At 36.6% G+C, this 72,089-nt stretch overlaps 2 pseudogenes; both read right to left on the bottom strand.

Moving 5' to 3' along the window:
* Positions 30,661-31,097, bottom strand: PONPYGV1R-PS1879 (vomeronasal 1 receptor ponPygV1R-ps1879 pseudogene; annotated as a pseudogene).
* LOC100451404 (zinc finger protein 85-like) lies at positions 33,972-69,662 on the bottom strand (annotated as a pseudogene).
* Positions 69,663-72,089: the final 2,427 nt, after the last annotated feature.

Raw genomic sequence — 72,089 nt, 5'->3', positions numbered from 1 at the left:
ACATGGTAAAACCCCATCTCTACTAAAAATACAACAATTAGCCAGGCAGCACCTGTAATCCCAGCTACTTGGAAGGCTGAGGCAGGAGAATCACTTCAACCTGGGAGGTGGAGTTTGCAGTGAGCAGAGATCGCACCACTGCACTCTAGCCTGGGCTAAAGAGCAAGACTCTGTCTGAAAAAAAAAAAAGTAGCAAAATTAGTTACTTCAAAAAGAATTTCAAACAGAAATAATTAAAATAAACGTAGTGAGATATTTTACATAATCATAGACATAAAGCTTAACAAAAACTGATTGGGATTCAAAATAGAGGAAAGAATAATGAATACAATTACAGTAAAAAACTGAAATTGTACTGTTAAAAATGAGAACCTAATGAATATGGATCTCTCTCAGAAATTAACATATAGACTAAAATATGAAACAGCAGAAAATTAGAGAAACATATTTAAGAAAATTTATGAAAATAAAACTTGTACCAATGAGAACTTAGCCATATATTGTTGCTAGAAATTCAAATCAGATATCAACTTTATCAGACCCAACACATCCCTCCATTTTAGCCAATATTTCATAATATGTGTTTGGACATTGAAACTGAAAAAGAACTCATTAATAATAAACTACAAATTCTAAAATAATTTATAGTACACTCATCATAATATAAGGGTCCTACAGAAAATATTTTATGAAAAAAATTTAAAAACTACAGTGTATTTTAAAACTTTCAAAACTATAAAAAGTATATTTTAAAACTATATTTAAAGTGTAATTTAAAACTAAAAGATATATTGAATAATCAGATGCTTATATTCATTTATAAATTAAAATTGGATTTAAAGGAAGTAAAAATACCATACACCATTTTGTACAAGAATTAGAAATGAATGAAGAAGCAGATGTAGATTTTAAATAAGATGTTAGAATAAAAATTAAGATTAAGGAAGAAGTATTCATTTTTGCACACGACAAGAGAAATGGTAAAGAAGCATAAATTAAAGAGAGATAATAATCAGAACAAACTACATTGTACAAATTATAAATTACATCTAAAGAAGAGAAAAGTAGATATTCTAGCAAATGACCTGGTCCTTATTTAAAGTTTAATTCAAAATAAATTTCTGTATAATAAAATGGGATTGGATAGGAACTAAATATTATAGAAAATATATTATGTGACTTATGACCTACCACATATAGACAGACAATTTAATCTTGCAGATGATATTTTTAAATAGATGATAAGGAAGAGGAGTGATGGTATATAATTTAATAGTCAACCTTGGTGGACAATATCAGAGTATCTTGAAGAACAATAAGTAACTCCAAAATAAATAAACATATATAATATTCAATTTTCAAAACAGATTTTTAAATTCAGCTTCAACAATTATAAGAACATATAGGTTGAAAATAACAAATTTGATTAAAGTTATTAATAAAAATACAATTCCTTTATTAATGTGATGTTAGTTTAATATTAAGGGTAAATATCTTACAAGGACTTTCAAAATTCATTTTGTTGTCTGCATTTACTGCATAACTGCACTGAAATCTTTTTCAAGCAAATATGTAATTTGCTTCAATAATGAGGTATAACTTCTAGAAAGAACTGAAAAACAAGTTGTTCCTCAAGTTATATGCTCTTAATGTTACATTAAAATACAGTATGAAGCCCTAAAATATCTAAAAAGAAAAAATGGAATCTGCAATGATCCAGTTGTGGCCTCTCTACTTACAAATTGTGCTTTTAGCCAATTCATTGACTTGTCTCTGAACTGTGCACATTTCTGGCAGGTAGCACTAATCACTGATCAAAACTACCTTTCAAAATTGAGGAGGGAAAGGCTTCACCAACAGTGTTCAGTTCAGAAAACTGCAATTCTAGTCACTGGGTAGAACTCATATTGTAGATTGCAAAAGCATAGAACTAACATCATAATACTATTGAATTAAAATATTCCAGAAATTTCAGGGAATCCAGAGGAGATAGAGCAGTTTCTCTGAATAGTCACCACCCATATTTTGCTTTATTTTGGTAACTATTTACTATTACTTAATTTGGTAACTATTTACTATTACTATTACTTAATTACTTAATTATTACTTAATTAATTAAATCAAGAAAATTGCCTTTTCTTGATTTTTAATGCTAATCTTGAAGTTATAAGGCTCTTGCAGGTTGAAATGAACACGTTCTCACTGGTCCTTCAACAGAAGGTGAAAGGGTGTTGGAGTGGCCTGCAATGGTAAACACTCCAACATTTCCAGGGTGAACAATTCTGGACTCAGTTGCTGCAGTTTCCAAATTATTAGCTCTCATGGGATACGTGTATTCACAGACTTCAAAATATGAGAAATTTCACTCCAGAGAATTATATTTATAAAGACTTATTCACATCTAGCAATCTCAAGAGATATAAACACAACAAAGTCAACAAATACCTGTTAATTGTTAATTCTTGGAAAAAAAATTGACAATTATTTCTGGAAATATGAAAAACTTCATATAATAAAAATTAGATTCTTACATGTTCATTAGTTTCTATTATGAAGAAATTAATAAGTCACAAATTGCCAGCAATAAAAAAATTATTCATTACTGTGGTACCAATGGCCGGTTTGCACAGATTTGCAATGATTTTGGTTTTTGTCTTTCAAAAGAAAGAACCTAGCCAAGAGATGAAGAGAAAGTTTGAAGCAAAATGGGAGTTTATTGAAAGAAAGCAAAGTACACTTGAAAAGGGATCAAGGGGGGTAAGTTTCCAGATCACGTGCCCTGCCTGGCCCTTGGCTCTAGGTTCTTATACACTCAATTCTTTCTAGTTAGTTGGTCTCCTCCCCCGGTCCCTCCTTTTGGTGGGTTATTGCTTCACTGTTGCTTGCGCAGTGCTTGCCAGTACTAGGAAAGTTGTATGCACACTCCGCGAGTGTTCTGAGGTTCTACGCTTGCAATATTGGATTTTTTTTTTTTAACCGATTGAGCACCCCCAGAGATAGGTCATTTACTGGTTAAACTCCACTCCACTTTTTTTTTTTTTTTGAGACAGAGTTTCGCTCTGTTGCCCAGGTTGGAGTGCAGTGGCGCGATCTCGGCTCACTGCAAGCTCCGCCTCCCGGGTTCACGCCATTCTCCTCCATCAGCCTCCCGAGTAGCTGGGACTACAGGCTCCCACCACCACGCCTGGCTAATTTTTTGTATTTTTAGTAGAGACGGGGTTTCACAGTTAGCCAGGATCGTCTCGATCTCCTGACCTCGTGATCCGCCCACTTTGGCCTCCCAAAGTGTTGGTATTACAGGCGTGAGCCACCGTGCCCAGCCTAAACTCCAGTTTTTTGCCTCTCACTGTGCATGCTTGCATAATCTTACCCAAGTTTTTAGATTTTATTAAGAAATTGCTACCCATGAACTCAAGATGCTTTCTGTTTCGTAGGAGGTTTCTCCCTACCTGGCACCAGCTGAGACCACTTACCAGTTCTGAGATGACCACTTGATAATCACCTGACATTCCTGGGGCACATTCCCAGGACCTCCACCCTACCTCCACTCATCACTATATGACTACCTACTCTAACAGGCTAATCAAGGGTATTGTACTGGCTTTGAAGCTTTTGGTACTTAAAACTTTTACCAGTCAATATATGCAGCCCATCAACTTTTTCAACTTTTATTGTAATATGAGCTTCATGTTATTTTGTTGATACAGAAGTTAAGATTTTATCTTTTAAAAACTCATTGATTCCCAGCTACTTGGGAGGCTGAGACATGAGAATTACTTTAACCCAGGAGGTGGAGGTTGCAGTGAGCTGAAATTGCGCCATTGCACTCCAGCCTGGGCAACAGAGTGAGACTCCATCTCAAAAACAAACAAACAAAAAACAAACAAAAAACACCTCATTGATTAATGGTTTAGAAAACTTATTTTTCTGACAACTCTATCTTTGTTTTAGAGATAAGGCTTTTTTTTTAGCATATAAGTTTGGCTTCAAATATTCAACACTGAGTAATTTTGAAAGCCTCTTTATTTAAAAAAGTCAGGCTGGGCATGGTGGATTATACCTGTAATTCCAGCACTTTGGGAGGCCGAGGTAGGGAGATCGCTTGAAGCCAGAAGTTCAAGACCAGCCTGGGCAACATGGCAAAACTCTGTTTCTACTAAAAATACAAAAACTAGTTAGGCGTCATGGCTAACTCCTATAATCCCAGCTACTTGGGAGGCTGAGGGAAGAGAATTGCTTGAACCTGGCAGGTGGAGGCTGCAGTGAGCTGAGACAGTGCCACTGCATTCCAGCCTAGGTGACAGAGCAAGACCCTGTCTCAAAAAGAAAAAATAATAATCATCATATTGCTGTGACCTAATACATTTGTAGATGCTAGCCAGAAATCTGGAAACTGAAAAGAAGGACCAAAAAAAAGCAGCAGGAGGGAGGTCTTATCTTTATAAATGACTACATATGCCCTCAAAGAGGTGTTTATTTAAAAATTATAGACAGTGGCAGAAGTAGTGGGTAGAGGTGTGGCCTGCAGCCTCTGGTCATTCCAACAGTCTTTGCTGGGCCTGTGGCAGCCCAGGCCTGTGTGCAGCCCTCACCCTGCACAATGATACCACATGCCACCTGCTGACATGGGCACTGCACCTTGCACAGTCCCCAGGTGCCGGCCCTGAGCTGCTCTCCTGCTCCTGCTGCTTCTTGAGCTGCTGGCCTCAGAAGTGCAGGGAGCATGGAGCTCCTGGGACATTGAGAACAGCCACTCTGGTATAGTCAACACTTTCTGCTAGAGCATCCATAGCCTGTTATGAGGAGACAATGTCTGCTGCTCAGAAGTTTTGACCCGGCTGACTGAGAAGTTCATGTTGAAAGTGGGTATGTTCATGCACACATTGTGTAGAGTTTGGTCAGAGCTCTTGGATGTTCTTGGACTTGACACTTTCAGCCTGCCCCAGCATTTTAACCCAGCCTCAGTGGGAAGCAGCTAAACCCATGCCCTTCTGTTGGTCAGTGCCATCTGCTTGGTCTTCTGGTTCTTAGGCTTAACCTTCAGAGGGCTGCACCTGGTGTTCAGAACTTCCTCTGGATCGTGTGGACCATCCTGTTGTTCATGTCCTGCATGCACATCCTGCACAGGCACAAGGGTGGGGAATGACACTGCACAGTGCTTCACAGTGGTGCCTGCATATCACCTGGCCCATGGGCTTGTACAGACATGGCAGCTCCAGTGTGAATGAGGAGCTGGAGCACCTAAGAAGCAGGTCAGACTGCTTAAACTGCCTTCACAGGGGCTAAAACCCTCCACTGCTCCAAAGACAAATGAAGGTCAGCCAGCACTGCCAACTTTTACCAGTGAGTGCACTGTCTTAGAAAAATAAAATGGAGAGAAAAGAACAAACACCAGACCCCAAACAATAAACATGGCTAAGCAAGGAGAGGTAAATTGCAAGGGTATTTTTACCTTTCCATTAGCTCTTAGGACAAAACTTTCTGTAGAACTACACTTGAAGTGTCATTAGTAGAAAAGAACATGTTTTTAAACAAAGTATATAACCATATTTAGCTGTACAGTAAGAAATTTGTGCATAGCACAGAAAGTTAACTTTTCCCAGCATTTACATATATTTTTGAAAGCATATTAGGCTGGGTGCAGTGGGTCATGCCTGTAATCCTAGCACTTTGGGAGGCCGAGGCAGGCAGATCACCTGAGGTCAGGCAGATCACCTGAGGTCAGGAGTTCAAGACCAACCTGACGAACATGGTGAAACCCCATCTCTACTGAAAATACAAAAACTAGCCAGGCATGGTGGCAGGTGCCTGTAATTTCAGCTACCTGGGAGGCTGAGGCAGGTGAATCACTTGAGCCTGGGAGGCAGAGGTTGCAGTGAGCCGAGAGGTTGCAGTGAGTTGAGATTGCGTGCCATTGCACTCCAGCCTGGGCAACAAGAGTGAAACTTCATCTCAAGAAAAGGCTGGGAGCAGTGGCTCATGCCTGTAGTCTCAGCACTTTGGGAGGCTGAGGCGGGTAGATCACAAGGTCAGGAGATCGAGACCATCCTTGCCAACATGGTGAAACCTCATCTCTACTAAAACACTAAAAAAAAAAAAAAAAAAAAAAAAATTAGCCAGGTGTGCTGGTGCACACCTGTAGTTCCAGCTACTCTGGAGGCTGAGGCAGGAGAATCGCTTGAACCCAGGAGGTGGAGGTTGCAGTGAGCCGAGATTGTGCCATTGCACTTCAGTCTGGCAACAGAGCGAGACTCCATCTCAAAAAAAAAAAAAAAAAAAAAAGGAAAGGGTATGTAGTAAAGGTAGATTAGATCAAGCCTATTAGAACTTTACATTCAGGGGAAGAACATGTTAATCTGATATTGTAGAAAAATTTAAATGCCAATGTTTGTTTTTGCAGCTTAGTGATTGGTGCATTATTGTCATATTACAAAACTGTGAGCTTTATGTTATTTTTGGTGGATGTTAACTTAGTTCATGAATGTTGTCACCTCTAAATGTGGATAGTTGGGCTGGAGGATAAAACTTAACCTTTTTTGGATTCTGGTGACCCCCTGCCAACCGCCTCCGCCCCCATCATTCAGATTTCTAAATGAAGAAATCGTTATTTCTAGAAGACCTAAGATTGTTTTCCTGCTATACTTTGATTTATTTTAACCTCAACACTGTGAATGGGAAAAGGCAAGGAAGAAAAAAGAAATGTCTTTACGGTTTGATCCCAAGAGCTACATGGGTAAGCACTGAAGATTACTCAAGAATTACTTTGCTATCCCAAGTTGACTGTTACCCAGCTGGGCCTATACACAAAAGCTATAATCTTGAGTTTTTTTGTTGGTTTCATTTTGGTTTTGGTTGACTCAGGACCTTAGAAGGAAAACAAATAGTAGTAGCTAATATGACTCTCAAGTCAGTTGCTGCTTAAAAAGCATCCTCACAAACAATAAACAGCAACAAATATGCCTCGAATAAGATCTGAATATCTTTTCCTGAAATGTTTATAATAGATGTGTTAGGTGCTTTTCCTGAAGTCTATTGGGTCCTCATTTTAGGTAGCCTCTAGGGACAGAGAGTGAGACATGCACGGTGGACAGCTGTGAGAACCCTGGGCTGGAAAGCTTCAGAAGGCATGGTTCAGGAACTGGTGAAAACACTCCCCTTCTAGAACCCATTAGGAAATAAAGTTCAGCATTTGCAGAATGCAGCTTTGAAGGCATCTGGTCATCATGAATGTCTCCATGGCCCTTTCCTGCCCACCAATGTGCCCGAGCAGCCACTCACACAGCCCAGCATGCAGGTTTGTAGGTAGCCCTGCCAGATCTGCTGGAACCCAGACCTTATGGTCACAGTCTCAGTTTGAAGAAAACTTACCTGTCTACAAACTCTTGTGCAGAGATTTTGTGAAATTTTATTCTGGATTGTAAGTATCTGGAAAACAGATACAGATATTTTGAAAATGTTTATGAAACTTCTATCTTTAAGTTAAACATAATGGGACCCAAATTTTCCTGTATTCAGCTGACTTCCTGAAACAAATACCTGTTCCCTAGAATTTCCCTTGAAAATATCTTCATCCATGGGCCTTTGAGCACATGATTTCTGGGTGAAATCATTTCAATTGTGTAATTTGGATACTTATGAGTCTGTTTTAGCACAGGTTATAAATAATTTGGTGAGTTTATCATTGTCTTCTTTCTTTTTGTTTATTTGGCTACACCACGTGTAGGTACTAAAACATAGCTTTGTTTATTTTAACCAGGAAAAAATTGGCATTCTGTGCACAAAGCCAATGAGTGCTTGTCTTGTCTCAGCTCCTCCCTTATTTGTGGTCGTTGTAAGATGCCTGAGTGCTAAGTCTCAAACTGCAACTATGCTTGGTATGGTACCCACTTTATTCATCCTCTCACCCTCATACCTGAAACATGAAGGGCACTGTGCTCTATTGAGAACTAGATAGAACAAACATTGTCACTTTTGGTACATTGAGGGAGGTACCTGTGTCTGGGTGCTGATGGATTGAGATGGCAAGCATCAATTAAAAATTGCTGTCAAAATATGCACTACTTTTTCCAACTTGGCTAAGTTTAGGCTCTAATGGCAATTTTATAGTTGGATACACTCAAGTAAAAGATGTCTTCATATAGAATTAAAAAAAAAAACAACCGCCGGGCGCGGTGGCTTATGCCTGTAATCCCAACACTTTGGGAGGCCGAGGCGGGTGGATCACAAGGTCAGGAAATCAAAACCATCCTGGCTAACATGGTGAAACCCCGTCTCTACTAAAAATACGAAAACTTAGCCAGGTGTGGTGGCGGGTGCCTGTAGTCCCAGCTACTCAGGAGGCTAAGGCAGGAGAATCGCTTGAACCCGGGAGGCAGAGGTTGCAGTGAGCTGAGATCGCGCCATTGCACTCCAGCCTGGGCTACACAGCGAGACTCCGTTTCCAAAAAAAAAAAGAAGAAAAAAAGAAAAAAACAAAACCCTACAGTTAATTACCAAGTGTCACTTCACTTCAGGGTGAAATATTATTTGAAATTCTGATAAAAAATCTAGATGCTAGGTTTGAAAATTTATTTAACTTTAATGCATAAATTATACTTTTATTTGGGCATATGCTTAATCCCAAATACTTGGGAATATTTTTCTTTCTCCATTCAGTGGAAGCTTGTAGCGTATTAGATCTTGCCCCATCTCTTTTATCCTCTTTTCATGTGGAAATTGTACTTTTGTACCATGTCTCAGACCTTGAAAAAATCTTTTAAGTATTCTCAGAGCTATAGAATATATTAGTGCAACACTTCACTGATTGTGATATAAACACATTCCAATAAAACTGTGAATCTCTTATAATTAAGACTCAGCTTTAAAAATATCTTAAAGTTAATTAGTGTTAATTTCCAATGCTTCAGTATTACAATAAATACTTGCTTTACTGAGAGCAGAAAAAAATCTAAGACAAAAAAAAAAAAAAAAACCCATCTCTAAATTGCTGAATTTTTGTGAATATTTTGAGGTTGATGTTTGGTGATTTCTTCCTTGACTCTCCAGCAAAGACATTTTTATTAAACTATATTTCACAAATATACCTTTCAGTACCAGTTAGCATTACCCACCTTTTAGTTAGTTTTGCTTTGGGTTTCCACCCTTATATTATTTCTGGTAACAAAGCACAGCAACACGATTTCTTGAAATCTGGCCTTGTAAATTGTGCCTGGATCTTGATTCATAAAAGGGAAGTAATTGCAATTAAAAGGTGTTTAATACACTTCTACTAAAAACAAGAGGAACAGCAGGCCATGCTGGGCCTCACAAAAGCTGTCTCATGCAGGAGTCAGAAGGCAGAGATATCAGGGAACTGGGACTCTTTATGACTATGATGCTTAGAGAAACCAAGTGAGGCTGTCCTCTATTAGATACAAAGGAAAATTATGCATGTTGGGGTCAGTAGTTGGGAAGATTATAACATTTGCAGCCCATAGGAGCTGCCTTCCAAGGCGCATGTGAACAACAGTGATTGCTCATCTGGCCCTGTGATTCAGCAGGCTTATGAAGCAGTTAAAAATAGCAGATGTCAAATGACCAATACAGAATCTAATTACATGCCTAACACAATTTATCTTTAGTTAAAACCCTGAATTGCTTTATTTCTGCTATTTCTTTTTCTTTCTTTTTTTTTTGAGACAGAGTCTCGCTCTGTCCCCCAGGCTGGAGTGCAGTGGTGCGATCTTGGCTCACTGCAAGCTCTGCCTCCTGGGTTCATGCCATTCTCCTGCCTCAGCCTTCCAAGTAGCTGGGACTACAGGCGCCCGCCACCACGCCCGGCTAATTTTTTTGTATTTTTAGTAGAGATGGGGTTTCACCGTGTTAGCGAAGATGGTCTCGATCTCCTGACCTCGTGATCTGCCTCCCTAGGCCTCCCAAAGTGCTGGGATTACAGGCATGAGCCACCGCGCCAGGCTCCCACAGCTAGTTTTAAGAAAATAAATGTTTCAAAGTCAAAGCGAATTTATTTATTTAATTTAAAATCTGCAAATGTAGTAGTGAATGACATGAAAGGTCTCTGTTTTCACAGAGTTTACACTGTAAGGTTTGAAAAATAAAAACAATTAGAGAATAAAGTATTACTCATATAATGCTGGTAGTATAATTTGGCATGACATTCTGGAAGAGGGCTTGCCAAGGCCTATACAAGCTGAAGATATAAATATATGTTAATTATATTTGTGGTTCTATATCTACATAATTATATGAGGGTGAAGCTGCCCAAACTCCCCAAAATGGGACAGCAAAGCAACCACCAGAGATGGAAAAGACAAATGAAAAGTGAAAGAAAATCAGCAGAAATGAAAGGCAGATGCTAAAGCAGTGCAAAATGCTTCACACCACGACAGAAACAGAGTTGATGAAGGAGCCTGGAAAATGAATCTTAGTCGCAGAAAGGTCAGCAGTGAACATGGTAAAGTGCTGACAGTTCTGGTCCACTGGATCCCACCATCCCTAGGACAGTAAATACCATCACAGTCACCACCCAGCAAGTTAACACCACATCATCTCCTCTTTGTTCCAAAATGAATAAAGTTGATTTTCAACACAAGTGCAAATAAAAGAGTCATTAATCTTTTTTTCAACTAAACTCATGGTTTAGTTTACATTTTTTAAAGTTCTTATATTTTGAAAATGCAGTTAACAGTTGTATGGCTCATGAAGTTTTCGATACTTGAATTTTTAAAATGCAGTATATTTTAAATTAACAAGAGTAAACTGTATGTATTTGGTTTATGTATTTAAGGTGCAGACTCACAAATAATGCTCCTGTTTATGATTCAAAAACTTCAAAGTTTGGTTTTCAATCTGTACATACACAGAAGAGTGTATCATGCTAAACATTTGTTTTTTAAAGTGGCCACCACAGTTCCTGTCTGTCTGGATATATTTTGAACTTTTGTATGTTAAATATAACATTAAAAAGACACTTTATTATATTTAGGTAATCTAAGATTGGTGTACACAAACCAACTTTACAAATTACTGTAGGGTTGAGCAAACTATGTATATAATATGACATAAATATCTCTATTTTTTGATGTCTAAATCTTTTTTAGAAAAGACTGGTTTCTATAAAAACATCTCCACAAATTCAGTCTTATTTTATAAAATGTCAAAATAGCAAAAAAAAAATGGGTAGTTTTCTATGCTACATGAATACTGGCACTCGATTAAAATACCAAATAATGTATTCAAAATCATTTAGACAGTGGATTTAAATAATTGCTTACTTTTAAGTACAGTGATACACATTCACTAATATTTCATGAATCAAACCTATTAGTATTAGGTTTTACTTAGTAGCAATATATACATTTGATAGAAGATCTGTTCAAAATGAATATTTTTAATCAATAATTTGGTGTTTTCAAGTACTGAGAAGTCTTGTTTTAATCAGATTAAGTCTGGAGCTAGTTGACTGATTTTATTTTGTGTATGGTGTGTTTTAAAATTTTCTAGTTTTACCTAATATTGATTGATAATGGGTAAACAAATCAATTTTCTTGAAATCCCACTGGCCTATTAAATTGTATGATTTTTGTTTGATTGTTGTTTTTCTTTTTTTTTTTTTGAGACGGAGTCTCGCTCTATTGCCCAGGCTGGAGTGCAGTGGCATGATCTCTGCTTACTGCAACCTCCGCCTGCTGGGTTCAAGAGATTCTCTTGCTTCCCAAGTAGCTGGGACTACAGGCGCGGGCCACCACGATTGGCTAATTTTTTTATTTTTAGTAGAGACGGGGTTTCACCATGTTAGCCAGGATGGTCTCCATCTCCTGACCTTGTGATCTGCCAGCCTCGGCCACCCAAAGTGTTGGGATTACAGGCATGAGCCACCATGCCCAGCCGCTGATGATGTTTTAAATAAAAAAATATTGTGTACAGAGATTTAGATCTACTCTAATCTGCTCAATCTGTTAATTAGTGTCAGGTGACAGACTACAATTCATTTTCAGTGTGCCTGTATGACTTTTTCATATTCTTTGAATCAAATTCTATTACCTTCTGTTACTTTTTTGAATGTAATACAGCTCAAAAATTTAAAATAAAATCACCAGGTGAAACAACTTCTGACTCAGTATAAAGGAGTTGTTTACCAAGTTAGTGTTACATATACTGATGAATGTGGCTCAACAAGAATTTAGACAAATAAATTAAATTGAGCTAACGTGTTTTCTTGACTCTGCCTCTAATGAGCTTGTAATTCCAGATTTTACCAAATTTATCCAGCTGCTTTCAGAACCTCTAAAGGTGGTATATTAAGAATTCATATTCTACTGTCTGAGAAAACAGATTCTACTGTTACCTAAGACATCAACTGGAATGCATTTTTATAACCTTCTACCACATAAGAAAAAACTGAAATGTACTACTAATAAACGCAAACTATATGACATAAGATATGGTATCCAGAGGCTGGGTGCTTTTTTATTTGCTGTAATCCCAGCACTTTGGGAGGCTGAGGGGGGCAGATCACCTGAGGTCAGGAGTTCAAGACCAGCCTCACCAACATGGAGAAACCCTGCCTTTACTAAAAATACAAAATTAGCCGGGTGTGGTGATGCATGCCTGTATCCCAGCTACTCGGGAGGCTGAGGCAGGAGCATCGCTTGAACCCAGGAGGCAGAGGTTGTGGTGAGCCAAGAGAGCACCATTCATTGCACTCCAGCCTAGGCAACAAGAGCAAAACTCCCTCTCAAACAAACAAACAAAAAAACGGTATCCAGAATGTCACTTTGAATGTTGACATATTCGAACTTTTGGTTTAAAAATGAGGTACAATAAAGCTTTTGGTAAGCTTCATGTACTTTACATCTGCATAAAGTAAGAAAAAAAATCTTTCAAAATGAAAACAAACAAAAACCCACACCAAAAAAACTAACCTCCACCAATTTGCATATATTGCTCTTTATGCTGGGAGAGCCTAAAGCAGAACATTTGGTGAACTCGATACTGTTATTTTGACCATATTGACAAATGATAAAATCATTTATATTTAATTTGAGTGAAACATGTCCACATCTTAAAAATACTGCTTTGTACTATGGAAAATAAATGTAAAGTCTTTATCCTCAAGAGGATATGCATTCTCAACCCAACATATATGGCAATGCATTCCTCTGGTTCCTCCAAACTGAGGTCTTATTAAAACTCAAGTATGGAGTGAGAGGGACTCAACAACAGAGCATGCCAAGCAAGAAGGATAAGGTAGGATGGTGAGTTCTAAGGCCCAGGGATTGCCTGGGGAACCTGAACGTAATGATGTCGACTATGAAGCATACTGGGTAAAAGAAAAAAAAAAACATAAAAAGCTGAAAACACTATGGCTTGAATTTGGTGGTAAGCAGTCTCTGAAATCATAAACAGTTGTGCCAAAATGACTGAGCAAGGATGACATGTATCTAAGGATTATTAAGAGGAATGTTTACAAACATGTAAGTATTTATTCCCAATCTTATTACGGTAGCAATATCCTTTTCTGTAATGTACAGCTCCCCAAGCTAGGGGTGTCACAGACAAACTAAGACAAGTGTCCTAATATGTTGTAAGAAGTCAGTTTCTAAATTTAACAAACTTGCGATAATTTTATGAATTTCATTGAACTGTTTTATTCCCAAACTTATTACAGTAGCAATATCCTTTTCTGTAACGTCCAGTTCCCCAAGCTAGGGGTGTCACAGACAAACTAAGACAAGTGTCCTAATAAGTTGTAAGTAGTTACTTTCTAAATTTGACAAACTTGCAATAATTTTATGAATTTCATTGAACGCTGTTTCATGCATAAATCTCACTGAAAGGCAATGTCCAGTAGCTATTTCCCTCAGTCTTTTCTGGGATTTTTCTGTTGCTTGATTCAAAACCAAACTTATTTGAATCCTAGTCATTTCTAAAGCCCCAGATGTAATAACAGAAAGAGAGCAGAAATGAAGCCAAGTTAGTCCAAGTCTATTATATTTGCTTTCACAAATGAACCAAAAACCACACAAGTTAAACAGTGCATTTAAAATTCAACCTAAATTCAATGGTAGCAGTCAAAACCATATGCAAAAGTAAGCAAAGTCATGATTTAGAAACCCTTGGTCTGTTATTCCAGAAAAAGTAATAAAATTCTTATTTTGGCATATTTTGGAAATTACAAATACATTAAATATAAAATATAACCCATCGATTATAATATCTTTGAAACATGATTTTATTTTTATTCTTAAATAATTACTGTATTTAGAGAACACATTCAGTGAAAAATACTTGTAGCCACCATGTATGAATTAAATCATCCCTGGGGGAAATAGTACTTTTATTAATAATAAATATTGAAGTCCTAAGGTTGTAAAATAATTTATTCTGGGGATACAGCTAATGACCCTAATCAAGCTCAACTATGTTTAAGAATTCTGATTTTCTCACTGTTGACAATACTGACGAAAGAGTTTAATATTAGTCTCAGAGCTGATAGTTGGAAATAAATCAAGACAAGTATTATTGAGGCAGGATAGGTGGTCAAGAAAGTTACCATGTCCTCAGGATGCAGGAATCATGGTGATTGCATGGTGACTGCATATTGTCAACACAATAAGCTAAAGTATTTGCATTGTATTCCAGCTGATTTAAGCAAAGCTACCTCCAGTAGGAAAATTTCCCTGTAGAGAGCATGCAAACTTTGATTTTACCTGTCAACATACTGATCATTTACTTTTATAATAGTGTAAAACACACTCGTGGGTGGAGATTTAAGATGCTATTGAGACATGTGACATATGAATAAGCATGTACACCTACTGTGTATGTGCACCAAGAGGACCACCCAGAACATGCTTACTAGTAACACCTCTTCCCACCTCCTAATAAATATATGAGATTCCAAAGGAGTCTCCCTAGTTACAATTTTTGCTGTCTCATTCTTTTTTTTGTGAACATCACCATTACTTATTATTTATTTATTTATTATACTTTAAGTTATAGGGTACATGTGCACAACGTGCAGGTTTCTTACATATGTATACATGTGCCATGTTGGTGCGCTGCACCCATTAACTCGTCATTTACATTAGGTATATCTCCTAATGCTTCCCGCCCCCTCCCCCCACCCCACGACAGGCCCAGTGTGTGATGTTCCCCACCCTGTGTCAAAGTGTTCTCATTGTTCAGTTCCCACCTATGAGTGAGAACATGCAGTGTTTGGTTTTCTGTCCTTGCAATAGTTTGCTCAGAATGATGGCTTCCAGCTTCACCATGTCCGTACAAAGGACAAGAACTCATCCTTTTTTATGGCTGCATAGTATTCCATGGTGTATATGTGCCACATTTTCTTAATCCAGTCTATCATTTATGGACATTTGGGTTGGTTCCAAGTCTTTGCTATGGTGAATAGTGCTGCGATAAACACACGTGTGCATGTGTCTTTATAGCAGCATGATTTATAATCCTCTGGGTATATACCCAGTAATGGGATGGCTGGGTCAAATGCTATTTCTAGTTCTAGATCCTTGAGGAATCACCACATTGTCTTCCACAATGGTTGAACTAGTTTACAGTTCCACCAACAACGTAAAAGTGTTCCTACTTCTCCACATCCTCTCCAGCACCTGTTGTTTCCTGACTTTTTAATGATTCCCATTCTAACTGGTGTGAGATGGTATCTCATTGTGGTTTTGATTTGCATTTCTCTGATGACCAGTGATGATGAGCATTTTTTCATGTGTCTGCTGGCTGCATAAATATCTTCTTTTGAGAATTGTCTGTTCATATCCTTTGCCCACTTTTTGATGGGGTTGTTTGATTTTTTTCTTGTAAATTTTTTTAAGTTCTTTGTAGATTCTGGATATTAGCCCTTTTTCAGATGGGTAGATTGTAAAAACTTTCTCCCATTCTGTAGGTTGCCTGTTCACTCAGATGGTAGTTTCTTTTGCTGTGCAGAAGCTCTTTAGTTTAATTAGATCCCACTTGTCAATTTTGGCTTTTGTTGCCATTGCTTTTGGTGTTTTAGACATGAAGTCCTTGCCCATGCCTATGTCCTGAATGGTATTGCCTAGGTTTTCTTCTATGGTTTTTATGGCTTTAGGTCTAAAATTTAAGTCTTTAATCCATCTTGAATTAATTTTTGTATAAGGTGTAAGGAAGGACTCCAGTTTCAGCTTTCTACATATGGCTAGCCAGTTTTCCCAGCACCATTTATTAAATAGGGAATCCTTTCCCCATTGCTTGTTTTTGTCAGGTTTGTCAAAGATCAGATGATTGTAGCCCCAAATCTCCTTAAGCTGATAAGCAACTTCAGCAAAGTCTCAGGATACAAAATCAATGTGCAAAAATCACAAGCATTCCTATACACCAAGAACAGACAAACAGAGAGCCAAATCATGAGTGAACTCCCCTTCACAATTGCTTCAAAGAGAATAAAATATCTCAGAATCCAACTTACAAGGGATGTGAAGGACCTCTTCAAGGAGAACTACAATCCACTGCTTAATGAAATAGAAGAGGACACAAACAAATGGAATAACATTCTATGCTCATGGATAGGAAGAATCAATATCGTGAAAATGGCCATACTGCCCAAGGTAATTTATAGATTCAGTGCCATCCCCATCAAGCTACCAATGACTTTCTTCACAGAGTTGGAAAAAACTAAAGTTCATATGGAACCAAAAAAAAGCCTGCATTGCCAAGACAATCCTAAGCCAAAAGAACAAAGCTGGAGGCATCACGCTATCTGACTTCAAACTATACTACAAGGCTACAGTAACCAAAACAGCATGGACTGGTACCAAAACAGAGATATAGACCAATGCAACAGAACAGAGCCCTCAGAAATAATACCACACATCTGCTGTCTCATTCTTATAAGTATCCCACCATGAATCCTTTTTCTCTCAGAATGTACTGGCTATTCTGCAACTAACTTTTAAAATAGTCTTTCTCCTTTGCAACAAATTACTCTATGCTGTATCTCCTTTGTTGTGTGTCTCTCGTTTAAATATTTTTAACTAAAAAAAGAAAACCCCTGAGGTCTTCAACAACCATCATTATATCATGTTTTGTTTTGTATTTTATAGTATTAACGTTTTTTTCTCTGATATGTTAGTACTCACATTTTAAACACAACCAACTTGTACTGAAGTCTACTATATAACACTGCAAAATTGAAACTTTAATCAGAAAATGATTTGTCATAAAAGCACGTATACTTCTCGAGTTTAAGCTTTATCAAACTTTCTATTCAAAATTTTAAAAACATTTCTGACACAGTCAAATTCATTTATCAAATGTAATATTTAATAATTTGGGTTCAATTCCAAAATGATTTATATTCAAGTTTATTGTTTTATTACTCTTAACCAAATTTGGCTTTCCAAATTAAGGAAAAACTAAAGCATGTTTTCAAAGGTTCAAGGGACTTAAGCTTACTAGCATCAAATGCTCTGTAGTAAAATAAATAAAACCTCAGCTTTTTATCAATAATATTTTAATAGCTTTATGTCTGAGCACTTAAGCATCAAGGACAGGACTCTGGATGATGTTTAGTACATATTTAAATGGATAAAGTAGAAAATGATCATCAGAGTCCAATAAGTGATGGATACAGCAACATAATACTTAACAAAACCATTCAGGGTATGTTTGACAAACAAGAAAGTTGTATAGGATCTGCACTGCATTGCACTACTAATGTAAAGTCGTCTCTCTCTCTCTCATTTTAGTCTTTATTCTCAACCTTAAAATCAACACACACACAGAATAAGAAGAATTAACTCATTTTCCTGAAAGGGAGTGTTTTCTCTTTTTTTACATGTGTTCCACATTGTTGTTGAAGTGCATCCTCTTTCATCAGAAGATTACCTATGTGAATTTGAATAGATGGACACTAGAGAGGACCAGCTCAGCACACTCACTTAACTGTCCCTTTGCTTTTCAGCCAATTAAAATGTGTTTGAAGAGTGAAAATAAAGTGCTAATTAAGCAGATAGTTTTACATGGAAAAAGGTTTGTCAATTGTTTGAAAATTACATTCCATGGACTATAACTTTTAAAATGTAAAATGCATAATATAAACACTGTACAACAAGATAGAATGGAAATGATGGAGTTGGCCACAAAAAACAGCCAAAGCTGTTTCATAGCAATATAGAAAAATATATATCTACTGTCAGAGGAAGGTAACTTGAAGTATTTGAGAGATATTTTCTAAGAATCTAAAATTATTTTTAGTTTTAGTTTCTATAAAAAATGTTTTTAAGTAATTTTAATTTCCAAAAAATTTAAATGCATTCTTTGTCAGCTTAGTTTTTCTGAAGAACTTAAACAGAATAGAGTAAAACAATACATATTAAAAAATCGGCCAGGGGTGGTGGCTCACACCTGTAATCCCAGCACTTTGGGAGGCCGAGGTGGGCGGATCACCTGAGGTGAGACCAGCCTGGCTAACATGGTGAAACCCTGTCTCTACTAAAAATGCAAAAAAAAATTTAGCTGGGCATGGTGGCTCACACCTGTAATCATAGCTACCAGGGAGGCTGATGCAAGAGAATCACTTGAACCCAGGAGGTGGAGGTTGCAGTGAGCCGAGATCTTGCCATATTGCCCTCCAGCCTAGGCGACAGAGCAAGACTCTATCTCAAAAAAAAAAAAAAAAAAAAAAGGAACTTTACTGGTCATGGATTAGTTTATGTTAGGTGGAAGAGAAAATAACTACCGGGCCTTATTATTATTTCACTAATCAATGTTGATTTTCACTACCGTTTTGTCTCAAATTATGTTACTAATGAAATAATGGCCTTAATTCAAGTATTTTTTTAAACTTATTTTTCAATCAGTCATAACATTAACCAAAAAGAAGGCATGGAAATGAAGGTATTTAACAATTATAATTTATATTTTAAAATTATTCCTGGAAATAAAGAAGGGTAGGAAAAAAGATAAACACAAATGAAAGAGAAGGAAGTGGGTTACTCACAATAGCTACGATATAAAGTCAAGTTTAAGTATCCATCAATATGTGAATGGATAAAGAAAATGTGATATATTTACACAATGGAATTCTAGGAAGTCTTGTTATTTGCAACAACACTGATGAACCTGGGAAACATTATGCTACATTAAATGAGCCAGCAAAGAAAAAAAATACCGTATGATCTCATTTCTATGTAGAGTGTAAAAAAATTCAAATTGATAAAGGCAGAAAGTAGAATGATGATTGCCTGGGGTTGGGGGTGGAGGAGATATCGGTCAAAAGTAATGGATCTTCTCTACAACTCTTACTTTAACAAATAAGTTATTCTCCTCTTAGTTTTGATTCACCAGTGAACTAAATCATATCCTGAAGAATCAAAACTGAAGAAATAATTTATTAAAGCAATGCAGGTTGTATACTAATATTTCAGAGGCTTAGCAAAATAATATTTTTTTCTGCTGACATAACCATCCCCTGCTTTTGTTTTCTGTTTAAAATGACTTCTTCATGATATTTTTGGGATATCTTCTTTCATTTTATATCTGCATCCTCCTCTTTCTTCAGCCAATAAATAAAAGAGATACAGAAAAGACTCATTTGCTTCTTATCCACACAATCACTTTCACTCACTATTAGTCAATGTGGGTAGAGCTGATAATAGCAGCTTCTTGGCAGAATAGACACTTCTCAGCAAAAAACAACACACTGAAAAAAAATTTTCACCAAAAGCTAACGTATTTTAGGCAAAATATTAATATTCATCAGTAATAAAATGCTCATGGTGAAATAAATATTCATTATTGAGCTCAGGTAGTATTTGACCCAAAGCTAGCAAATATATGGCAGAACAAGGAATAGTATCTGTAATAAGAATACTGTGAATGAAGTTATTCTGTTAATAAAAGTAAAAATACAACCTCATACAAATAGTCTCATCTGTAGTTCTACAACAAATGCTTCTTATTAAAAATTGTATTTCATAGAAGCATTCAATTTATATTACCCTCCTTCACTATTTCAATGCACTCACCACTTTACATAAGTGAAAAACAGGCCAGCTGGTTCCAAGAAAGCATGTGTTGCTATTGCTACTTTAACGATGATGATGATGAAGAGCATTTGTTTGGGTGGTACTCCTATGCCAAACACTGTTATTTGGCCCAAAGTATTGGTTTTTAATTTTTCTCTAAATTTACTAATAAAATTCTCACCTAAGACTTGATCTCACTCAAATATGTTTCATAAAATTTGGTTGACATTTAAGTGTCTCTGACTTACCTAGAATAAATTTTCCATGAATCCAAATTGAGCACTAGAAATAAACAATCTTTTACTAAAAGCCTTTTTGAGGAGTCATGAATTTTTTTTAATATGGAAGAAATGAATTAACCATATTCCCAGCAATCACTCTGCACACAACATTCTCAGCTCCCATTATTTACCCTGAGTTACTCAGGGATAATTGGTATCTCTGTAAACAGGCAGAAGGAGGTGCTAACTGGAGGTGCAGCACATTGCACATAAACGCTTTTCACCTGCACATATTGGGGATTTAATTTAATTGGGCTGTCAACTGCGTGGCTAGATACTTACCAAATATAGTCATACTATATTTTTTTTTTTTTGGCAGCTAATGGCATCTGCTACCCATTAGTTTTATAGAATTATTTGCTTGACTGAAAAATAAATATTTTTACTGTATGTTGAGATACTAAATTTTCAATCTTCAATTTTCAGTGTTAAAGCAAATCAGAGAAGAGAAATTTGTGTACATAGAATGCATTTTTTTGGCCTATCAAAATTCTTCTTGCATTGCATTGGAAACCCTAAGAAGCCGACTAAAAAATATTCCCTTCAAATCTTTTTGGCAGTATTTTAGATTTAGAAGGTCAAAAACTTAATGATTGAGCAAACCCAAAATCTTTTCTTTGCTTTTTGTTAGTAATCTAGCCATTTTAAAAAACATGGCAATTATGCCAAGCCATTCAAAGATGTGAATTTGATTTTAAAAACATTTTATTTGTATACAATTATAAATTACAAACATGTTTTATGATTTTTCTTACTTTTAAAAAAATTATTTTTAATCAACTTACTCCCTTTTATTCATTTACCATCAGTTTTCTCTGACAGAATAAATTACAAACTGTTGTTTTGCTTAATCCTTTTAACCACCATGTCAGGCAAACAGGTTGGAGGATATTAGCTCCCATTTTATAGACAAGAGTGGAAACACAGTACCCATATTTAGTGTAAGACAGAGCTGGGATATAAGCCTTGGGCTTCCATAGTCACAACGGCTTTTTCCATAAGTTTGTAATACATCATTTTAAAGTAATCTGATTTCACAATGTTTTACAGTATAAGAGTAACATCTATAGCATCTCTTTTTGGCAGGTTACCTCTGGAGAGAACCAATCTAATTACCTCATAAGTGGGCATATTTTAAGGCAGTTACGCCTCTAACTTGATTTCCCAGCTGTGGTTGAGGGTCTCAGGAGCCAAAATTGCAGCCAAACTGATCTGAAAGGAGCAAGGAATAGAATGGTCAAGCATGTTTCCAAGTTTAACCTAAGCCTGGCACATCCTCACCAACTGCTCAGATGGCAAGTGGGGGGTAACTAAGTGAAGATAGTAGCAGGATAGTCCACCCCAAGTGGGTGGACACTGATAAAAAACACAAGCAGTACCAGACCCACTGTTTTCAGGATGAAAATCCCCAGATGCCCAGTTGCTGGTCTACTAGCTACTATGTCATTATTAGCAGGATAAGGGGCAATACTTCTGGAGACTAGAGTATGCAAGGAAATAATTAAGCTGCCTGCCTGTCTGGGGCCTACAAAGCCAAACAGTACTAATTTCATTCATGCCAAACGAAGAAAATAGTTAATTCCTTCCTGATTTGTGTTTTAAGGGAGAGTGCTGATCATCAGAAAAAAACAAGTAATTCTATCCTGAAACCCAGGGGGAGAAATGGTGGGTATAGATGGTGCAGGGGGCAACACTATCTGCCACCATGAAGGGAAAAGGCTATCTTGGTGAGCTTTGGTCTTCCATAGGACATGGAACCAGAGAAGCAAGATCAGGGTCTGCGTGACAGATCCTGATTAAGAGCAGGACTTCCTCACCTAAGGTACACAAGGGCCGGGTGCGGTTGCTCACGCCTGTAATCCCAGCACTTTGGGAGGCAGAGGCGGGTGGATCAGTGGGGGTCAGGAGTTCGAGACTAGCCTGGCCAACATGGTGAAAACCCTGTCTCCATCTCTACTAAAAATACAAAAATTAGCCAGTCGTGATGGCACATGCCTGTAATCCCAGCTACTTGGGAAGCTGAGGCAGGAGAATCACTTGAACCCAGAAGGTGGAGGCTGCAGTGAGCTGAGATCACACCACTGCACTCCAGCCTGTGCAAGTGTCTCAAAACACAGACAAAAACAAAAAACAAAACCCATAAGGTGAGAAGGGTCTAAACACCATAGAACTGCAAGCAACATTTTGAGTTTATACATGTTTTTCTGGTGAAGGGGTCCACATTCTCAAATCTTGAGCTTTTAGGAAAAAGTACTAAGCCAGTTTCAGGTTAGAATACAAAAGCCACCAGATACACTTAGAGCCAGTCAAGTCTGAGAGCTCTCAAAGCCATCACTGAAAAGTTGGAGCATAGACTCACAGCAGAGACAAGTGAATATTTATTTTTGTGCCTTTCTTCCTATGTGTATTTCATGTCTTTTTCAAAACAAGTCCCCAGGAATCTCCAGATTCAATTACGTCCCTGTGCTTGGTTGCCTGCTGCAGGAGTCTTAAGGAGCCTTGCACAAATGCTAGAGTTACTCATTTACCAACATTAAACCCCAGAATAGAAGATGGAACAAAGCAGGACTCCTTCCTCCATAGAATGTGCTGCTTTCAGATGAGGTGGCGGCCAATGTAGAAAACTCTGGAAATTTTCTTTGGAACTGGACTGTGATGACAGTTACTTGCCAGAACATAAGCTACTGTCTTTTCTTTGACCCTTCCTTTCCAGTTTTTGAAGATAAACCAGGAAATAATCTTCTCTGAAGATACTTGATAAAAATTCTCCAAAAAAACAAAAACACGTTGCCACTTCATTGATAAAAATTCACTGCTGTTTTGACACCTGAGTCTAGTTCAGCTGGCGGGTATGCTGCTTGATGCGTTCATCTTGATAGCCAGGTGTGCCGATCTCCTTGAGGAAGCCTATTCTATTTTTGGTAGCATGACAGCCTACTGAGAGGTGGAAAGGGCACAAGAAGAAGAAATTGCTTCTCTGGAAAGGCAATTTCATGACTAGTCTTCCAAGCAAATGACACCAAACTTCCCCAGATACTCCTCAATCACTGTGTTGTCTGTCAGAGGGATGGTCTTATTCTTGACCTTGGCATGTCCATGTTTCAAAATGAGTTCCCAGACAGACTTCAGATTTGGAAATCCCCAAGTCTCATAAGGTTTCACTATATAAGCTGCCACTATAAGCAGATTTTTAGATTCTGGGGGGTGACTTTTACAAACACACCTCTAAAAATTTTCTTTAGGTGAAGGCTTGCAATGGTTCTCTGCACCAGTAAACTCATGCCATCAATCCTTTCAATGAATACAACAAAGGCCAAGGAATGTTTATCTGGCAATTCCAAGGCATAAGGTTTCACTTCTAGTCATCTGACACACACCTGCTTTGACACAAAATATCCTTAAATAACACACGATTTTTTCAAACCAATAGATGATTACCATATCTAAATTAATTTTCTTAAATGTGGTATAGATACACAATGGAATACTATTTAGTCTTAAAAAGGGGTAAATCCTATTATTTAAAACAATATAGATAAATTTGGAGGACATTATGCTAGATGGAATAAACCTGACAAAAAAGACAAATACTGCATCATCTCATTTATATGTAGAATCTAACAAAGTTTAACTAAAAAAAAGTAGAAAGTGGAATAATGGTTATTAGAGGCTGGGAGTGGTGGGAAAAAAATAAGTTGTTGAACAAAGGGTACAAGGTTTCAAATAGGGAAAATAGGTTTTGAGATCTATTACACAGCAGCATGACTATAGTAAACTGTAATGTATTATATATTTCAAAATAACCGAGAGTAAATTTAAAATGTCTCACCACAAAAAATGATTGCTAAGTGAGCTGATAAATATATTATTTAACATGGCTTATTTCATATTATATACCTATATTAAAACATCCCATTGAATCCCATAAATGTATACATCTTTAATTCGTCAATCTAAAATACTAGTAATTAAAAAAAAGAGAAAAACTTTAAGAAATTAGGCTAGAGAAAAAATGTTTTTTCATCTTAAAATTGCAGGAAATGTACAGATATATATTTTTATTTCAACTGGCTTGCTCATTTCATGATGTAGGTAAGTAAACTTCTAATATCATGAATAGTCTGAACCCAACACTCAGGAATAAAATGTTGACTTTTAATGTTCAAAACAATATAATACTTTAAAAGACTCTAAAGCAACTGTTTAAAATGCTCTAAATGTCTAAATAATTTCCTTCACTTTTTAAAGAAGAAAAGTTATTTGAATTTATATTTTTAAACTACATTTAAATTTAACAAATGAACATAAGGTATTTATTAAATAATAGATGAAAAAACAATTTGCCTCCTTCTCTAATTTTAAAATTGACAAACACCCAGCATTTAAATGCTTATTTATCTAGTGTTATTGGAGTGTGAATAGTACTTAATAAGAAATCTTTTCATATTTGTATTCATGCTGTATATGAATATATGGGAACTTGCCAGACTCTATTTTACCACAGACTGAATGATAAGAATGAAAATGAGTTAGAAACTACTAATGTGGCCACCTTGTTTTCAGGACTAACATTTATCATGATCTAACAGAATCAACAAATAAGAGCTTATAAATTGTCCATACACTTGCTATGTGCTGAGTGCTCTTCTGGCACCTTTATTTGCATTAATTGCTTCAATTTTACCAAAACCCTAGGATTTTGGCAGTATTATCCTCAGTGTACAGCTGAGGAGTCAAGCACAGAGAGGACATAAAACTATTCAGGTCATACAGCCCATAAGTGGCTGACCTGGGACACAATCAGAAACCACCTGATACTTAGTTTCAATCTTAACCATTATGCCAGACACACTCTAATCCAATGCTTGTTTTCATTCCTGACCTCGCATTTTGGCTTTAAGTTTTCTAATTTAGTAGAAATAAACAGAAATTTAAATACCATTTTTTTTAACCCTTAGCTAGTATGTAGAACTTGATTTTCAGTTTAAAGTACTTATTATTAAGTCTAAAACAAATACTTTGGTAGATGAATTCTAACTATGATATCCCTCTTCTGACTTAAAAAGGCAATAATTTTACTTTTAAAATACATTGAATTTTTCTATTAAATGCTAAAATGAGCCTATTATTATATAGAATATTTGCGGTCTGCATGCACATCATCATCCATTGAGTTTCTGAAAGTTTCAAAAACAATAATATACAAATACTTTTGTCGAATAATTAAATAATATTAAGTTTTCTCAGTGACTAAAATAAAATAGATTGGAATTACTGGTCAGTCACTTACAATGTGATTTTAAATGTTATTTACTGAACACGTGAAGTTTTTTAAAAAACTCATTTTAACAACTTATTTTCATTGCTTTTTCACGTCTATTAAAAAATCAAAATCTCTTTTACTTGAAATCTATAAATTTTATTCAGATATAATCATACTGCTAATCTTAAAAGAGCTGTATACTTAGGATTATGGAAAACCTGTTCTCTATTTATACTTAGAAAATAAACTACTGCCTTCAGGTAAACCCAGTGAAGCAATTGTGAATCGAAATCATACGCTATTAAGATATTAATACTATCATGCAGATGAAATTTTATGTATCTGCATGTTCAAGTTGTTCAACTTAATAATTCAGAAACCAAATTTTTATAAATTATAAAAAATAAAAATATAAAGAACTTTTTCTCAGTTTTTAAATACTATCATTGTTTCTAGTTGACTTAACACAAGATTTTAGATGCTGTCACTGTAGAAACTAGAAATGCCATGATTGACTCTGCTTTACTTTCTGCCTTCCTATTTCACACAAACAGAGCAGCACAAGAAAGGCCAGAAGTGCTACATTTTTGTCATTGTTGTTGTTGAGAGGGAGCTGAATTAATTTGCATTCTCACCAAGTGTATAAAAATTTCCTTTTCTTCAAAACTACAACATCTGTTTTTTCACTTTTTAATAACAGCAATTCTCGCTGGTGTGAAATGGTACCACACTGTCATTTTGATGTACATTACTCTGATTATTATGAATATTGAGCAATTTTTTGCATGTTTATTGCCAGCTCTTAGGTCTTCCTTTGAGAAGTGCCTATTTCATTTGTGTCCCTTTTTCTTATTAAATTTCTCATAAATTCTGTATATTAATCCTTTTTATATGCAGTTTACAAATATTTAATTCCATAATGCAGGTTGTCTGTTTACTTGGCTAAGTTTCTTTCGCTATGTAGGTCTTTAATTAGATGGATTTTTTTATTTTTGTGTTGCACTCACTTTTAAAATGCTAGTCATAAATTTTCTTTAGGAGCCAGTATCTAGAATAATTTCTAGGTGTTCATCTAGGATTTCTATAGCTTGAAGTCTCACAGTTATTAATCTATCTTTAGTCATGTTTTTTATACGGTAAGAGGTAGGGGTCCAGTTTTCTTGTTCTGCACATGACTAACCAATTTTCTCAGTACCATTTATTGAATAAGGAGTTAATTCCCTTTCATCTATTTCTGTTGACTTTGTCAAAAATAAGTTGCTTATAGAAGTACCTTTATTTCAGGGCTCTCTCATCTATCTGTTCCAGGGGTCTATATGTATATTACTGTAACAGAACCATGTTATACTGGTAACTAGCTTGTAGTACAGTTTGAACTCAGGTAACGTGAGGCCTCCAGGTTCTTACTTTTTGCGTAAAGTTGCCTTGGCTATTTGGGCCTTTTTATTCTTCCATATAAATTTTAGAATAGTATTTTTTTCTATAAAAATGGCATTGATAGCATGATAGAAATAACACTTAATCTGTAGGTTGCTTTAGTCAGCCTAGACATTTGAATTATATTGATTATTCAATTCAATGAGCATGAAAATGCTTTTCCATTAATATTTGTGTTGTCCCTAATTTCTTTCAGCAGTATTCTGTGGGTCTCCTTGTATAGATATTTTACTTCCTTGATTTAATATTACTTCTAGGTATTATTTTTTGTTAGTGTCTACTGTAAATAGAACCATGTTCTTAATCTTGTTCTCAGCTGCAATGGTATTGGTGTGCAGAAATGCTACTCGTTTGTCTATATTGATTTTATATTCTGAGACTTTGCTGAAGTCATTTTTAGGCTTAGGAGTCTTCTGGTGAAATCTAGGTAGAAAATTATGTCATCAGTGAAGATAATTTGACTTTCTTTATTGTTACATAAGTGACTTTTATTTTGTTAGATTGCTCTGGCTAGGACTTCCAGAACTATGTTGATAGGAGTGTTTACAGTAGATATTCTGGTCTTCTTTCTATTCATATGAAGAATGTATCCACACTGGCTTGTTCAGTATGATGTTGGCTGAGAATTTGTAATAGATGGCTCTTACTGTTTTGAGGTATGTTTTGTTATTGCCTAGTTTGTTAAGAATATTTTCATAAATATTGGATTTTCTTGAGTGCTTTTTCTGCATCTATTTTGTTAATCATATAACTTTTTGCTATTATTTTTACAAGGTAAATTGCACTTACTGATTTGCATATAATGAAACATTCTTGAATACACAGAATAAAACTCACAATTGTGGCAAAACACTTTTTTATTTGCTCATGAACTCATCTTGCTGGTATTTCATGGAGAATTTGTATTAATGTTCACAGGAATATTGGCCTGTGTTTTTCTTTTGTTATTGTTGTGTCTTCACTAAATTCTAGTATCAAGATAATAGTGATTTCATATGAGTTAGGGTGGAATCTCACCTTGATTTTCTTGGAATACATTCAGTAGAGTTAGTACCAGCTCATCTTTGTATATGTGGTAGAATTTGGCTGTGAATTCATCTGATCCAGGGCTTTTTATTATTATTATTATTCTGAAGCAGAGTTTCACTCTTATTGCCCAGGCTGGAGTGCAATGGTGCAATCTCAGCTCACCACAACCTCCACCACCTGGGTTGAGGCAATTGTCCTGCCTCAGCCTCCCAAGTAGTTGGGATTACAGGCATGTGCCACCACACCTGGCTAATTTTTGTATGTTTAGTAGAGACAGGGTTTCTCCATGTTTTTCAGGCTGGTCTTGAACTCTCGACCTCAGGTGATCCACCTGCCTCGGCCTCAAAAAAGTGTTGGGATTACAGGCATGAGCCACCATGCCCAGCCATCCAGAGTTTTCTATGACTGGTATGTTTTGTATTACTTATTCAATCTCACTATACATTTTATATATTTTTGCTCTGTTCAAGACTTCTGTTTCTTCTGGTTCAATCGTGGAAAGCTGTGGGTCAGAAGATTATTTATTTTCTATAAATTTTGTAATTTGCATGCATAGTGATGTTCATAGTAGTCTTTAAAACTTTTTTTTATTATGTAGGATTAGTTATGATTTCACAACTCTAAAATTTAAATAGATGCAGAATAAAAGTTTGACATAATTTAACATCCCTTTATGATAAATCTTTGAAAACATTAGGTATAGAAAAAAATCATCTCAAGCCAAAAAATCTCACATGTAGCAAAAAACACCTAAGAACATACTAAACAGGAAAAGTTGTAAGCTTTTACTCTACGAGCTAGAACAAGGATGTCTACTTTCTTCAGTCCTACTAAACATGGTACAAAATGTCCAAGACAGAGAAATTAGAGAATAAAATCAAAGGAATTCAGATTGAATAAAAGAAGTTAAATTATCCTGTTTGAAGATGACACAATCTTGTGTATAGAAAAGTTGAACACTTTACTAAAAACTATCAGAACTATTAAACAAATTCATTAAACTTGCAGAACACAAAAGCAACATCCTAAAGTTAGTAGGACCTCTATACCCTAACAACTACCTCAAAATGAAATTTAAAAACAATCTTATCCACAATAACTGTAGTAACTATACTTTGAAATAAACTCAACCAAAAAGTTGAAGCACTTTACATTATACTCTAAAGAACACTAAATAATACAAACATGGAAAATATCACTCACTCATGAATTGGCATTAATATTGTTAACTATCTGTATTACACAAAATGATCTACAGATACAATGCAACTTCTATCAAAATACCAGTAACATACTTAAAAAGGTGACAGTTTCTTAGGGAAAAGACAGTATCTTCAATAAATGGTGTTGAGAAAACTTTATATCCACATTCAAAGCAATAAAATGAGATCCTCATCTCAAAATTCAAAATAAATTAGGTACTTAAATGTAAGACTGGAAACTCTAAAACTACTATACAAATATAGACTAAAAGGCTCACAACATTGGTCTGGGCAATGACTTTTTAAATTTAACCTCAAAATCCCAGGGAACAAAAGAAAAAATGGAAGAGTCAGATTATTTCAAATTAAAAACCTGCTGCACAGAAACTAATACAATCAACATTACAAGACAACTAAACAATGGGAGAAAGTATTTGCAAATTATTGAGTGACAAGGGGATAATATAAAAAATATGCAAGAAACTCAAATGACTGCACAACAAAAAACAAATAACTATGAGCAAAAGGCTTAAATATTTTTCAAGAAAAGACATGGCCAAGAGATACATCAAAAAATGCTCAGTGTCAATTATTGTCAGAGAAAGGCAACAACAAATACCTATGAGCTATCAAATCACTCCTGTTACAATAATTCTAACAAAAATGAAAAAGAAAAAAGCATTGGTAAAGATGTAAAGAAAATGCTTGCACACTATTGGGTTGAATGTAAATGAGGACAGCCATTAAAAAAAAGGAGAGATTTCTGAAAAAAATTTAAAATCAATCTACCATATAATACAGTAATTGCACTTTTAGATATATATTCAAAATAGAATAAGAATGAATACTTGCACTTCTATGTTGTTTGCAGCACTCTTCACAATAGCCCAAATATAGAACCAACAGTTCAACATCTAATACATAAATGAATACAATATGGTATATATACAAAATGGATTATTTATCTTTAGAAAAATTATATTATTTTCAATGACATGGATTACCTGGAAGAGATTAGTTGAATTAAGCCAGTCACAGAAAGACTAGTATCTCATGATTCCACTTACACACATGGATTCTAAAAAACTCACTCTCATTGAAGTACAGAGTAAAATAGTGACCACCAGGTGCCAAGGTATTTAGAAGAATAGGGGGATTGGAAAAATGTCTATCAAGAATACATAACTATAGTTGCATAGGAAGAATAAGTTCAAGAGATTTATTGTACAGCATGGTGACCATAGTGCATAATAATGTATTTGTATTTTTGAAAAATACTAAGACAATGCCATGTGGTCTCACCGCAAGAATGTTAGCTCTGTGAGTTAATGCATTTATTACATATGACTAAGCATTTGAAAATGTATATATACTTCAAAATATCATATCTTAAAGAATAAATACCCATTTCACCTATCAAGTTAAAATAATAGTTTTAAAACTTTATAGAGAGTTAACAATATTTCAAATATAGTCTGTATTTGTCATAAACTTGCCTGAATAGTACTAACAATATAGAGCTTTGTGCTGTTTTGTCATTTGTCAATTATAACCATAGAATCTCTGATAGTTAACATCATGTTCTGGACACAACACAGTGTCTGGGAGAAGCCAATGTACTTTACGGCTTTTACTTTAAGTTTGGGACACCTGGAGTTTCTGGTGATGATGGTAATGAAGTGAAAGAGAGTAAAAGTGCAGGCATTGCTGGTGGTCCTATGACTGGCCACTCTGTGAACACAGTAAACAAGTTTGCAAGCAAAATAACAGAAAATCTTTTAATTCAAAAACTGGCATAATCTTCAAGTTTTCCAGAGAAAATAAACAAGGAGTTAGCTACAGTTAGGTGATGAAGTATAAAAACTGTATGCTAAACTTCACCCAATAAAAAAATTATATAAAATAACAGTGAGAAATTCCTTCAAATTGTAATACCAACATCAAAAATTATTCAAATTTAAAATCTACACAGGTAATTTTATTATACTGAAAATTTTAACATTCACACTTAAATACAGAAAATTCTGCATGGAAACATAAGTTGTGCTATATCACAAAACATTAAAAATTCCTTACCATTAACTGTTAGAAATTTAATTTCGAAGATATATTTTATATTTGACACACTTTGTGTAAGAATCTTTTAAAATTTTTCTTTTACAAACAAAAACAGTGGTAAATGATTTAATTCTCTCCCCTATGGATAGTGTATGCCTTTATCTTTATCTGATGTCAAAGTTATATGGATAAGCAAACTCTCCGGTTAAAACCAACTTTTAGTACATTAAAAATATCAACTTTCAGGCTGTGAGCAGTGGCTCACGCCTGTAATCTCAACACTTTGGAAGGCTGAGGGGGGCAGATAACCTGAAGTCGGGAGTTTGAGACCAGCCTGACCAACATGGAAAAACCCCGTCTCTACTAAAAATACAAAATTAGCCGAGCGTGGTGGTACATACCTGTAATCCCAGCTACTTGGGAGGCTGACGCAGAAGAATCACTTAAACCCAAGAGGCAGAGGTTGTGGTGACCCGAGATTGCCATTGCACTACAACCTGGGCAACAAGAGTGAAACTCCATCTCAATAAACAAAACAAAAAAACAACTTTCTCATCAAAACCTACAAAGTACCACGTGAAATGACACGGCATAAAAATAAAAGTGAGAACACTGTAGCCATAACACAGAAAAAGAAGGTCTGTGATGCATACATAGTTGGAATACATATAAGACAAAAAAACTGAAGATAATCAGAAAATAAAGGTAGGATTTATCTTCAAATTCAAGTGTCAGCTGTGCAGCCTGGAAAAAACGTTCTCTCCACATGAAGAATCAATGTTATTTCTTCACCATTGATATTTTCGATCTCTGACTTAAACTTGCAAACTAACTCCAGCAGAAATTATGGAGCATCTGTTACATGAGAAGCACTGTCATTTTTGTTTGCTACATTCAATATATCAAAACATCCATGCCAGGTGTGGTAGCTCAAACCTGTAATGCCAGCACTTTGGGAGGCCAAGACTGTCGGATCACCTGAGGCCAGGAGTTCAAGACAAGCCTGGCCAACATGGTGAAACCCCGTCTCCACTAAAAATAGAAAAATTAGGCAGGTGTCATGGCAGGCACGTGTAATCCCAGCTACTGGGAAGGCTGAGACAGGGGGACTTGTTTGAACTTGAGAGGTGGAGGTTGCAGTGAGCCGAGATCATCCCACTGCACTCCAGTCTGGGTGACAAAGTGAGACTCTGTCTCAAAAAAACAAAACAGAACAACAACAGACAGAAGAAACAAAAAAAGAAAAACCCCAAATCCTCATGACTCATGAAGTCTCCCAAGTAGTTACCTGAATAAATTGGCTCAACAGATAAATTTACTTCTGTCAATTTTAAAAAGTAAAAGGAATAACAACTGAATAGTAGGCTTATAGAAGGTTCTCCAATTGAACACAATGAAATGCTCTAACTAAAAAAGTATAAATATACTAATTATGGAAATACATCTAAAAATTATTTCATGTGCCCTACTAAATTTTATGAAAATTAATTACTAACCTGCTCACGATGAATACTTCTTATACTATAAAACAACAAATTATAAGAAATAGGAATAGTATGAGTCTGTACAGTAATGAATTAAATAAAAAGTATAGATTTGCATTCAGCATTCTTGAGGTTTTTAGTTTTCTAGTAACTTAGACACCTTCTTAAAATAATTTGTTTTGTTCTAGTATTTCTTTTTTTCTGATAATAGGTAAAACTCATACATACACAAAGACACTCTACAGTTCTATTACAATTAAGGTATATCATTAGACTAACGTGTATATTTAACTTTATGTGAATCAGAACTCAAAGTCTGTATGTGTTTGCAGGCAGAGAGTTCACATGTTCAAAGAAAAATATATAACAAATTTTTAAAAATACTTATTCAGGAGTTAGAAACATATGGATTTTATTTATATTTTCCTATGATTTTTCTTATGACCATAAAAATAAAAGATACAGCATGAAGTAATTTGTGAGTTGAATTATATCATTACTAACTTCCCCCAAAAACTAAGTTTTTTCAATGAAAATAGCATATTTTTAATGCAATTGTAACTCTCCAATTTTCTTATTTTAAAGTTATATACAAATAATTTACCTAACAACTTTAGTTTTGGGTAATTTTCTACACTCAACACTGATTTAGTGTAATGTCTGAAGGGTCAGTGTTTTAGTTATTTCAACTGTGAAATATCTGATGTTGACATAGACTTAATTTTGAATTAAATGCCTTTTTCATATTTACTGCATCTGTAAAAATATATTTTACTATGAACTCTCTGGTTTTTTTTGCTCTCATTTTTTCACAATTCTTCAGTCAAAATCATTACATTTATTAGGTTTTTCTCCAATATAAATTCCCTGATGTTGAACAAATTTTGAGAAACTGCGTCAGGGTTTTCCTCTAACACAAAATCTGCACAATAATATCTATGACACAAGTAATCGTACTACAACAACCCCCTGTATATTTGTAATGTTTGTCTTCAGAATGAATACTCTTCTTCACTTTAACGGCTTATATTTTCTGAAAGATATTTAGACAGTAATTGCACTTACAATGCTTTTATTAAGTATGAGTTCTTGGATATTGATTAAGATATGAGCAGATATCAATGGCTTTTCCACATTCTTTATAATTGTACAATTTTTTCTCAAGTATAAATGCTTTCTTGTGCAATAAAATGTGAGCACTAGTTAAAAGTTTTGTCACATTCTTCACACGTGTAGTTTTCTACAGTATGAATTATCTTACCTACAATCAAGAGTGACAACCATTTAAAGTCTTTGACATATTCTTCACATTTCTGGGGCCTGGGACCATTATAATTTATATTTTCAAAAGTTTGAGGTGGGCCAGTCATGGTGGCTCATGCCTGTAATCCCAGCACTTTGGAAGGCCAAGGCAGGAGGATTATGAGGTCAGGAGATTGAGACCATCCTGGCTAACACAGTGAAACCCCGTCTCTACTAAAAAATACAAAAATTAGCCAGGCGTGGTGGCGGCCGCCTGTAGTCCCAGTTACTCATGAGGTTGAGGCAGGAGAATGGCATGAACCCGGGAGGCAGAGCTTGCAGTGAGCTGAGATAATGCTACTGCACTCCAGCCTGGGAGACAGAGCGAGATTCCATCAAAAAAAGAAAAAAAGTTTGAATTGTTGTTAAAAGCATTGTCCCACCTTTTAGGTTTGTAGAGTTTTTCTCCGATATAAATTATTTCACGTCCGCTATGACTTGCGGACTCATAAAAGGCTTTGCCACATTCTTCATGCTAGTAGGGTTTCTCTCCAGTATGAATTGTGTGTACTAAGTGTTGAGAACTTGTTAAAATCTTTGTCACATTATTCACATTTGTTGGAATTCTCCCCAGTATGAACTACCTTATGTTTATTAAAGGTTAATAATACACTAAAGGCTTTGCCATGTTAACATTAGTAGAGTTTCCATCCATTATGCATTATCTTATGTTTTGTAAGGCTTAAGGACCAGTTAAAAACTTTCCCACATTTATCACATGCATAGGGTTTCTCTGCAGTGTGAAGTCGCTTATGGTTAGTAAGTGTTGAGGACTGGCACATGCTTCAGTATGAATTCTTCACGCTTCAGTATGCTTCAGTATGAATTTTCCTACATGCTTCAGTATGAATTCTTTTATATTTACCAAGGGCTGAGGAGTCATAAAAGCCTTTGCCACATTCTTCACCTTTGAAGGGTTTGTCTGCACTATGAATTCTCTTATGTTTGGTAAGGGTTGATGGACTGCTTAAAAGCTTTCCCACATTCTTCACATTTGTAGTTTCTCTCCAGTATGAATTCTCTTATGTTTAGTAAAGGTTGATAGTTGGATGAAAACTTTGCCACATCCTTCATATTTGAAGCGTTTCTCTCCAGTACGAATTCTCTTATGGTTATTAAGGTTTGAGGAGTGATTAAAAGCTTTGCCACATTCTTCACATTTGTAGGATTTCTCTCTACTATGAATTATCTTATGTTTCGTAAGTGTTGATAAGCAGTTAAAAGCTTTGCCACATTCTTCACATTTGTAGGGTTTTTCCCCACTATGAATTCTCTTATGTGTAGTAAGGGATGAGGAGTTGCAAAACCCTTTGCCACATTCTTCACATTTGTAGGGTTTTTCCTCACTATGAATTCTCTTATGTGTAGTAAGGGATGAGGAGTTGCAAAACCTTTTGCCACATTCTTCACATTTGTAGGGTTTTTTCTCCATTATGAATTATCTTATGCGTAGTAAGGGATGAGGAGTCACAAAAGTCTTTGCCACATTCTTCACATGTGAAGGGTTTCTCTGCACTATGAATTCTCTTATGTTTGGTAAGGGTTGATGCCTGCTTAAAAGCTTTCCCACATTCTTCACATTTGTAGGGTTTCTCTCCAGTATGAATTCTCTTATGTTTAGTAAGGGTTGATAGGTGGTTAAAAGCTTTGCCATTCTTCACATTTGTAGGGTTTTTTCCCACTATGAACTCCCTTATGTGTAGTAAGGGATGAGGAGTTGCAAAAGCCTTTGCCACATTCTTCACATTTGCAGGGTTTTTCTCCACTATGAATTCTGTTATGTGTAGTAAGGGATGAGGAGTCACAAAAGCCTTTGCCACATTCTTCACATTTGAAGGGTTTCTCTGCACTATGAATTCTCTTATGTTTGGTAAGGGTTGATGACTGCTTAAAAGCTTTCCCAGATTCTTCACATTTGTAGGGTTTCTCTGCAGTATGAATTCTCTTATGCTTAGTAAGGATTGACAGCTGGTTGAAAGCTTTGCCACATTCTTCACATTTGAAGCGTTTCTTTCCAGTATGAATTCTCTTATGGTTACTAAGGATTGAGGAGTGATTAAAAGCTTTACCACATTCTTCACATTTGTAGGGTTTGTCTCTACTATGAATTATCTGATATTTCATCAGTGTTGATAGGTGGTTAAAAGTTCTGCCACATTCTTCACATTTGTGGGGTTTCTCTCCACTATGAATTATCTTATGTTTAGTAAGGATTGATGGGTGGTTAAAAGCTTTGCCACATTCTTCACATTTGTAGGGTTTTTTTTCCACTATGGATTATCTTATGGTTCCTAAGTATTGAGGAGTGATTAAAAGCTTTTCCACATTTTTCACATTTGTAGGGTTTCTCTCCATTATGAATTCTCTTGTGTACAGTAAGTTTATAAAACTGGTTAAAAGCTTTGCAACATTCTTCACATTTGAAGGGCTTCACTCCATTATGAATTCTCTTCTGTGTGGTAAGGTTTGAAAACTGGTTAAAAGTTTTGCCACATTCTTCACATTTGAAGTGTTTCTCTCCACTATGAATTCTCTCATGTGTAGTAAGGTTTGAAAACTGGTTAAAAGCTTTGCCACATTCTTCACATTTGAAGGGTTTCTCTCCAGTATGAATTCTCTTATGTTTAGTACAGTTTGATGACTGGTTAAAAGCTTTGCCACATGCTTCACATTTCTAGGGTTTCTCTCCAGTATGATTTATTTTATGTATAGTAAGGTTTGATGACTGGTTAAAAGCTTTGCCACAGTCTTCACATTTGTAGGGTTTCTGTCCACTATGAATACTCCTATGTTGTGTAAGGGTTGAGAAAAAACAAAAGCCTTTCCCACATTCTTCACATTTGAAGTGTTTCCCCTCAGTATGAATTTTCTTATGGGTAGTAAGGTGTGAGGACTGGTTAAAAGCTTTGCCACATTCTTCACTTTTGTAGGATTTCTCTCCAGTATGAATGCTCTTATGTGTAGTAAGCTGTGAGGACCAGTTAAAGGCTTTGCCACATTCTTCACATTTGTATGGTTTCTCTCCAGTATGAATTATCTTATGTGTAGTAAGGTATGAAGATCGGTTAAAGGCTGTGCCACATTCTTCACATTTGTAGGAATTTACTCTAGTATGAATTCTTTTATGTTGAATTAGATGTAAAAACATGCAAAATGATTTGTCACATTTGTTACATTTAAAAGGTTTCTTTTTAGTATGTCTTATCTTACATCTATTTGAATTTGAAATTTTATAAAAGACTTTTACATACTTATAACATACAAATGTTTTGCTCTGGGTAGCTGTCAAACATTTGTTAAGTTTCTCATAAACTCTTTTGTGCATTTTACAATCATCCACACTTTTATACTCTTTTCTTAGTGGTAAATTCTCATCTCCACATTTTCCATATCTTCTCAGTATCACTTTTTGAAATGAATTTTTTATGTTCTGCTCTGGCCAAAGGTCTTGGGCAAAATAAGAACACATAACTGAAAAAAATAAAAATAACAAATTACTCCACTTGCTACACTAAGATTTGTATACTCTAGATATCTACACTATAAAATTATACAAACTACATAAGCAAGATGGCATAGAAAAGTACCACAGACTCTAATTCCTTCATAGACATACAAATTCAACAAAAACACATTAAGCAAAATACATCTGTGAAAAGTTTATAAATGAGTTACTTGTGTGCAGTACCACAGGTGAGCACAATGCAGAGAGTCACATAGAAGGAAAAGCCTGTAACATTTACCCAACAAAGCTCTTCCTGCTCCCCAAACATAATATAGTGCCTTTAGAAGTAAATTGTCAACTCCTGTTTTTTTCCCCAAAAAAACAAACAAACAAAAAACAGAAAAATAGTGACACATACATTTGTATTTGTGGCTTTTCACACACTGGTTTCTGTCTCCCATGGCATTAATTACTAAAGGACGTGGTGGCTAATATGGTTTGGTTCTGTGTCCCCACTTATACTTCATTTTGAATCGCAGCTCCTATAATTCTCATGAGTTGTGGGAGAAACCTGGTGGGAGGTAATTGAATTATGGGGCCAGGTATTTCGTGTGCTGTTCTTGTGATAGTTAACAAGTCTCACAAAATCTGACAGTTTTTATAAAGGAGAGTTCCTCTGCACATGCCCTCTCTCTGTCTGCCAGCATGTAAGATGTCACTTTGATTTTCCTTTATTTTCTACCACGAGTGTGAGGCCTCGCCACATACATGGAACAGTGAGTCCATTGAAGCTTTTTTCTTTATAAATTACCCAGTCTTGGGTATGTCTTTATTAGCAGCATAAGAACAGACAACTACAGTGGTATTCTTTAGAATGACAGTTTGAGTCTGCTAAGAAGAAACACTAATAAATTTATGTAACTAAAAAATGAACACAAAATTTCAGACAAGATGCATTCTAAGAACATGTTTGAGAGATTCCCAGAATCTCTAGCTAAAACAATTGGTTTCCCCCAGAAAATAAGCTACATTATAAAGACTGTGACAGCTCTTTTAAAATGTCCAAATCTCAATCAAAGATTATAATGCATACAAAATATTACAGCAACATAGCCCCATATAAAAATTATAAAATGTTCAGGAAGCAACCATAAAAAATGAAGATGCATAAATTAATTTTAAAATTTTTAAATAAATTGAGTAATAGTGAGTGAAATAGGAAAACAGACAACTATACAAATGGAATAACAAAAGCATTAAAATATCAAAAAATTGTTTAAAATTTTAAAGATAAAAGGATAGAAATCTTTATAAACATCTGTTAATGAATGTACAACATAAAGAGATATAATTAGCAACATAAATAACAAGTGAGAGCAAATGTAATGAGGAGGAATATTTGTTTGCAACTGAAGTTAATTTTTTACAAGATTAAAGCATATTGTTGTATCTTTTAGAGGTTGTATGTAATCCCCAAGATACCACAAAGAAAATATCTGTATAGATACACAAAAGAAAATAAGAAAGTAAAAGCATATTAATACAGAAATTAAAGACACAAAGAAAGACCAGAAAGAGAGGAAATGAGGAACAAAGATACAAGAATCAAAGAATTAATAAAATAGCATTAGTCTTTCTATTTAATTAGATATATATACACACACACACACACACACACATATATAACTTTCCAATTAAGAGACATACTTTCAATAAAGAGATTTATACAACATATTTTAAAAACAAAGACCCAACTTGCCTTTCTACAAGTCATTTCAGATTTAATGGCAGAAAAAAAAAACAAACAAACCTGAGAGCGGCAAAATAGAAGTAGATGTTCCATGCAAATATTAACAAAATGGTAGAACAGGTCAAAATAACATACAAGCTATATCTTAAGTCAAAAACTATCATATTTTATAAAATTTACTTGAAGTCCAAACTCCAAAGATATGAAGAAAGATATTAAGTAATAATAGATTCATTCACTGGGAACCTGTGGCAAATTTTTATGTACATTTGTGTGTGTGTGTATCTCACATTAAGGTTCGAAGTATATAAAGCAACTATTGAAAAAACTAAAGAATCACAGAGCATATATTAGTAGGATACTTCGATACCCCACATTCTATAATAAAAATGAAACAAGACATGATATTAGTAAAGAAACAGAGGACTTGAAGGCAGTATAAAACAATTATTCCTAACAGAGGTATAGAGAACACTCCTCAAGAGCATCAGGATACACTCATCTCAATACCTCATACAACATTCTCCTTGACAGACCATTTCTTAGGCCAAAAAAGAAGTCTTAACAAAATTTTTAAAACTGATTTTAAAAAATTACTATCATCAAAATAGAATGAGTATAAAACCATAAAAAGCTGAAAAATTCAGAAATACATAGAAATTAAACAACAAACTCTTCAACATGCTGTTGTTGAAAGGCTGAAATATTAACATTATGAAGATGTCCATATTGCTCAATGTAACTGACAAATTTAACGCAATGCTTTTGGAATTACACATGGCATTCCTGAAGTAATGCAAATTTCTGTCACCAAAATCATTCAGTAGATATAACTTGAAAATACTGGAATATCATTCAGTTTTCAAACACCAGAAAATATTCTAACTATAAAGATAAATTTTAATGATATTATGCAAAAAGAAATGAGCCAGCCACAAAAAGACAGAGATTGTATAAAATACACAAAGTAGCCACACTCTCAGAAACAGAAAACAGAGTGGTGTTTGAAAAGTGCCAAGAAATGAGAAAAATTCATGTTGTGTAATGTGTATTGAGATTTGGCTTTGCAAGATAAAAACATTCCAGCAATATGTAGCATAATAATATCATGCAATTAACATGATCAAAATGAATATTTAATAATATTGTATTATAAATTTTGTTTTGTGTTTCTGAAAAGTAAAAATGAACAATACCTAGAACAGATTCAGATATGTGATAGTTTTAAAATTATCTTCAAATCTAAGATTTTCTCCCGGTCAGGAGCAGAGGCTCACACCTATAATTCCAGCACATTGAGAGGCCAAGGTGGGTGGATCACGAGGTCAGGAGATCAAGACCATCCTGGCCAACATGGTGAAACACCATCTCTACTAAAATACAAAGAATTAGCTGGGCGTGGTGGTGCACGCCTATAGTTCCAGCTACTCTGGAGGCTGAGGCAGTGGAATCACTTGAACCCAGGAGGCAGAGGTTACAGCGAGCCGAGATTGCACCACTGCACTCCAGCCTGGTGACGGAGCAAGAGTCCGTCTCAAAAAAGAAAAAAAATATAGATTTTTTCCCACACAAAAAAAATACAGATTCACAGATAGGTGTTGAAATTAAAAGAAGTTTTATGACTACTCACTTAGGGTTAAATAGTCATCCACAACAAACCTACACAATAAATACACTAGTCATAAAAAAATAGAGGGATAGTATTTATCCAGGCAAAAAAAACAGAGATAATAATATTGGTAACAGACATATGGCTGATACATATTTGATTCTGCTCCATACTGTCTTAAATTATAAAGAGTTAAACATTGTCATACACAATTATAAACTAATCAAACCACAATTAACTGGTGTGAGGTGGCATACCCTAAAATATATAACACAAAAATATCACTGTCAAACAAAATTATAAATGCAATGTAAAACTGATTGGACACCATCAAGTGGATCAATATATTCACAAAATGAATCTTAGAAGACTATAGGGAAAAAGTAATACGGAGGTTACTTGGAGATAAAAATGTCAAACAACCCAAATTTTGATGTAATAAAAAAAATTATTAGCACTAATTCTTGATTCTAAATTATTTTACTTCAAAAAGAAGATACAAGTAAATACTTTCCAAAATAAAAGGTAAGGGTACCATAGTCCTACAAAATACGCTACATTGTGGACAGGCACAGTGGCTCATGCCTGTAATCCTACAGCTTTAGGTGACAACGGCAGTGAGATCACTTGAGACCAGGAGTTCAAGATCAGCCTTAGCAACACAGTGAAACTGCATATAAAAAAAGAAATGCTAAAATGAGTCAATTTGCTGAAAAATAAAATGATACTGAACAGTATTATAAAAACACATACAAATTTAAAGCTCTCTACTAAGTGTAAATATAAAGACATATAGAATTCTTTACTATCATAATGATGGTGCATAAAACTCCTAAGGTTGTATAGAATATGATAAACAAGATATAAATCTGTTACTAGGTACACAATATAAAATAATTTTAATATCAGTAACACACTGGAAAATACAGAAGTATAGTTTTTGTATTCAATTGAAGTTGTTATGAGATTAAAATACATTATTTTAACTTTAAGATGTCATGTAATCTCCATATTTTAAGATTACAAACGTTCATAAAAAATATGCAAAACAAAATTAAAAAATCAAAACCACTGCAAAATTAAAATAAAAATTAAGGCAGCAAAACAGGAAATGAGAAAACATATCTACAAAAAATACATAAATCAGTGATAATAAAACTGGTAACAGTGACTCCATTTTTAAGCAATTATTTAAAATATAAATTAAGTAAACTACTTAATAAAAAGAAATGTAATCTCAGGACTTTGGGAGTATGACATGGACTGCACATTTGATCCCAGGAGTCTAAGACTAGCCTGAGCAACAAGAAAAAGTCCTGTCTCTACAAAAAATACCAAAATAAAACAAAACAAAACAAAAAAGCTGGCTGTGTATGATGGCATATACTTATAACCCAGCTACTTGAGAGACTGAAATGAGAGGATCATAAAAGTTTCAGAGATTGAGGCTGCAGTGAGCCACGATCACACCACTGCAAACCAGTCTGGCTGACAGAGTGATACCCTATCTCAAAAATAAATGAACAAATAAATAAATAAATAAATAAATGAAATTATAAAAAGAAATAGGAATAAAATGCCTGAGTGTTTTAAAAAATGCATACAATATGGTGCCCACAAGAGACTTATTTTAGCATTGAGTCAAACAAAAAATTTGTATTTCATGCTAATAGTACAATTTGTTTAGGTGGTGATAATTATCTTAGACATTATATGCTTTAAGTCAAGTACTAGCATGAGACAAAGACTTATATAATGGCAAAATGGGTCAAGTTACCAGGAATCTATAACTATTATATTTATCTATCTATATATAATATCAGGGCTTTAAAATATATTAAGCAAATAGTAAGTGAAGAAACAACTACATAGGAACATAATAATTGTAGACATCAAGATCGCATTTTCAATAATAAGTAGAACATTCAGATGAAAATTCAGTAAGAAAACAGAAAACTTAGACAACATTATAGACTGCATTAATGACTTTGCATATAGAGGAATACCTGAAAGTGGATCATTTATAAAGAAAAAAGGTTTATTTGGCTGCCAAGTAAGCAGACTGTACAAGAAGTGTGTGGCAGCATCGGCTTCTGGTGAGATTCTCAGGAAGCTTACAATCATGCTGGCAGGCCATGAATAACTGGACATATCACATGATAAGAGACAGAGCAAGTGTGAGTGAAGTAGCCATGTTCTTTTAAGGAAACAACTCTCACTTGAATCAATGAAGTGTAAACTTACTGTTTACCAAAAGGATGGTGTCAAGCCATTCATGAGGAATTTACCCCTATGACCATGACCCAAATTCCTCCCACCAGGTTCCACATCCAACGCTGAGGATTATAATGCAGCATGAAGTCTAGAGAACATGGACACCCATACCATATCATAGACCAACTAGGCTTAACAGACATGTACAAAACTTTCCAGTCAAAAGCAAGACAATACACAATATTCTTATTTGCACTTGGTATATTCTGTTAGGACACACAATGAGTCTTACTAAATTTAAGAATACTGGTTAAGTGCAGTGGCTCATGCCTATAATCCAACACTTTGGGAGACCAACGTGAAAGGATAACTTGGGGCCAGAAGTTTGAGACCAGCCTGGGTAAACTAGTGAGACCCTGTCACTACACGTAATCAAAAAATTAGCCAGGCATGGTAGCGCATGTCTGTAGTCCCAGCTACTTGGGAGACTGAGGTGGGAAGGATCACTTGAGCCCAGGAGGTTGAGGCTGCAGTGAGCCAAAATCATGCCACTGCACTCTGATGTGGGCAACAGAGTAAGATGTGTCTCAAAACAACAACAACAAGTAAACTTAAGAAGACTGTATTAGTGTGTTTTTACACTGCTGATAAAGACCTACCAGGAACAGAGAAGAAGAAAAAGGTTTAATTGGACTTACAGTTCCACATGGCTGGAAAGGCCTCAGAATCATGGCAGGAGACAAAAGGTACTTCTTACATGGTGGTGGCAAGAGAAAATGAGGAAGATGCAAAAGCAGAAACTCCTGATAAAACCATCAGATCATGTGAGACTTAATCACTACCACAAGAACAGTACAAGAGAAACTGCCCCCATGATTAAAATTATCTCCCACCAGGTACTACCCACTACATGTGGAAATCATGGGAGTATAATTCAAGATGAGATTTGGGTGGGGACAGAGAGCTAAACCATGTCAAAGACCAAAATAATACACGTGTGTTTTCTGACTAAAACTGAATGAAACTAGGAATTAACAGCAAAAGTAAAACTGGCAAATGAAAAAACATGAAATTAAAACACATTCTTCAACATATTCTTGCTCGAGTCAAAAACTTAAATTTTTTAAAGATGTTAATGCAGCCTACAGTGATACACAAATTCAGTATAATCCCTACAAATATCCCAATAGCAGCTTTTTACAAGAATATTGGTTGAAATTTTAAAATTTGATTATGAATTATAGTCAAACACCCATGAAAAAGAACAAAGAGGCATTACACTTCCTGATTTCAAAACATATTAAAAGCTACAATAACAAAAACAATGTGGTACTGACACAAAGACAGATAAACAGATGAAAGAACAGAATAGAGAGCACAGAAATAAACCTTTCTGTATATGATCAAATAATCTTCCACCATGTTGCCATGACCACACAATAAAAATAAATGATAATATTTTATCAAATATGATTAATAATTTGATTTTACAGTCAAAATGTAATGTTGAAAACTGGAAATCTACACTGATAAAATAAAGTTGGATCATTTTCTTGAGCCATATAAATACAATAGTTTAAATAAAATATATAGACATAATAAAGTAATAAATCTCTTAGAAACAAAATAAGGGAAAGACACGACATTGCTCTTGGCACCATTTTCTTAGATATGACGTTAAATGCTTGAGCAACAAAGAAAAGAACAGAAACATTTAACTACACTACACTTCAATATTTCTGCACATCAAAGAAAACATTCAATAGAGTGACGATGCCTTTTAGGAAATGCGTGAAAATATTAACAAATCACATGTGATAGGAATTAATATTCAGAATATATAAACAACTCTTAACATTTAAAAATAGAGTTGAATAATTAGATTTAGAAATGGACACATAACTGAACTAAACTTTAGAAAGAAGCATTTGAAAGGACATACAAAAATTACTAATTTGTAGAGAAATGCATAAAAATTATAATGAAAACCAAAATCACCTCACACCAATTAGAATGGCCATTACAAATCTTTTAAAAGAAGCAAATCCATTGATGATGCAATGTAAATGAAACCCATGTTGATTGCTGGTGGAAAACAAAAATACAGCCATCATTGTAAAATGTTATGCTCCTCAAATAATTAAATATGGATGTATCATCAAATACAGCAATCTCAATTATGAAACTATATCCAAAGTATGCAACTCAGGACCTGGAAAATATATATTTGACCATCTATGTTTATTGTACCAGTATTCACAAAAGCCAAGTCTGAAGCAACTCAAATTTCTTTCACTTACAAACACATAAAAAAAAGTAACATACACATACAGTGGAATATTATTTAGCCTTAAAAAATCTTGTCACATTTTAAGATAAACCTTGAGAATATTATATTACCTAAAATAAGCCAGTAACAAAACAATGAATAGTATATGATACCACTTACATGAGATATGTTAAGCAGTCACATTCATAAAAACAGAAAGTGGAAGGATGTTTCTCAAGGGCTGAAGAGAGGGTAAAGTGGGCAGTTGTTACTTAGTGGGTATTGAGTTTTAGTTTTACAAACGTAAAATTTCTTTTTTGCATAACAATGTGAATATACTTAACATGCCTGAAGTGTAGTTGTTTTTTTCTTCTTAAGATACTGTAAGGCCAGGCATGGTGGCTCATGCCTGTAATCCCAACACTTTGGGACGTCAAGGCGGGTGGATCACCTGAGGTCAGGAGTTCAAGACCAGCCTGGCCAATATGGTGAAACCCGGTCTTTACTAAAAATACAAAATTAGTCAGGCGTGGTGGCACACATCTCTAATCCCAGCTACTTGAGAGGCTGAGGCAGGAGAATCGCTTGATTCCAGGAGGCAGAGGTTGTGGTGAGCTGAGATCATGCCATTGCACTCCAGCCTGGGCAACAAGACGGAAACTGTGGCTCAAAGAAAAAAAAAACTACACACACACACAGGGTATTACTCTGGCATCCAAGATGAAGTGTAGTGGCACAATTATGGTTCACTGTAGCCTAAACTCCCAGGCTCAGGTAATCCAGCCCCATCAATCTCCCAAGTTGCTGGGACCACAGGGGCACACCATCATGCATGGCTCTTTTTAAAATTTTTTTGTAGAGAGGGGGTCTTTACATGTTCGCCAGGCTGGTCTCAATCTTTTCGGCTCAAGCACTTAGATCAAATACTTTGAAAGTATTAAAGCTATGATTCCTTTTAGTTTATGGCTATCACTCTAGTGGAATGGTTAGCAAAGGGAAGTGTGGTTTTATAAAGCTCATAGCAGGCCATTGCCTCTGGAAGGAAAACATAAAGCGACACCAGTACCTACCTAAGGTCAGAGACATCTGACACTGTAAGATTGGATCCCAAAGGGGACACCCCAGGGGTTCCTCTGGACCTCAACCTCTCTGAAGGGGACACCCCTGGCAGAAATTCTGAGGTCTAGTACTAAACCCTCCCTAGAATTTTCTCTCACATTTGCCATACCGTTTGGCTCCCAACATTGTATGGAACCTGGAGTTTACCATTAAATGGGAAAGTGGAATGGCATTGCATATATACAGGCTGTTGTGCTGTGATTCTAAGCAGGGGGCCTGTTTAACATGTCATGAGCTCCTTTGGTGCTGTTTGGCCCCAGTGTTCTTTGGAGTCTACAAAGGTTGGGCCTTTAAAAATTAAACTGCCATGGAAACTGCTTTACCCAAAATTTTGGTTCACAGCCTTTATTGGATTATCTACTGGGGCAAACAAAATAAAACCGGTGAGCTTGTATTGCTATGTCATGGCTAGGGTTCTAAACTATTAGATCTTCATTTGTGTGTATACATGTCTAGATGTGTTTGTACACTTATTGTTACATGTTGTGTCTACCAAATTAGCTTGTAAGTAAGAGCGCTCAAGTAGTAAGTGTAAGCAATTTTCAAATACATGTGACTTAAGTATAACTTAATAAGCTAGCTTTAAAATTATTGGTAAAAATAGAAATGTCTTCAAAATGTAGATGTATCTTCTAAATTACGCAAGTCAGAAACTAGGTTGGTTAAATGCTTAAAGGTCATGAACTGCTTCTTTGGCTTTTTAAAGTTGTTCGACTTTCCTGCTTTACAGGTTTTTAAGGGCTGGAGACATATGCCATGCCCCTAGCTATGCCGGAAACAGACCTGATCTGCACCTAAGTACCTAACTAAAATAACTTACCAAATATTTCACCAAAATTAATCATTGCTAACAGTTGCCATTTTAACATGTAATTGAGAATACTGAAAACAGATTTACATGCAAGGTGCATAAGGAAGTGAAATATGTCTTTAGTAAAATGATATAAGGTGTGAAAATGCAAATTTTTGCCTAGTTTAGAGGGCTAAAGGATTGTTTTAAATAAGATACAACTAAAGGTTCAAACAAGTTATAGAAAGTTTGTAAAAACTGTGAAGAAAATCTGTATGTGAACATATTGACTAAATTCAAAAGGGTATTATTTGGCTTTCCCATAAAATGAACATTGGAATAAAAGCACAAGAAGGGTGTCTTGAGGCACTGACCTACCCTTTAACACAAATTTGTAAAGGGTTATAAAAGGTTTTTAAGAATCACACCTCATGATCAAACTGGTTAAGACTGGATAAAATTATCTGTAAGGTTTAATTTAAAAAGTTGAGGTTGACAATAATAGCCTAATGCAAGCATGAAATTTGGCTCTCTCTCTTGAAAAAGATTTTTCTTTGGCTTTTGAATAAACTCTCTAAAAAAGAAGGGAAGGACAAGAAACAGACTGTTTGAAAAACTAGATCTTCCCTCTTGACGAATAAAGGTTTTTGCTTTACAAAACAAAACAAAACAAAAAAACATACACAACACTTTGAGTCATTTAAACAGATGACTTATGGTAACCTGAACTTCTATTAAGTGTTTTGAGCCCTTACAGCTTCAAAATTGTCTTTTCTAATCCCTAGCTTTTTGATGCTACAGAGGGCCCCTGGGACATTCAAGGGAGAGGTAAACAGGATTATTTAACGTTTACTTACATAGGATTGATCAGGTGGTGTTTGATTTTCACGTTATATTTTAGTGAAAAATGTTAATGTGTGTTCCAAAAGTTGTATGGGATTCCTAGAGTTCTGATGTCTGAGTTTGTGTTATCAATCATAATTAAAGTTATGTGTTAGGTTATTATAAATCACAAAGGTGACTAAATTTCTTTTGTCAATCATGTCTTTCACTGTGACTATCCTAGGACATTCTAACATTCATAGATAATTGTTGTTTTGATCCTCCTCAAAGAATGGATTATAACCCTTGAGTGCAGGTTTCTAATAACTTTGGAGATTGCGAACAGGAGTTGACTGGGTGAACTGAATAGAAGACTAATCCTTTTTGACTTTTTGCTTGAAGCATTGCTGATCCTTATGTTTTGTTTTTCAAAATCAAGGAAGCTTTTGAGTTATTTGTACCTTTTGACAATTGTGGAAGTGAACCACCCAATGATCTCTGACTATAGCTCAAAAAGTATAAGCGATGGGCTGTCAAACTTCAAATGGTATACAAATACAGCCTCAGTAGATATATCTCTTTTACTGGAAACCCTTGGATAGGCCTCTGAGACAGAACTATTGTTTTCCCAGAACACCACCACATGTCAGCATGAAGCAGTTAAGAATGGTCATTATCCCTAACGCCCCTATTCTAACAACAGTTAGATGTACCTCTTCAGAGGGGGGATTGATGGAAGCAGCTGTGCCATTATGCTGGCTGCAGCAGAGAGGCACAGCTGGGTTGCACACTCCATGGAGCTGGTGAGATGCCGCCCCTTCTGAGTTAGGGCAGGAACTCCCTGGGTGCTGCTGAAGACTCAGGCTTTCTGCTCTACAAAGCAAACAGGAGCCCTGCCCTCCTGGGTGGGGCTGCAGCCACCCAAACTATGGCTGTGGATCTGATCCTCCCTGTGCTCCTGGTGGTGGTGGTGGGGGGAACAGGGTAAGGCAGGAAAAGGCAAGATCTACCCTCCTGGGTGCAGCTGCAGCCGCCTGACCCACGGCTGCAGACCTGGGCCTCCTGCTCCACAACGACAAGCAAGAGCTCTGCCCTTTTCAAGTTGGTGGGGTCGGAGCTCCCTGGGTGCAGCTGCAGCTGTCTCTCAGGCAGAAGACTGGACGGCTCTGCTGCCTACATCCTTGGGGTCCTGGGAAGACCCTGGCCATTTCTGCTGGCTTGGAGGTGTCTGCTCCTGCTGCATGGCCTCTCTTCTCTCCCAGCACCCATGCACTTGGAGCTCAGAGCAGGGTTGGAGCCAAACCTGGGGCCATATAAATGGCAGTGGGAGGAAGACAGATTCCTTGGCAGAAGAGAGTGAGTCCCTTGTAGGGCCCAACCTTCAGGGGCCCGCAGACCAGAGTGGGGACCTCTGGTGCCTCCTCCAGGCCTGACCAGGGCCACCCAATGGACAAACTGGAATGCACTTTCTCCTCTCTGCAGTCCAGAAAAGCCCTGGGCTCAGCCAGAGAGGGCAGAGGACACAGAAACGATGGGATGACCAATCGCAGAGAGGAGCTACCTTCTCTGCTGGCAGCTTCAGAGACCTGCAGAGACCTCAGAATGATCTGTCTGCACAGAGAAGCCACCCCCTCCAGGGCCTCCTCTCTGCTGAGAGCTGAACACTCGATGGGATGACCTGCCTACAGAAAGGAGCTACCCACTGTGAGTCTCCTCTGAGCCGTTCTAACACTAAATAAAGATCCTCTTTGTTTTCTTCCCCCTTCACTTGTCTGCATACCTTATTCTTCCTGGATCCATGACAAGAACTCACGCAAAGGTGCCACTGGCCACAGAGGTTTCCAGGAAGAAAACTGACACCTCAAAGATTCCGTAACACTAATTATCTCATTTACTTCAGGCATAACATGTAAATTCTAACATATTGTCCTAAATGTCTAAATCTAAGGTTGCAGACACATTTGACATAGGAAACAGAAAGTAGAAATGTATAGAGATAGTGACATCAGTAAGATGGAAAAATAAAAGGTACTCTACTTATTCCCCCACAGCCAAGAAAATCTGTCAGCCATCCATGACAAAAATGTCTATATAATAGAGCCAGACATCATGGCTCACATCTGTAATGACAGCTACATGGTACACTGAGGTTGGAGAATTGTTGCAGGAAAGGATTTGAAGACCAGGCTGGGTTATATGGCAAGACCCCATCTCAAAAATAAGTGCCTTTAATAGAGCTTTGAGATCCAGGAAGGAAGTTGTGAAACTCTGCTAAAGCCCAAGATTGAGGAGGGTTCTTTTCAGAAGGCAGGCCCTCATTAAGGTGGCAATCTACAGGACCTCTGTTCCTGGCTAATGACCAGGAAATTGTCCATCCAACTTGGTCTCACTGAGAATTGTGAACTTACTCTGTAACCATCCCAAACTCCTCCCAGCCACCGTCTGGGAGATGTCCTGCCCTTCCAGAGGCCTGGGGGAAGATACAAATTAATAGCCATGCAGGCAGGCCTGCAGACCTTGTCTTTACTATGATCACTGAAGCAGTTCAATGACTCAGTTTCAGTTTCCTGGACCACAGTTCATGGCCAGTTAAGCCTACATAGAAACTCACACAGTGACCTAGGAAAATCCTCTTTGCTATTCTGTGAAAGCCATACTCATCCACATCCTGATATAAGGCCCACCATATGCAGACCCAACTGCAGAAACCCCACTTAGTGTCTGTTCTAAAGATCAAAGTCGTGAAGGATATTCAGTCTGTCTAAAAGTAAAATGGAAATTATAACTACCCAAGCTCCTTGTAACAAGCCAACTAAAGGTGGACCCTAGTGTAGACTCGTAAGTCTTGTGACAAACCAAACTATAATCCTTCTCCACTACAAATCCAGAGAGCATCCCATCACCCTGGGGGCCCAACAACAACAAAAAAAACGATCTTTACCTTCTGAAACCAGTTTATAAAAACTTGGAGAAGTGTTTGCTCCTTCAAATTCACAGACACCAATGCAAAACTATATTGTGCCCATTGTCAATGCTTCTATGTTAAGATAGCACTGAAAGTATGTGGCACAATAAGTAATCAAAAAGTTTTCAAAAGCCATTGAGATTGAAGACAAATAAGTAAAAAGTTGCTGTTTCTAGATCATATGATGTTATGTATAAAAAACTATAAACAGTACATTAAAACTTATCTGAACTAATAAATATACTCAGTAGATTAGAAAAATAAAATTAAATTACAAGTATAAGTTATGGTTCCATACACTTAAACTCTTTGATATAATAGAAAAACAATCTATTTGGAAGAGCATTAAAATAATAAATTTCTGATAACAAATTCAACCAGATGTAAAAAATCTTCACAATGAAAGCTATATCAATGAAAGAAATTAAAGCCACAAACAAATTTGAAATTTTTTATTTCTATGGATTCAAAGAATAAATTTTTTTTTTTTTTGAGACGGAGGAGTCTCACTCTGTTGCCCAGGTTGGAGTGCAGTGGCATGATCTCCACTCACTGCAAGCTCCCTTTTCATATTTTTAGTAGAGATGGGGTTTTACCATGTTAGCCAGAATGGTCTCGATCTCCTGACCTTGTGATCTACCCGCCTCAGCCTCCCAATGTGCTGGGATTACAGGCGTGAACCACCGCACCCGGCCAAGGGTAAATATTTGTAAAGTGCTGTATTATCCAAAGTAATCTATAAATTCAATAAACTTATCAAAATTTCACTGGTATTTTTCTCACAGTAATGAAAAATACAATTCTAAAATTTACATGAAACTACAATAAACTTTGAATAAACAAAGCAATCTTAAGGAAAAAGAACACAGCAGAAGGACATCATACTTCATAATTTCAAACTGTATTTCAAGAGTATAGTAATAAAAACTGGATGGACTGTGTAGAAAAATGAACAAAAAAATGGAACATAAACCACTACTCACCTGTTTCAGACATGATGCTAAAAGAGAATATAAATAGTTTCACATAGAGGTTTCTCAAAATTATGCAGATATTTGTGTGTCCCCCAAAACAATGGAAAAGCAGTCACATTTTGCAGTCTCTTATACTTCATGAAGAGGACTTTGGCTCTCATTGTAAACTTGAAGAAAGATCACCAAAGAGAAAGTCGAATCTTTAGAAAATTTGAAAACATAAGACAGAAGGTGTCCCTGTGTAACAGTAAAATAAAAAAATCCTGAGGCATCCCAGAAACTCTTTCCTTTGGAACACAGCTTCCCGAATCACATTTTAAGGACTGACTTTCTCTTTGACCTTTGGACCTCTCTTCTGTTGCATTCATTCTCACATACCTAGGGCTACAGTCTCATGTCTCTTCATATTCCAAGGCTCTTTTCCTTGCTCCAGATAGGTGATCAGGTCTGGCTTTGAGAAAGCAATACCTGTTTTTATTAAAAATAAATAACATGAATGTTGCTCATATTCTTCAATTCTCAAGCTAGTAATTTGCTCAGTAAAGATGATGTAATAGAATATTCTAGTAAATTAATCCCAAAATAGTAATTTATAACAGAAATTTCTAAATCTTTAGAAAATATTTTAAATTTGTGTGTTCTTAATTCCACTACCCAGTACTACTGAATCAAAAACTGGTGGTGGAAGGCTGGGCGCAGTGGCTCACACCTGTAATCCCAGACCTATGGGAGGCTGAGGCAGATCACCTGAGGTCAGGAGTTAAGAGACCAGCCTGGGCAAAATGGTGAAATCTCATCTCTACTAAAAATGTAAAAAAAGTAGCTGGGTGTTGTGGTGGGCGCCTGTAATCCCAGCTACTTGGGAGGCTAAAGCAGCAGAATTGCTTGAACCCAGGAGGTGGAGACTGGAGTGAGTCAAGCTTGCACCACTGCACTCCAGCATGGGGACAGCGCAAGATTCCGTCTCAAAAAAAAAAAAAAAAACTGGTGGATTTTAAGGTGTAGCAAACAATATTTTATGCCACCAACCTTCTGGCATTACCAATAATCTAGAGTGAAAAACACAGATCAGCTCAGGAATGTGGAAAATTCAGATCAAGATGAAACGTCTTGAAGATACTCCTCTCTACATAGACAAATGCCCTAAATCCCCAAAATTTATTTCAAAACAGGAATCTGTAACTCATTTATACAAAGCAAAAACTACCAAAAAAAATTCTACAAAAAAATAAAATAAAATAAAACCTTTAGAATATATTATGAAATGTGTATTGAAGTTATTCTCACCGAGAAAGACCAGGTTTCTGTCGTTCTCTAACATCACATCTCTATATAAATTCTGTTGTGCAGTGTCCAGGCATTGCCACTCTTTCAGAGAAAATTCTATGACCACATCCATAAATGTCAATAGTCCCTGAAAACACACACACATACATATTTACCAAGTGGCCATGGGCAGAATTTTTAATTTGACTCAAGATGAAATGAGAGGGTAAAGAGAAGTGCTTCTAACTTACAAGAATGAATGAAATTCATAAAATAATTCTCAACACAGAAATATTTTCTAATATATTCTCTAACTCTGTGTAAAGAGAGTGGCATAATCCACAACATCAGTGTATATATAATAGTTTTCTGGATTATAACATAGAAAATTGAGGGCATAAACACAAACATACATTTTTGAGTGCTGTATTTACATCACACAAAAGGAGCTGTGTGCATTTTTCAGATGGAAAAGACATGTTGAGTTAGAAGGCACTTCTCAAATTTCAACGCATATAATGAACTGGAGATCTTGTCTTGCAGATTATTTTTTTCAGAAGATTTGGAATGACGTCTGAGTTTCTGAATTTCTAACAAGTTCACCAGTAATGTAACTGTTTTTGGCCTAATAAGAATATTTTGTCAAACATCCAGTAAATGAAAGAACCTGTGTTTTTCCATTTTTCTGGCCCATAAACACAAGTAAAGAGATTTCTGCAAATTGGCCATGTAATCCTAATTAGAAGCCTAGGCTGATAACCACTTAGCTAAGAATTACCTGGCATGTTTAAATGATCTTATAAATCTCTTGATAATTTCGACCCCACTCTAGGTAATGTGATTCCGAAGGTTTGCAAACGGTCCATAAATGTGTGTTTTAAACAAGTCCACTGTCAATGCCGATGGTACTCCCCCTGCGCTCATCATTAGATTAGTTAGAGAAAGCAGGCACAGCACAGAATCCCTTACACTCAGTACTCTTGTCACAACACAAATAATTTTGGTACAAATGAAGACAACCAATCTCCATCCTACAGTATCATATTCTTTGCTGGCTCTTTAAAGTTTACAGAGAAAATAGAGGGCAGCAATGTCTGAATAAGTCTGCATTTGGAAAACAACATGTACACATGTACTAATGCAATGTTTATTAAGCAAGTACTATGTGATCAAGAGTATGTTACAGAGAACTGTGTTGGGAATAATATATTATGTGATTTAATCCTCATAACACCCTGGGGTTGGTACTAAGTGTCTAATAATTCCCATTATTAAGATAAAGGGCCCATCATTTTTATTTACTTTTCTGTTTCTCAGTCATTGGTTGTTAAAAAATGTATAGAGTAAAAGCTAAATATAGACAGACGAGAGGGATACAAAAAGGAAGAGGTTAATGTAGTTCAGTGAAATTTTTATTGTATTTATATTTACTTTGTTGTGACTTGTGGAGCAACTACTGGATCTGAAGGAATAGAAAACAAGTTGCTAAATGGAATGTCTCTGCAAGCACTGGTTTTAATAGAAACTTTAAAAATTAAGACCTTAAAATACGTACTTGATTTTTTCCATTTATCTCCTTCTGGGTTTCAGGAAATTGTGCATAACAGCTCTAGAAAGGTAGCAGGATTCAACATCCAAAACTCTGATTTTTCGTAATCAGTTCTCTGAAGCAAGACTCCATGGTGGGGCCAGACCTAAATGAAGCCCCCAAATAAGATGAATCTGAACAGAACTGGGTCAGGGAGAGGACCCTATGTAGAATTCTGCTCTCTAAGCCTCTAGGGGTATTTCCAGTTCTGTTTTTCCTAAGTTTACCTAAGAGAAACTTAAATGTCAGAGTTTGTGTAATTTTAATCTTTTTTGGCCACTGCCCTGTCAATTTTATAACATAAACTAATAAGTAATTTAAACAAATCTCTTAAGGTTTTCTAAGGTAATTTTAGTAGAAGATAAATATGTATTCTTAGCAAGGTAACAGAAATACAAATAGTAATAACAACTCTTCTGTCCCTAAATATCTCTTAAGATGATGATATCAGAAGTCACAAAAATATAAAGTGGCCCAAGTAAAGACTAAGGTTTTTTGCACACATCTATTCATTGTACCAACCATACGATGCTTAATTCAACAATGTATCTAGTTGCTAGTCTAGACTAAACATTCCTGGATGGTAAGAACTATGACTGCTTCAACTAGTTTTTGAATGTCCATAAAAAATTTAAAAAATTACTTTATCTGTTTCAGTCTCTAGACCTCGTTTTTCACCCAAGTGCCAGGAAACTGGAGAAACTCTCATCTGGCTACCAACCAAAGACATATTTTGTATGAAGGGAGGAACAAACACAGGCTGACTCATTTCTCTTACACTGAGACTTAGCAGAATTAACTGGTCTTGTCTGACACAATTCTTCTCTGGACATCCTCAAATTTCTCAGCGACACCCAGCTGATTGTGAGAGGGTTTTCAGTGAGCCTGGGCTGATGGCCCAATGGTAAGCCAGGCAGGAGAAACTCAGGCTGATTCTAAATAGAAATGGAACTGCCCTGGTGGAGCTCCAGAACCTGGATCACCTGTCCTGACTAGCTAGCTCTTGGGTAAGAGGAAGGAGAATACTGTACTCCAGAATCACATTTTACAGGTAGGTATAGTTGTGTTCATGCTGTGGATACTTTGTGGTCTTGATCTCTCACTCCTAAGATGCTTGTTTACACTTGCAGAGTTTCCCTTCAGATTGTTTACACCTGGAGCCTCTCACATAACTATAGCAGGTCACCGGATAAGATCTGAAAAGCTCAGAGCCACACTCTCAAAAAGAAACTTTAAGATGTCAATGCTGACATCTCACAATGCAGCAAATGCCTCTTGTTGGTTTTCTGTACATTTTCAATCCCAAGTCTAACCCTGTCTTGTAATCCCAGGCAGAGGCCAGAATTTAGGTGCAGATTCTAGGTGGGATCAACCTGGCTCTACATTCTTGGGTGTTACAGCAAGTGGAGTACAATCAAAGGAAGAAGCCCCTCATACGGGCTGCTCTAGCATTCTAAGTGATATATCTACCTAAAAGGAAAAAGCTGAAGAAACATGAATATGAGTAGACAAGTTTATTTGGGCCAAACACGAGGACTGTAACCTGGCAGCAAAGATTCAAGTTGCCTGGTATCTACACTTTAATTAGCAGTAGTTACCAGTGGATTTGTAAAGGTAAAAAAAAGGACAGAGAGTGGGCTGATACAAAAATTTTTATTTATTTACAGAAATAACATTAATTATTGGTTGGATATACATTGTGAAGGTTTAGGGTATGGGTTATAGTGTCCAGTGTGACATTAATAGTTTAATTTATAGCTGCTAATGGCAACAGCAAACAGTTTTAAGAGATGAATATACTTTAAAGGGGAAAAAAGACATAATTGTGCTCTAATTTTAATGTCTCTCTGAGTTTGACAACTGAAAGAATTTGTATTCCTCAAATAAAAGGTTTTTTTCCCCCAAATCTCAAGACCTAGCTAGATTCAGAATATGGAGCTGCAGGTTCACATCCTGGATTGGTGGAATAGCAACAGATGTTACCTGCACCTTTGCGGGCATAAAGAGGAAATTTGTGAGCATTTTAGCAAGAGGAGGAAGGGGAAAGTGGAGAATATCATGTCTACATGTCATTACTCTGATTGGGTTTTTGGGCCCCATGGTCTGTGAATTAGTTTCAGGTATGAAAACACAAGAGTCACTGAAAGAGGTAAAATGATTGATTGCTGCCCTGTGAAGTTTGTAAAAATCTGATCTAGCCTCTCTAGAAGTGACTGTACAAGACTATAAATAGCAAATAGGCAGAGACACAATTCTGCCTGCAGATTTAGGAGACAGCATGCACTTTGTAGCACAATTATGAGTTTACTGGAAGGCTGAGGGGGAAAGTCCTTGCTAGAGTAAAGCTTAGTTGGCACCTTATATATTTATATCATGTCTAGTAATTCTAGACAGTGTTTGGGAACTATAATTAACAGAAAAATTCCCTTCAGCCCCAGAGCAACTCCACGATAATAGAAAAGAGAAAAAACTGTTTTATTACACAATTAAACTAGAACGTGACATATATAAAAGTTAATCTGCTTCAGAGATTGCAGACAGAAAAACAGTCACCATAATTAGTCCACAAGTAGAAGAACGTATAGCATCATGTCACACATAGTTCATTCTAAATTCATCTGGTAATTAAGGTGGCCATCCATATATGCTAATTGGTTATATTCAATGACAAAATAAACTTTTCATATCTTCATGACAGAAGGCAATTTTGCAACTTGAAGCCAGGTGCCTGCTGAAGGTAAGCTCTCACTGTCTGACATAAATGGTTGAATAGGGTGCTACCTTTTTGGCTATCTACATTTTAAAGCAATGGCTCTCTACTCCCTGAGCACTAGGCTATAGCACTCCTGCTTGCCCACTCCTGGTGGCTAGTGTCCTCTCTTGACTCCTACCATCCAACACACAGGCACAGCTCACAGCACAGAGCTTACAGCTGGCAGCTCACATCTTACGTGAACCTCAATTGCCAAAGCAGCACTCCAGTGCCACATTAGAGAGTGAAGCCTGAGCTGCAGGAGAGCCTGCAGGCCTCCCAGGTAGAACTGTAGCTTCAAAATAATGGGAATAGGAGCAGTGTTTCAGCCTCAGTTTCTATTTATAATGGTGTCATAGAAAAAAATACTCCTGGATTTCTAGCATGAGTCCAGATAGAGACAGATCCAAGAGCTCTCACTGTGACCACCCACCTCATTCACAGACGCCATCAATACTAATATGGCTTCTGAAAGACACCCAAAGCATTAAAGAGAAAAAACAGCTTTCAGTCTAAGCAAGATTACATTGAAAAAAAAAGTTAAAAGCATCTTAAGAAAAAACTCAGATTACATATAAGATTAAGTCAGCCAGAAAATATTTTCGTAAAAGGAATTTCTCTCTAAAAACCCAAAGTGTACAGCTACTCTAAGCATGAGAAAACTAAGCACTATGAAGAAACGGGTCAAATTCTCAGCAGAATTTTATAAGTTTCTCTTTTATCTCTGGTGCTCTCTCATCTCCTGCCATTGAATGGGGGGTCTATACTGGAATACATCTGACAATTTCCACCAGCACTTTTTGATGAAGAATTGGAATTTGACTTTATTCATATAGTGGAATATATTTGAGCTTGGAACATAGCTAACTGAAGACCTATTATAGTGTTAGAGCGGCCACATCACTTGTGTTTATTTGTCCTGTAATAGCGGCATTCAAATTTAGTGAAATAAAAGACACTAAACTTATGCTTACCTAGAGTTATCCCTATTGGATAAATTAATAAGCATGTCAGACTAATATCTCCTGTAGCAATTTGGTAGTAAATTTACTCTGGATACTAGATATAAATATCTAAGTATAAATAATTTTAATGTAGTAGTCATAATGTAGGATTTTAAAAATGTGTCTGTAACCATAACTCAATTAAGACAATTTATGTTTCAAAAGTATCAATAACAATATTAAAATAACTATGTAAGAAATGTATTCAGGCCAGGTACGGTGGCTCACGCCTGTAATCCCAGCACTTTGGGAGGCCAAGAGGAGTGGATCACCTGAGGTCAGGTGTTCGAGACCAGCCTGGCCAACATGGTGAGACCCTGTCTCTACTAAAAATACAAAAAATTAGCCGAGCATGGTGGCAGGTGCCTGTAATCCCAGCTACGCAGAAAGCTGAGGCAGGAGAATCACTTGAACCTGGGAGGTGAAGGCTGCAGTGAGGTGAGATCGCGCCATTGCACTCCAGCCTGGACAAGAGAAAAACTCCATCTCAAAAAAAAAAAAAAGTATTCAAAGTAAATATTGTGACCTTATATTCATACTTTTGTAAAAATACTGTTTAATTTATATAAATAAATGTTGTCTACAAACACTACACATAACTATGCTAATTGTTATAAAGTAATAAATAGAAGCCAAAGTACACTGTTCAGTTTACATACTGAACTGCTTTTGCTTTTGCAGTGTAAATACTTCAGCCTGCACATATTCAATAATTACCTTGGATAATCAGTTTCCATCAAACAAACTTAGTATCTTTTAGTCTTTATCATTCTGCAATGCTAACTTTAATCCTATCTTTGTGCTCAACTTTTTTGTGCTCTTACAATGAGCTTTAATCTAAACAAATCTGTGTCTACTTTAAAAGACTAAAAACATGAAACACAGGCTGGGCACAGTGGCTCACGCCTGTAATCCCAGCATTTTGGGAGGTCAAGGCGAGAGGATCACGAGGTCAGGAGTTTGAGACCAGCCTGGCCAACACGGTGAAACCCTATCTCTATTAAAAATGCAAAAATTAGCCAGATGTAGTGGTGCACACCTGTAATCCCAGCTACTCAGGATGCTGAGACAGGAGAATCACTTGAACCTGGGAGGCAGAGGTTGCAGTGAGCCAAGATTGCGCCACTGCACTCCAGCCTGGGCAACAGAGTGAGACTCTATTTCAAAAAAAAGAAAAAAGAAAACAAAAGAAACATAAACCTTTGCCAAAGCAAAAATAAAAAGCAATGAATCTGAGGTCCTAAATGAATAGAATCTTGAGTCAGTAAGAATGAAAAAAGGTTTATTTAGCTGTTACAATTATTTACACATATTTTTTAAAAAGCACAGAAAAAACCTACATATAATCTAAATGCTTTAAGGGAGATGAACAAAATATCCTCCCTGATTTTCAGGTAGGAGAATAAAACCACTTATTTCTCATTTATATTTTCTCCTAAAGCAGCCAGGTCTCTGGACATGTTTTTGAACTCTTGGACATCTGAATTTTAGTAGACACTGGATTCACGCATCTAAGCAGTAACCCTGGGTACATGGTGCACTTGGAAGAATGCTTATGGGGTAAAAAGCTGAAGACGAAAAGTGTTATAAAAAGTCCATGGGTGCATATGAATAAAAGTTCTCAGAGTCCTATAAAGAGACTTAGATTCTGACACAATAACAGTGGTAGACTACAACACCCCACAGACACTATTAGACAGATTATTGAGACAGAAAATTCACAAAGATATTAGAACCTAAACTCAACACTTGACCAAATAGTCTAAATAGACATCTACAAAACTCTCCACCTAAAAACAAGACAATATACCCTCTTCTCATTACCATGTGGCACATACTCTAAAATTGACCACACAATCAGAAATAAAACAATCCTCAGCAAATTCAAAAATCCCAAAATCATTCTAATCACACATACAGACTATAGCTTGATAAAAAATATAATTCCATTAAAAAAACCCACTTGGGCTGGGCATGGTGGCTCACGACTATAATCCCAGAACTTTGGGAGGTGGAGGCGGGTGGATCACCTGAGGTCAAGAGTGCAAGACCAGCCTGGTCAACATGGCGAAACCCTGTCTCCACTAAAAATACAAAAATAAGCTGGGTGTGGTGGCACGCACCTGTAATCCCAGGTACTCAGGAGGGTGAGGCAGGAGAATTGCTTGAACTCGGGAGGCAGAGGTTGCAATGAGCCGAGATCGTGCCACTGCACTCCAGCCTGGGCAACAGAGGGAGACTCCATTTCAAAAAAAAACAAAAGAAAAACAAAAACAAACAAACAAAAAACCCACTTGATACCATACAATTACATGGAAATTAAACAGCCTGCACTTAAATGACTTTGGGGTAAATAATGACATTAAGGCAGGAATTAAGAAGTTCTTTAAAACAAATGAGAACAAAGATACAACATAACAGAATCTCTGCAACACAACTAAGACAGTGTTAATGGGAAAATTTATACCATTAAATGTTCACATCAAAAAGGTAGAAAGACCTCAATTTAACAACTTATATCATCAGCAAAGAATGACAGAAGCAAGAGCAAATCAACTCTTCAGCTAGCAGAAGACAAGAAGTAACAAAAATCGATATGAAATGAAAGAGATTTAGACAGTAAAAACTACACAAAAGATTAAGAAATCTAGGAGTTAAATCCTTGAAAAAATTTCTAAGTTAAATAAACCACTAGCTAGATTAATGAAGAAGATCCAAAGGTGAAATGACAAAAGAGATATTATTACTGACCCCACAAAAATACAAATAACTATTGAAGTCTACTATGAACACCTCTACGCACACAAACTAGAAAATCTAGAAAAATGGATAAATTTCTGGACTAATACATCCTCCCAAGAGTGAAAAAAAAGAAATTGAGTCCCTGAATAGACCAATAACAAGCTCCAAAACTGAATTTGTAATAAATAGCCTACCGACCAAAAAAAGCCCAAGACCAGACAGATTCACAGCTGAATTCTACCAGATGTACAAAGAAAATCTGGTACCATTTCTACTATAACTATTCCAAAAAAATTGAGGAGGGACTTCTCACCAAGTAATTATATAAGAACAGCATCATTCTGATACCAAAACCTGGCAGAGAAAAAACAAAAAATACAAAACTTGAGGCCACTATCTTTGATAAACATTGATGAAAAAATCCTCAACAAAATACCAGCAAACCAAATCCAGCAGCACATCAAAAAGCTAATCCACTATGTTCAAGTAGGTTTTATCTATGGGATACAAGATTGGTTCAACATACACAAATTAATAAATGTTATTAATCACATAAACAGAACTAAAGCAAAAATCACAAGATTATCTCAATAGATGCAGAAAGAGCTTTCAATAAAATTGAACATCTTTCATGTTAAAAGCCCTCAACAAACTATGCATTGAAGGTACATACTTCAAAATAATGAGTTATTTATGACAAATCCACAGCCAACATACTGAATGGAAACAAGCTGGCACCGTTTCCCTTTGAAAACTGGAGGAAGACAAAAGTGCCTTCTCTCATCACAGTTATTCAACACAGAATTCAAAGTTCTGGCCAGAGCAATCAGGCAAGAGAAAAAATATAAGGCATTCAAACAGAAAGAGAGGAAGTCAAACCATCCCTGTTTGCAGATGACATAATTCTGTATCTAGAAAATCCTACAGTCTCAGCAGAAAAGCTCTTTAAACTGACAGGCAACTTTAGCAGAGTTTCAAAATACAAAATCAATATACTAAAAGTCAGTAGCATTCCTGTACATCAACAACAGCCAAACAAAAAGCCAAATCAAAAACAATCCCATTCACAATATCTAGGAATACAGCTAACCAGGGAGGGTGAAAGATCTGTATGACAAGAATTACAAAACATTCACTAAAGAAGTCAGAGATGACACAAACAAATGGAAAACCATTTTATGCTCATAAATAGAAAAGATCAACATCATTAAAATGGCCATACTGCCCAACTAAATTTACAGATTTAATGCTATTTCTATTAAACCACTGTTAACATTTTTAACTAAAAACAAACAAACAAAAAACTACTTTAAATTTCATATGGAACAAAAAAAAAAGCCCAAATAGCCAAGGCAATCCTAAGCAAAAAGAACAAAATTGAAGGCATTACATTACTGACCTCAAACTATACTATACTACCAAGCTACAGTAACCGAAGCAACCTGGTACTAGTACAAAAAAAACAGACTTATAGACCAATGCAACACAGTAGAGGCCTAGAAATAATGCAACACACCTACAACCATATGACCTTTAACAAAGCTGACAAAAGGAATTTGGGAAGAAATCCCTATTTAATAAATGGTGCTGAAATAACTAGCTAGCACTATGTAGAAGATTGAAACCGGACTCCATCCTTATACCATATACAAAAAAACACTTAAGATGAATTAAAGACTTAAACGTAAAGCTTAAAGTTGTTAAAAAAATAAAAATAAAAACACTGACAGATAATCCAGGAAATACCATTCTAAACATGGAAACTGGCAAAGATTTCATGATGAAGGTACCAAAGCAATTTCAACAAAAGCAAAATTTGACAAATGGGACCTAATTAAACTAAAGAGCTTCTTCACAGAAAAGGAAACTATCAACAGAGTGAACAACCTACAGAATTAAAAAAAAAATTTGCAAACTACGCTCTGACAAAGGTCTAATATCCAGAATCTGTAAAGAACTTAAACAAGTTTACAAGAAAAAACCAAACAACCTCATTAAAAAGTAGGCAAAAAACATGCACGGATGCTTTTCAAAAGAAGATATACCTGTAGCTAACACGCATATTTTTAAAAATCTTCATCACTAATTATTAGAGAAATATAAGAAAAACCACAATGAGATACCATTTCACACCAGTCAGATGGCTATTATTAAAAAGTCAAAAAATAACAGATGCTGGCAAGGTTGTAAAAAACTGGGAATGGCTATACACTGCTGGTGGGAATGTAAATTAGTTCAACCATTGTGAAAACCAGTGTAGTAATTCCTCAAAGAACTAAAAACAAAATTATCATAATTGCTGGGTATGTACCCAAAGAAATATATTCTGTCAAAAAGACACATGTGCACGCATGTTCATGGCAGCAATATTCAAAATAGCAAAGATATGGAATCAACCTAAATGCCAACCAATGGTAGGCTGAATAAAGAAAATGTGGTATAGACAGGCATGGAGGCTCCTACCTGTAATTCCAGCACTTTGGGAGGCCAAGGCAGGTGGATGGCCTGAGTTCAGGAGTTCAAAACCAGCCTAAATGACAAGGCAAAACCCCACCTCTATAAAAACTGCAAAACCAAACATTAGCTGTGAATGGCGGTGTGCACCTGTACTTATAGCTACTTGGGAGGCTGAGGTAGAAAGATTGCTTGAGCCCAAAAGTTGAGGCTGCAGTGAACCAAGATTATGCCACTGCACTCCAGCCTGGACAACAGAGTGAGACCCTTTCTCCAAAAAAGTAAAATAACATAAAACAAGATTTAATAAAAACAAAATATGTACATAAACATTATGGAACACTATGTGGCCATAAAAAATAGCAAGATCATGTCCTTTGCAGCAACATGGATAGAGCTGGAGACCATTATCCTTGGAAAATTAATGCAGAAACAGAAAGCCAAATGCATATCATTTAAAAGTAAGAGCTAAATAATAAGAACACGTGGACACAAGGAAACAACAGACACTGAGGTCTAGTTGAGGGTGGAGGGTGGGAGGACAAAGAGGATCAGAAAAAAACACCCGTTTGGTTCTATAGTAACTCAGTAACAAAATAATCAACACACCAAACCCCATGACACAATTTTACCGACATAACAAACCTGCATATGTACCCCTGAACCAAAAATAGAAGTTAAAAGGAAAAAATCCATGGGCAGGGGAGAGTGCAATGTAGGTGGAAGAAACGGTTTATGCTACAGATAGTGGCCCAGGTGGAGCTGTACTCTGGTTTATTTCTGTGTCCATGCAGGCAGATGAGATTATAAACAGATGGTCGAGAACCCTAGGCTGGTGGAGAAAACAGCTTGCTGCTGCAGATTCAGTGTCTGGGGGTGGGGATATGCCAGGAGACTTGTAGATACTTTACTAGGTTTTTGGCAAGAAACACTAGGATAAAAAACTCTGTGGTGAAATTCCTAAGGGTGGTGTCTAGTCCTGGGAGGGGTGTAGACACATCATGTCATCATGTCTAGTGGGTATGTCTGTGAGTGGTGGAAATCCTGTGGTGGCAGCTGTGGGAAAAATGCGTCTGCTATCAAAACTCCTTTCCTCTAAGTTTTCAATCCTCTCTCACCCTGGGAGGAGACATGGAATCACAGGACAATGGGCAGTGTGACAGCCTGTGTGCAGGAGAGGAGAGCCTACCATTTCCAGACACCCAGAGTTCCATTCCAAGTCAGGCCAGGCCTCTGTGATATCTTTTTTCTGGCATCAATTCTGTAAAGTTTGCTGAACACCAAGCAATTCTCCAACACCAACCCATTGTCTAATATTTTAATTCTGACACCACCCAGAGTCACCACAGATTCTGATTCAGGGCTCAGTCCCACAACATGGTCCTTACTGCAGATGCCAGTCACAAACCCCACGGGCCTATCTATGCTTCCGAGCTACTGCTTAAAAATTGGAGACTTTCATAATCTCCCTCAAGTTCAATAATTTGGTAGAGCTACTCACAGAACTCAGCAAAACACTGTAGTTATGTTTACCAGTTTATTAAAAAAGATACAACCCAGGACAAGTCAAATGGAAGAAATGTATAAAACAAATAAAAAGGTGGGGGGAAATGAAGCACATAGATAATCCAGCTGAATAGCTGTGATTAATAAAATTCTCCATCCTTTGTGTTCCTGCTCCAGGAACAGTTCATGGAAAGAAACACCCTTCCCATTATGACTTAGATGGTGCTCTCTTTGCTTACCGTTCACATAGCCAGACACAGGCTCTCCACATTTTCTTCTTTTTCTCATAAAAAAAAATCAGCTGAATTTGTCTTCACTGGTCAAAATAAAATACTTCTTAATCAAACTTTACTTAAGTTTATCTCCTTTTCACAGGCTCCTGAACTTTGAGCTATCTCAGTCTGAGTCAACATACAAATGTATTTTATGTTCCTCCTAAGAACATGCTGACTTCAGGGTAAAACATTCTCTGACCTAAAATCTGATTATTCACCCTCCATTTGCCATTCCCCTCGCACCTTCTTTCTAATGGGCTTTGATCCTCCCTATGATAGAAAGCCCTTGTCTGCCTAAATTTTGCAATCTTTATAGCTATTATAGTTGGCACTTCCTCCTGTTGCAATACTCCTTTGGAATTCAATTTTTATTTTTTACTTAAATATAACTGTTTTATTTTATAAAATCCAGAAACTGCCTCAAAACAGTAACAGCTTCATCTTCAGTAAGACTTTCCCAGTCCCCTTCCATCTGCCTGTGGACCCCCAGCTTTCCAGGGCTCAGAAGCTTCTCTCAGTATAAAAGCCTTCTTCTATGGCTGGGGTGAGCAGGCTGAGACACCTGCACAGGAGGCTCCCCAGAAAGAACTAATTGGGCCTTTCATAACCTCTTTTTGCAGGCTCAATATTAGCCTTAGCTCACAGTAAATGGACTCAAGCTTTAATTTGCATCTCAGAGTTATTCATCTGGCTTTTGAAACTGTAAAATCCAAAATTACTCAAACACAGTATTCATATAAGGAAATTTTAAGGCATCTACATTTCATACCTCAATAAGAAAACCAAAAGTATCTATTCCTTTCAAACAATAAATGTATTATTGAATTATTTCAATTAAAAATCATGTAGTAAACAATTCATCACATGGGAACACTTCTAGGAGGTACCAAGTTTCATCTAATAAAATTTAGCATGAAACTCAGAAATCAAGATAAAGAGATATAGAACAGAGATAGTCGCTGTCACAAACGTACCCTGCAAGAAGAGGAACTAATGTTTTCATGAATCTATGTAACTCAGTTATCTACCACATTTTCTTGTGGAAATGTATTCAATTTCTACAGCCAAAATGGAAGATTTTTTCCTGTTGTTTTCCTTCATAGCTAGCATTCTAAAAGCAAAGCCTTAAAATTCTGTTTGAAATCACCAAGCCATAAAAGACACACCTGAGAAAATTTCAAAACTCAACGTTGGGAAAGAAAAAGGTAAATGAGAATTTTTAACAAATGGAATATATGATTAGATATTAATTTTTTTCTGAAACCCACCTTTTTTATGCCATTTGCAAATATATATACATATTTTTATCTTTCAAGTCCTACTAATATAATGCAACTTACAATTAAAAACTGAGGTCCAAATAAGTGAACAAATCTTTTACAGGTGATAAGCCTAGAGAGTGGCAGCGCTGATTAAAAAACAAAAGTGCCTTCCTTATTCATGTGTCAAGTAAGGCCATTCAATCACTTGAGAGATTCTCCCACCCCATCCTGCTCAATTAAGTGCTCAATAACCACCCTCTCAGGAGACACTGCACTATGTATGCCCCAGTGAGTGCCCCAGATGCGTTTTATTTCCAAGTTCTTGCACCATCTCACTGGGGTCAGGTTGTTTTTGACTTTTGGGATGCCGTATTTTTCTTTCACAAATTGTTCACTATTTTTCTCTAACTATATTTATTTCACTATTTTCCTGTCCCCTTAAAAAAATCCAGGGGGGTAGAAATTATTTCTATGTTTTTCCCTCAATATCAGCATCTGACTGGCTGACCAGCAATGTGTCTCCAAGAAATGGAAGTTGGGTTGGGTAAAGACAGTTTTAATGTCTCAAGGGGTTAGCTTTTCAAAAAACTAAGTACACTAGGAGATTCCTGTCAGCCCTAGGGCATGCACCTGCTTCCTTGAGAGGCTACACGCTATACCTCAGGTTTTCCTATGAGAGAAAATAACCCAGGAGCTGATATTTACTAGACACTCTAGTAGACATAACCATGGTGGGTATCTTGGTTTATCCCCAAACAATACTGAAACCCAAGGCCAGGAAAAACTCAAGGGTGGCTGAAAACAAATAATCCCAAAAGTTTCCGAAGGGAAACCTTGACCCAAAAACATTCTGATAAGACCTCTGTACATACAGAAGATAAAAGAGAGACAGGTTTTTTTGGTTTGTTTTTTTGTTAACAATACAGTGTCAGAGGATTATACTTCACTTTCTTCTCAGGGGAAATATTTTTCAAACACATCTTTGTAAAAGCCCCATCCAATGCTTTGTCAAAAAATGATTAATTCATGGCCGTGTGCAGTAGCTCACGCCTGTAATCACAGCACTTTGGGAGGCCAAGGCGGGCAGATCACTTGAGGTCATGAGTTCGAGACCAGCCTGGCTAACAAGGTGAAACCACGGTTCTATTAAAAGTACAAAAATTAGCCAGGTGTGGTGGCACGCGCCTGTAATCCCAGCTACTCAAAAGCTGAGGCACGAGAATCGCTTGAACGCGGGAGGCAAAGGCTGCAGTGAGCAGAGATCCCGCCACTGCACTCCAGCCTGGGTGACAAAGTGAGACTCCATCTTAATTTTAAAAAAATGATTAATTAAAATATGGTATCTAAAATGCACACTAAAGGACAAATAGTTGATAATGTGAATTAGGGAGGTGAAACTGGCATTTGGGAATGTCAAAAAGAACCAGAAATTTAGTATTTTACTGCAAGCCAGAGTTAGGAAGAAGGAATGCAGGGTGGTGGGTTGTTAACTTGAGAGGTTGCTTGGGACGCATGTGAAAAACGCATGGAAAATCATTCCCCTGTGGAGTGTGAAAATAGCTAAGTGGCAGGCAATGAGACTGATGTTGCTCTAATTTTTGGATTTTGACTTTAAAAAAAAATCTAATTCGAGCATTTTTTTTTCCTGTAAATTACTACATTGGGGGAAACAAAATTCAGACCTAACCAACTATAAACTGCCAAGTAACCTCTGATTGCATAACCAGGCAATTTGTACGCTCAGAGTGGAAATTAAGAAACTACCTAACTGTGGCCGGGCACGGTGGCTCACGCCTGTAATCCCAGCATTTTGGGAGGTCGAGGCGGGCGGATCACGAGGTCAGGAGATCAAGACCATCCTGGCTAACAGGGTGAAACCCCCTCTCTACTAAAAATGCAAAAAATTAGCCGGGTGCGGTGGCGGGCGCCTATAGTCCCAGCTACTCTGGAGGCTGAGGCAGGAGAACGGCGTGAATCAGTGAGTAGAGGGTGCAGTGAACCGAGATCGCGCCACTGCAATCCAGCCTGGGCGACAGAGCGAGACTCCATCTCAAACCAACCAACTACCTAACTGTACCTAACCGATTGATGAATGTGGGGTTTTTTTCACCATGCACCTTATAAAAGTCTTCTCTTAAAGCCTCTCCCATAGACCACAAACTACAAACCATAGCTGGGTGCTCTACAATTTTTGAACCACTGTTTGAATAAATTATTTAATATGTTTGCGGTGACTGCTATAAACTTTTCATAAGAGAAAAGAGGGACCGAAAGCTCTTCCGATTCATGAACCCCGCACCCTGAGTCAGGATTCTCCCCTGACTACCCTCCCGTGGTCCCTGCACAATCGGGGAGAGACGCGGCGCGGTGGGTGCAGAGCTGCCCAGAGAGGGCTCCAGGCCGGGCAGTCACTACGCAGGGAAGAGACAAGACGCCCGGGGTCCGCCTGTCCGCCCAGCCGCCATCTTACGGCTGAAGGGGACTGAAGGCCGAGCTGCACCAAGGTGAACTCGGCGCCTCAGATTTTAGAGCTGACTGCTGGGAGGCCTGAGTCCCGCTACAGCCACTTCCGACGGTTTTCAACCAGCCCCTTCCCCCTCTCTGGAGATGTCGGACCCCGCACTCTCACCATTTCTAGGTTTCCTAGTGGGTCCTGACGTCTTAGCTGTGGATCTCCCAATACTTGCAGGTCATAGGGCCACACAGACTGGGTCTCCAGAAGCGGAGGACACAGAGTAGTGAAGACGAGACCAGGAGCTCCGGCTGCAGGAAAAGACAAATGATCCGCCAAATCCCGGAAGCCGTCCCGTACTTTCCAGCTGCGTGTCTTACTGGACTGTTCCTAGTTTAGAGTCTCTGACTGGATAACGCTTAAGGCCCGCCCCTTCAGTCCCTGAGTGACAGAAGATTTGACCAGACACTGGGCTGAATGAAGAAAGAGTGACAGCCTGGGCTGCAACCTTGTCAGGCAGGGCCTCCTCCCTGAGCTGAGCTAGGACCAACCGGGAGTGTATTTGCATTTAACCTTGTGTACAAGGTGATGTGCATTTATAAATAACATATTATATGGCTATTCGCAAATGAAAAGAATATAATAACGATTATTTAGCAATTTCAGGTTTTATGAACTTCCTGATTTCTGGTCCTTTGAGCAGGCAGCCTGAGATTTTAAAAAAGGAGGCAATCCTCTGAAATAAAATGTGAGCCAAATGTAAATTTTAAAATTTCAAGTAGCCAAACTTTTTTATTTTATTTTATTTTATTTTATTTTATTTTGAGACTGAGTCTCGCTCTATCACCCAGATTGAGTGCAGTGGCGGCGATCTTGGCTCACTGCAACCTCCGGAACTCCCGGGTTCAAGCGATTCTCCTGCTTTAGCCTCCCAAGTAGCTGAGATTACAGGCTGTACAGGTACAGCCTGCTACCACGCCCGGCTTATTTTTTTGTATTTTTACTAAAGACAGAGTTTCACCATATTGGCCAGGCTAGTCTCGAACTCCTTACTCAGGTGATCTGCTCACTTTGACATCCCAAAGTGCTGGGGTTACAGGCGTGAGCCACCATGCCCGGCCATCCTTGTCAGTTTTCTAATAGTAAAAAATAATAACCATCAACAAAGGAATTATTTTTTAATTCATATTCTTATTAGTCAAAAAACATGTCCCCAGAAAAATGATAATTTTGGAGTATTCTTATGGTAGCATCTTACTAAACAATATAGAACTGTTTTCCTCAATACCTATAAATAATTGTCAGTAAATAAAAGAAAAACAAGATGGCCTAATCACTAGAATGAATAGAGAACATTTCTTTAAAATACAAGTAAAATGTTATAAAAGGGCAGTGATGTGTTTCTTAAATTCACTTACATGCCATTTTACACAATTGTAGTTTTTTTCTTTTTTACTATTCTTTTGATATTATAACAATAGGAACATATTGCAACTCTTCCCTTGACATGTTGGAGGAATGTTTACAGTTATCTCAATCTTGAGCTAGGGCACATTTTAATGCTTAAAGATATTATTTTATCTGCTTGAAAAGAAAAAACTGAGTTGTAAAAATTAAGAAATAGACCTTAAAATTTTTCACTATCCTTTTTTCTTCCAGCACCTTTTCTTCATGTTTCAAGAAAGATGGCTTTACATAGTAACTTAGAAATAATACCTAATGATTAACAAAATGACGGATGTGATGAATCACCTTTTTCTTGAGAAATAATACATCAACATATTCCTACTCATACATTTTTACTGAAACATGTAAAATATTAGCATCATATATTTATCAAGGTGTCATATACAAAAACTGTTGACAAAATGTCCTCAGAACCTACAGAATACATTTAAATGTTATGTTCCTTTTTTGGAAACAAAGTCATTCAAATGTAATTCACACTTTCTAAAATGTAGTAGTTTTTGAATTCTCATTTACTCTTTTATTTTTATTTTTTCTTTTTTGAGACAGAGTCTCGCTCTGTTGCCCAGGCTGGAGTGCACTGGTGCCATCTCGGCTCACCACCACCTCTGCCTGCCAGGTTCAAGCAAATCTCCTGCCTCAGCCTCCCAAGTAGCTGGGACTACAGGCACGTGCCACCATACCTGGCTAATTTTTGTAGTTTTAGTAGAGATAGGGTTTCTCTATGTTGGCCAGGCTGGTCTTGAACTCCTGACCTCGTGATCTGCTCGGCTTGGCCTCCCAAAGCACTGGGATTACAGGTGTGAGCCACCGCACCCGAACCTCATTTACTCTTTTAATTATAAACGTAAGAATAATCTCTTTGAGCACTAGCAATACTATAAGTACCAAGGTTAACAGTAAAATCTCCCAAACTAGAATATTTTACTCACAAAAATTTTGGTTAAACTTTAAGATAATAAAAAATGAGTCTTGGCGTGGTGGCTCATGCCTGTAATCCCAGCACTTTGGGAGGCTGAGGCGGGAGCATCACCTGAGGTCAGGAGTTCGAGAGCAGCCTGACCAACATGGAGAAACCCCGTCTCTACTAAAAATACAAAATTAGCCAGGTGTGGTGGCACAAGCCCTGTAATCCCAGCTACTCTAGAGGCTGAGGCAGGAGAATCGCTTGAACCTGGGAGGCGGAGTTTGCAGTGAGCGGAATTCGCTCCACTGCACTCCAGCCTGGGCAAGAGAGAAACTCCGTCTCAAAAATAAAATAAAATAATAAAAATAAATAAATAAATTTAA

Source organism: Pongo abelii, chromosome 18 (assembly GCF_028885655.2).
Source record: "Pongo abelii isolate AG06213 chromosome 18, NHGRI_mPonAbe1-v2.0_pri, whole genome shotgun sequence".
NCBI classification, from domain to species: domain Eukaryota; kingdom Metazoa; phylum Chordata; class Mammalia; order Primates; family Hominidae; genus Pongo; species Pongo abelii.
Note: the sequence above shows the minus strand (reverse complement) of the source record. Positions and strands in the feature narration are given on the sequence as shown.